Genomic DNA, 63,410 nt, shown 5'->3' with positions numbered 1-63,410 from the left:
TAGAATTTTGATTGTTCCTTAAAGTAATCATGATTAGGTCTTATTGATGACTTTATTTTTCAGAAAATGAAAGCCTGTTGAATTCCAATCCATGAAAAAATCAGCACTGCCAATATCCCAGACACCAGACTAATAACTTCCCTCCTCCATTACCTTCCAGGCTAAATGAGATGGATTAGGCATTTTAATTAAGTATAGGCAGACATCTTGGAAAGCATATAGAAAATGACCTAAGCCACAATTAGCTCACTAGGTCTGTGGGGGCTTTCTTACATTCTTGATTCCACTGCATACATTACTGTGCCTCTGCACAGCACTTCAGGCTGACAAGAATACAGAAGCACACACACTGTTGCACTGTCCTTGTCCCTCTGGTCTTATCTCTGATCTGTGTCCCTGCAGTATGCCTGGAACTATGCTAGTGTGCATCTCACAGTGGGGCCCTCTTGACTCTGCTGTGCATAAATACATTAACTTGCTGTCCTCATCTCATTTATGTGATCTCCAGGGAACATTATCGGTGCTTGCCCCAGGAGAGGACAGAGAAGAGGAAGTTCACCCTGCCAGCCTTCGCCCAAGGGTCAGTGCAGCTGCAAGCCCTGCTCTCAGGAGAACAGCACTCAGTGCCCCTGGAAGGAGGGAGGTAGGATCCGGCATGGCCGTGATGCTTGCAGATAGAAAGGAGCTGAGAAGAGGGGGTTGCAGCCACAGTGCTCAGAGAAGGCTACATGTATGCTAGAAGACGTTTCATTTGCTTCTGCTTTTTTGAAAAACAAAAAAAGAAATAAACTGAAAGTAAATCAAAATAAACATTCCAGCTTCTACGAGTTCACTGAAAAACAGCCCAGCTGTAATAACAACAAATCATACACAGTGCACAGCTCATTTTTCCTTCTGTAGGTTAACCAGAGAAGGTCACAGCAATCATGTTTAATAAAAGAAGTCTTGCCTTATTTTCTGGCATTGGCTCTGAGCAATTGGCCTGCAAGTATTGCTTTCAAAATCATTTCCCAGTTATTCTGTGTCTTTTCTGCTCATCGTTCCTTGAGGCATTTCCAGCCAAGTAGATTATTTCTCTCTTAAAAAAAAGAAAAAAGAAAAAAAGAAAAAAGATTTTATTAATTTAGCTCAGATTTCAACCAGCACACATTATAAGTCTCTGCAGATTGTGTATTATCATGGGAATTTAGAATATACAGTAATTGAAATATATTACATTCAGGTAAAATCTCAGGAGGGCAGTTTGAAATGATGGTTTAATTCTCCTGCATTTTTAAAAGTCTGTGAATGTTATGAAAATGTCACCCAGAGACTCTCCCTACACTGATGAACTGGTTTACTGTTTTCTCCTAACGGCACGTCATATTTTTTCTTTGACAGCCACCTCCAAGTACTTGGCTTAGTTATCAGGAGATACTTTGAGAAGTCTGCATTGTGAAGTTCATTGGTGTTTTGTGACTTGCCACATTCTGGTGACTGCTGAGCCATGTCACTTGTGGTGACATCCACCATCTGAGGGCAGCCACACTCACCACACACTGTGCACAGCCACAGACACTCCACAGATCAGCTGCAGGATGTCCCACCATCACCTTCTCAGGATAAGACCAGGCTCTGATTTGTCATCCAGACATCCCAGTTTTGAGGTCCTCTTTGCCAGGCCTGCCAGCATCCCTTGCAGTGAGCTAAGCAAGTGCCACCAAGCCTGCAGAGCCTTGTTAGTGCGCATGGAGGATGACTCACACAGACTCACAGCTGTCACTGCCACCCACCTTAGGAACAGAGAGCCGTGGTGTTGGAAATCTTGCAACTTGTCCTAAAATCAGGACTGCTCACAGGGAGTGAGCAGTCATCCTGTGACATGCCACCTCTATGAGACCCTCAGGAGACTAATTGCTCACCCATGAGCCCCAGCTGTTAGTGACACCCCCTTGGGGCAGCCTGCTCATTTGTTGGGGTGGGATGCTATCCGTGGAGATAGGGAACCACACAAATATTCCCCAAGCCAGTGCTTTTCTACAGCTGCACTGTTGGGAATCTCCTCAATGAGCTGAAGGACAGAAACCTGGGGTCCTACACCTTCCCTTTACTCCAGACTTACCAACCAGCTCAGGTTCTGCAGGGAGCCAGGGACCTTTCCCCTGTCAGTGCCTGTCAGTGCCTTGATCTCCCTAGCATTTCTCCAGCCTAAAAGACTGGGAAACTTCTGCTTCTCCTCTCCTGTCCCAATTAAAAGTAAAACAAAATATTATTATTTCAAGTCAGTTGTATGCAGCTGAGATCTGGGTGCCAGGTGCTTCCTTAGAGCCTCTGTGGGCATCATAATAATAAGAGAATCTGTGATGTGTCTGTGCCTGCATTTCTCCAACCTAAGGCTGTCTAGATCCCATGGACATTCCCCCTCACTTGGCAGGTTGCTGTGGGAACCACGCAAGCAAGTCAGTGGTGCCTTTGGTCTGATCTGAAGGATCAAATGCAAGGTCCTGCACCTGGGTAGAGGCAATCCCAAGCACAAATACAGATTGGGCAGAGAATGGCTCCAGAGCAGCCCTGAGGAAGAAGATTTGGAGATACTGGCTGATGAAAGACTCAACACGAGCCAGCAATGTGCATTTGGAGCCCAGAAGGCCAAATGTTGAGGGAGGAGATTCTGCCCCTCTGCTTGCTCTTGTGAGACCCCACCTGGAGCATTGCCTCCAGTTCTGGGGCCTCCAGTACAAGAAAGACATGGAGCTGTTGGAGCAGGTCCAGAGGAGGAACATAAAGATGATCAGAGGGCTGGAACACCTCTGCTATGGGGAGAGAGCTGGGACTCTACGGCCTGGAGAAGGCTCCAGGGAGACATTATAGTGGCCTTTCAGTATCTGAAGGAGGCCTACAGGAAAGCTGAGGAGGGACTTTTTATAAAGGCATGTAGCAACAGGATGAGGGAAAATGCTTTAAGGTGGACAAGGGTAGACTAGATATTAGGAAGAAATTCTTTACTGTGAAGGTGATGAGACATTGGAACAGGTTGCCCAATGAGGTTGTGAATACCCATTCCCCGTAAGCATTCAAAGCCAGGCTTGTGGGGCTTTGAGCAACCTGGTCTAGTGGGAGGTGTCCCTGCCTATAGCAGGGGAATTGGAGCTAGGTGATCTTAAAGGTCCCTTCCAACCCAAACCATTCTGTGATTTTATGATTCTATTATTGGCAATATTGATGTCAAAACTTTTATCTCTTTGAAATCCCAGCACCTTCTGCAAAATGTCAAGCAAAGTGATAGAACACGAACTGCTTCAAGTTTCTGAGAAAGAATTTGACTATTCACACAGGCAATTACACCAATATTAGAAGGTAATGGCATATTATAGCTAATTATTTTTTGACGATACAAAGCACAGTTATTCTGCTCTGAATCACAACGGAACAGCTGAAATCACCATCTCCTACACCTCTGACTTCTTCATGATAGTCTGGAGCCAAAATTCTAAAAATACTTAGATGTATATTTTCCCAGATCTGCAAGCCAACAGACTTTTTTACGAGACAGTGGTTTTTGAAAGTAGGGAGGATAGAGAGGAACAGAAAATAACTTTGAACTGATTAATCTGAATTTGGGGGGATTAATGAACATGAGGAATTTTATGAGTAATAGTTACACTAATTCCAAAAGGACAAGTTTGGACAAAGCAAAGAATGTTACTTAACAATTTAAATAATTAAAATGTTTGTCTGTGAAAAGGGCTAAGAATATCCATACTGTGAAGATACAGAAACTATTTACATTAGCTATGGTTTGTGCACTAATCAAAGGGGGAAGGTCTTCAAGATCAACTGGATGTCCATTTATCATTTAAAATAATGTGGGAAACAAGGACGGAGTACTTAGAGTGAAAGGATGATGTAATCAACAAACCAGGTCATCTCTTGTTGGCTGAATAGTATTGCCAAACATCAAACTGCATTAGAAAATGAACAGCAAAGTAACAAAAACATGGCTAACGTCTCTTAGAGCAAAGGAGACTCTGCAGTCAGTATAGGGAAAAGATCAGAGATTACCTGGCTGCAGCCCCTGAAACTAACACCCTTTTATAGACCCATGCTGAGACATTATCTGGAATACAGTGTACAATTCCCTAACATCATCTTCAGAGAACATCTTAAGTGGAACAAATACAAAGCATAAATGTCAAGGAGAGAACACAGTTATTCTAAACAGGAAGCTCGCTGCAGATGAGTGTTGGCTAGAAATGAAGGCTCAGAGGAGAGAGGCTCTGTAACAGGTTTTCAGGAAAGGTAGCAAGAACAAGCAGGTTGAGTCATTCTGAATATGGCCACAGCAAGAAATGAAATCCTTCTCAGTTCCCAAACCTGACGATCTCATTGGCCAGTGACACATTTGTGAGAGTCTGTTATGGATGAGATAGGGTGTATCCAAATTGGCCAGAAAATAAAGTGCTATGTTTTCAGCACCTCCCAAATGCTCAGTATCTACTTGCTCACTCCTTACCTGACTTTATTAAGCATAGAAAGCAGCATTGTAAGACTGATGGATGATGCATTGCTGTGTGAGTATTTCAGGAGAACAAGAATTGTGGAATCATAGAATCCTTGAGGTTGCAAAAGGCCTCCAAGGTCCAACCATCCACCCACCACCAATATTTCCCCACTAAACCATGTCCCTCTGTACAACATCTAAACGTTTCTTGAACGCCTCCAGGGACGCTGACTCCACCACCTCCCTGGGCAGCCTGTTCCAGCACCTGACCACTTTTTCAGAGAAGACTATTTTCCTAATATCCAAAGTGATCCTCCCCCTGAACTGCAACTTGAGGCCATTCTTTATTGTTCTGTCACTACTTATGCAGAAGAGGCTGACTCCCCACCTTATTGCATCCTCCTTTCAGGCAGTTGTGGAGAGCTATAAGTTCTCTCCTGAGCCTCCTCTTCTCTGGACTGAACAATCTCAGAAAAGAAATGATGGGGTAGGACTGAAATGGCAGTGCCAAGGTATGGGTGACAGGGAACAGGCCAATCTGTCTGAGGAGATCTAAACAATCCAATGAAAATGGTATTGCTTGTTTCAGTTCTTCCTGGACATATGGGTAGTCCTTTGCACTGCTATGGATTAAGCAGCTGAGATTCATGCTTCTAAACCTGGAGAAGTTTGAAAGAATTCTGTGGTCATTTTTTTTTATTAACAGAGTTATCTTCAGATAGGATTAATCACCAAATTATCAGAGACCACAGACACTGTGGCAGAGATGCAGTGAAGACTAGAGGACAACAGAGGACCAATGCCTACAAATACTTTCAAAATACTCATGAAGGAGACTTTGCTATAGGCAGCATATGTTTGCTGCCTGAAAACCTGGAGCATAGGCTGCAACAGCCCAAATGTTATCATCAACACAAATAAATGTATACAAACACACTGTAAGAAAGCTCAGCACTGATAAAAGAGACAGAGTATATTCTCTCTTAAATGCTTTCAACTCATGTCAGATTGAACTAGTGTTTCTAGTATCATAGCTCAGTGGGTAGAACACAAAAATCTTCAACTCATTAAAGAAATGCAAATGGAATCACTCACTATTCCCAGTACCACATCATTACCAACCATTATGAAGATGGCCTCTTGAAATGGCAGAAACCATTGCTTTCATCTGATGAATTTCATAGGACAACTCTTAGCTGCAGGACTTTCTGAATTAACAATTTTCCAACATCCATGTACCCTAAGTACCAATTTTTCTACATTCTCAGCTCAGGTCTTCTGAATCATCCTCAATAGAGTATTTGCAGTTCTGTGAAGGTGAAGCCATTGAGTTGCTATAACTAGATATTTTGTTCACTGACGAAGGAAATACCTTGTATGTTTCGTTTGCATTACTTATTACCCATGTAACTGTGGAAAAAAGGAAAAGTGAAAGCATAGCCTTGTCTCAGCACCTAGTCTGCATCCTGAATATTCATAGTGCAAAGGCACTGCAGAACTACCTGTCCCACTCAAAGGGTGCCTTGCATTTTCCTGTTATCAATGAGGCTGCCTAGCTCCCTGGACCATGGATCAGCTCCTTCAACCATGGACTAGCTCCTTGGACCATGGATTGGCTCCCTGGACCATGGGCTATCTCCTTGGACCTATCTCCTCTGGCACCAGAGCCAGGAATGCTGTTGCCTTCTCCCGGCCCCAGGACCATAGTTCTCACTGCCATCCTTGCTAAATGCATCTCTGTAGAGATTACTACCACATGGCCCAGCAGGACAAATCTGATCCTGATTAAGAGTAAATACTCAGTTTCCCTTCCCTTAGATTAGCCTAATCACATTGAGATATTTATTCTGACTTTATGCTTCATCCCATGTTCTTACGTGTTGTGGAAGGACAAGAGATGCCTTTTCTGCTCTGCAACTGTCTGACTACAGAACCCATCCAATGTGAAATGTGGAAGGATGGGTGAGCACCATTTCTACAACTTGGGCCGTATGGCTACAGGAGTTTCATTCATTGCTAGGCCTAAAACCAGACTACATCTCTTACAACTTCTATGCTACTATGAAGTATTGCTTCTCGTTAGGAAGAGCATTTCATTGTTCAAAACTACAACAAAATAGAGAAGTCCTTCAGCCATACGTATCATACGTTCCTTAAAAATAAGCCAGTTCTGAAAATAAAATCTTTAGTTGCTTTACATTAGAAAGAAAAAGCTCTTAAGGAAAAGACTGTAAGCATATTTTTGCTGCATGAACAGTCTGTGAAAGTTGGTTGCTGCTCAGAAACTTCTTTCTAAAATGTTTAATGTGAATTCTTGATGATATTGTTTTACTTCTATCACATATGCTCCATCCATAAGATCTGAGACATTTTCAAAGAAAACAAGAGGATCTCCATGGTGACAAGTTCCTGTGGTCTGAAAAAAATATGACATTTTCTCCATCTCCTAACATTTTTATTTGATGACTTATTTTTCCAAATCTGGGTTTACAATGATAAACACCTCTTCTTGCAAGTAACAACGATAAGATGAGAGGGAATGGCCTCAAGCTGCACCAGGAAAGGCTCAGGTTAGATACTGGGAAATCTTTTCTGAAAGAGTAGTCAGGCACTGGCACAGGCTGCTCAAGGAGGTGGTGGAGTCACCGCCCCTGGAGGTGTTCAAAAAACATTTAGATTTGGCACTGAGGGACATAGTGAGCAATATTGGTGGTAGGTGGATGGTTGGATTAGATGACCTTAGAGGTCTTTTCCAACCTTAAGGATTCCACGATTCTATGAAAAGCATGTTCTCTAATATTCAGTATCTGCAAAAAGTTATCATCATGTCCTCTTGTAGTGCCTTCTGGGATGGGATTGTTGGCAGACACTGCTGCAGACTTATCTCATCCACCATAGCTGAAGAACATGAATCTGTTACTTTTCTCTTATGAAAAATTAACTCAGAAACATCTCTCTCACCCACGCTACCAAGCTAGAGTTTGCAGCATGCTGTGTTTATATAGCCTAACTTTTATTGTAAAACCATCAGGTAAGAGCAAGTATGAAAGTATTCACTTCTGGTCTGCTGGTGGCCCCAAAAGGCTGTTGAACACAGCAACAATTTGCCAGTTTCCTGTTCAAACCCCTTCTCCTTGCTGCTATATCAGCCATAACCACGAGGGAGTATTTATGGCTGTCCCAAACCGCTGACCCCATGTTTAATGACATATCTGTAAGCTCAGGAATAAATTCACACAGCTGAATTACTTTACTGGCTGAAAATGCCCTTTCAGCAGCGAATGATGACAGTAAGGCTGCTCCCAAGTAGGGTGTTGGAAAGTCCCACAGCCTCCACAAAAATGCCAGTAATGTTCAGACTGAGAACCCACCATGCAGAAATCTGTATGACCATCAGAAGAAACGGAGCATTTCTCCCAAGGGCCAACCATTCATTCCTGGTGACAAAATATGTGCTACTCTCCCCCATGCAACTGGAGATTGTAAAAGACAGAATATCTATCCAAATTAGGAGGGAAAAATGCTCTCTCTCATACTTCACACAGACTTGGAAATGGTCTGTCTCAAAAATACCATGGACCGCAACAGTGCTTTTTGAACAGACTCAACTCGCATTACATAGGCAAAGAAATTCCAGCAGCCACCCTGCTGTCAGTGTGTCGCACAGTCTGTGTGCATAAAACAATTTGGGTTTTTGGTGCATGATGTGATGCACATGTTTGGCAGAGAGGCTCCAGTTGGGTTTTGCTCTTCCATTCACATCGGTCCTGTTCAAGCTCTCTGGACAGGAGCCAGCCAAACCTTCATAATTTCTTATTGCTCCCAAAAAGACCAACAGCAAACCCATTTATATTACCACTTCTTGTAACTATTCCAAATCATGCTTTTCTCAAAAAACTGCTTTTTTATTTTTTTCAGTCTCCGTAATTAAGATGAGGCTGTACAACATGTTCCCTTAAGAAAATGACCTCTTATCTTACATGGGTTCTAAAACAGACTATTTATATTTATTCAACAAGGTAGCTCCTGATTTATAGAGGATTTTTACTAAAAGAAAAAAGAAAAGAAGGACCAATGAATAATAGGATAGTTTTTTAAACTTCAACTTCTGGAAAAGAAAAGTCTGAAATGAATAAAACCTTTTAAGTGTGAAAATGAGTAACAGATAGAATCCATTTGTCAAAGACATTCTGTCAAATTAACCCACATCTCTTGTGAGTGATAGGCCTTGTGAGGAGGGGGAGAGAAACAGAAGTTATGTGTCTGGAATTCAGTGAGCTTTCAGCTGACTTGTGCAATGTTTTCATTGGCAAAGTAGGGAAACACACAGTAAATGAACTTATAACTACAAGGTGCAAAACTAATTAGGCCGTGTACCAGACCGTAATTGCCAAAGATTAACTCATCGAACGAGTGTGTATATTGGCAAGAGTACTTCAGCCACTCATCCTGCACAGGGCCATCAGCTGCCCCACAGCAGCAGAGGGAAAGCTGCCTGGCAAACCTGCCTGGGGCAAAATCCCAGGAGCAAGAGTGGGCAGGCAGAGGCAGATGGGCACCAGTTCTGGAGAGCTGATCTAAGTGGTGATCTAAAAGGAACTGGTGACATTTGCTGGATATCTGTGACAAGGTACAAAATTGAGGCCAGAAATACCCTGTTGGGCACATTGCCTGCTGATGCTTTAGACCAAGGTTTGCAGATGTTGCAGAAAATGTTTGACAGGTGCTTGCCATGTGTGGAAATACTGCTGATCCTGGCACCTCTGCAGACCTCCTCTAGGCAAGTTCAGCTCTTCTGTTTTTAGTGGTTCTTTTGCATATATAAACACTAGCTTGTATTTAACCTTTTCACCCATTATCTATAAGCACAGACAGGGATAAGTAATTCTGCCTTTCTTCTGTTGCAAAAACACAGATGTCAAAACTTACACCCAAATACATGGAATATCTGTGCAAAACTGAGAACAAGACCATAAGATTCTCAGTGCATCCACCCATCAAGTCTTGCAGTCTTGTGATACAATTTAACTACAAACTCAACTTTCTGCCGATCCACTTGGAATCTACATTAAAATTCTGTGCACTGAAATGCAGAAGCATTAAAGAAATAAAAAATGCAGAGAGAAGAAAGGTCTTAACCTGCTGCATATGTATTCAAAGTATCACTGCTGTCCTGTGCTTCTCTTCAGGGATTCCAACTCTAGAAACTATACTCACAAAATGTTTGGGGCCACATTACATGAAATGGGAAAGCCTTGGTTCTTCCTTTCCATCTTTATTACATCAGATCTGATCACACTGTGTGAATGTTTGACCCTCAAAAGAGGGGGAGTGAGGAAAGAGACCAGCCTTACTATCATGCTTAAGGCATTTATATTCATTATGGACCAAAGTAAAAAAAGGGAGGCATCCAGCCAACCAAAACGTGTAATAGAGTACTGAAAAATTGTTAAGTCATGGGATGTACGATCCAACATCACTCAATTTTCTCATTTCCAAATGGTAGAGATCTGAAAATTGCCCACTTTCATATCATTTACTGAGGGTTAACAAAAAGATCCATTCTCTCTCGCACTGTGTTCCATAGAGTTTCTAATTTATGTGGTTTTGCTGTTGTGGTCCTTTTCTGCTTTCAGAAATGTCCCTGGAAAAATGTTGATCTTCCCCAGAAGCTGGTTAATCGTGCTCAGTTTACTATGAAATGATTGTTTTTTCTTTTTAATGGCTTATCTTGCAAATCAGAGATTGGCTCATCTATCTGAGCTCATGCTTTCTTGCACATTAACAACAGTGCAGAAGGGAGTTAAATTTTGCCCACAGTTATTGCAGGCAGTCACGGTTTTCCAGCTAATCTGAGAGTAATGTCCCTGGAATCCTATTATCTTGAGTAGTAGAGATTAGGCTGAATTAAGCAGCTATTTTCCACCAGTGATATAGAATAGAAACAAGCTCCTCCTCTAACATTTACTGAATTTGCAGACCTAGTACATAGTATTAACAACTTTCCAACACAGCCAGGTGTCAGGGATTCAATGAAGCATGCGTTTTCTTGACTACATTTACAGAGTACACATACATTCAAAAAGTGGAGTGTTGAGAGCAACAGAAGCAGAGCAATTTGTCCAGAAGCATTCTGTTTCCTCTCATCCCATCACTTTCTTTAATGGTAAATTAATTTCAGTGTCTACTCACTGTAAGACCCAACAGTCTTTATGGCAGTACATCTGGTTGCACTCCTAGGCCCTGCCAGCCTGCCCAGGGCTTTCTGAAAATAGTTAGAACATACTTTGTGACCAGACATACTCAATAGCTCAATTAATCTAACAGTCATGTTAAACTGAAGTATGTGAGCATGAACGATTGGACTTTCCAAGAAAAGCACTTGCAAGTAAGTGTAACAGTCACTTATTTCTCCTAGAGATAAAATTCTCCATTTGTTTTTATCACATGTGGAAAACCTCAAATGCATTCCCAGTGTAAAATGCTACCCCTGGCAGCAGGACATGGGAAACCTCTGCTGTTGGGGATGTCATGTGGAAAGGAAGAAATGCCCTGAAAGACCCCAAGATAGTGGAAGACTGTAAGCTGGGAGACCCATGTCTCTATAAAATGGTGCCTGTGAAAGCTCAGAAAGCTCCTTCCCAAATTAATTTTGCTTACTTCTAAAGGCCTCTAATGGTTGTGAATACTGATGTTTTCTTTGGCAATGGGAAGCAGAGGATCACACATGAGGTCTTACTGGAGCTGGCTGTGGGCCGTGTGGTCCGACTGCAATTAAAATACCTAGATAGTGCATTCAGTGCCATGTGTACAATTACCTCATCTTCTTGCCAGCTCATAATCTTGAGACTTTCCTACAACAGAACCTCTGTTCTGTCTTCTGTACACAACCAAATAACAGCAGTTCTTTTAAAGAAGTGTTAGACTGCCTGACAATAGTGTTAGTGTTGTGGCATTGCTTTCATGTTGAGAAATCAATGACACCTTTCCAAATACACATAAATCACCTGGAAATATTTCTTAAGAATTTAGATTCATGCCCAGCTCTGCTGAAGTCAACTGCATTAAACAGAGCTGGCTATATGGCAGAGCTCAGCAAAGAGGGATAGAGCTGAGGGAGATCTGGAAGAAAACAAGAAACCTGAACATGCTCACAGGCACTGTTCAGCACACAATGCACAGGCATGCACAGCACACAGTGGTACACAGACACCTCCAGCAGAAAACCTCCAGCAAAAAAAAAACCAAAACCAACAGAATTGTAGAGATTTAAAAAAAAAATAATCTTGAGGTTTTACCAGTAGAGGGAAACAGAGCACCTTGGCTGTGACCTGCTCAGAGATGCAGGACTGTTGCTGATGTCTTGTTTCCCTTTTCTTTGATGATGATATTGGGTTTCCTTTCTCCTACCCCTTCTCCCAGTGGTCTCCCAGTGTGACCCCTTGATTCCCACAGAGCTACCAAAGCAGATGAGGTCCCAGCATGTCCTCATCACCCACTGCAGCTCAGGGCACTTTTAGCATCTTGTTGTCCTGCTTGTCTCTTCCCAAAACTGGGATAGTGTTTGCCTTTGGAATGCAAATGAAACCCACAGATTTGGTTTCATGAATTTAAGTTGCTAACTCTCCACTGAAGTTTTTAAATACAAGTAGTCTTCAAAGCTGTTGCATACCTGTGACAATGGAATTTATGGTTTCTTAGCACTTTGGAGAATCAAGCCTCTAAAGATGTCCATCAGCACTTGCATTCAGCATTGGGACCCTGGTTGGATAGATAGAGCTGTTTGGGGAGGGATTGATTTGTATTCCTCGATGCATTAAGAAATATCTAAGCACTCTTGTAGGCAAATTGTAAGTGGTGGTTTTGGTTGCTTTTCAGACTTCTCCTTTCTCAGAGTAGTTATTGAGGTATATACAAAAAACAACAACAAAAAACCTGTATCTGTATTTTGTTTGGTACAAATAGAATGACAACTTCTTGAAAGCAATAAGATCATTACGTTTCTAAGCAAAAATGAAATCCTTGATATCCCAGGGATGGATCATGCCTCTAGACAGAAAACTATGTGATTCGAGAGATTTTCTACTCATGCAAATGCCAGCTTTCTCTTGTCTGTCCCACGTCCTGCAGTGCCACTCTGACACATTAACAGTGGTAAAGAGGGAAGTTGTGAGGTGCTGCTGTTGGCCAAGACTTGTTAGGATGCAAGATACAGTACCAGTATGGAGCAAGATGTGACCGTGATGTACCCTCAGGCCTGAAGAACCCTCCTGGATCCCACAGCTGAGCAAACTCCTTGAACAGACTCCGAAGCCCATGCTCTGCACAGACAAATTCAACAGCTCACATTTTAAGTTTGGCTAATCACAGGCTTGCAGCATATAGTAACAAAGAAATGTAACATAAAGGCAGTGACGTTTTCACAGATTCATTTTTCCTGATGAGTAGCACTGTGACCATTAACATTATCTTCTGCTTGAAGGAATCAATACTCTATTACCGTCAAAAGCTATTAGAAAAAAAAAAAAAACAAAACTCATTTATAAGGTTATCACTGCTTAGATTAGATCAGTAGGCAAATCTAATTTTTCTGAGAATCGAGGTTATTTGGGAGTTTTCCCTTGCCATTGAATTCTTGCATTAAAAATAGATCTCACAGAACAGTGATGACAAATTAGTGAAAATGTGTATTTTTTCAGGTGCATTCTTATATGCTCAGCAGTAAAAGACATAGCTGTAGAACCACATCTTTATTTTATGGGCAACAATATTTTATTTCTTTCATGTAAACTGCACTGTTAGCCAAATCACTGCTTATCGTGAAAACTTAGTACATGGCTGGAAGAATGCTGAGCAAATGACACATGACATTGAATTATCAGCTTCATTTGTTTAGAAGTGAGAGCGTACAGATGATTATTTTAAAGTCTGTATTTCTATAAGTTTTCTCTGTGTTTTTGTTCCATTGGTTTTTAATACACAACTTTGCAGGTGTGATGGAAATTATCACAGGGTTTTTTCGGAGTGGACTGTGCAAGTAAAATGCCACAGGTTGGATTATATTGAATTCCCTCAGCTACCAAACATTTTCTTCTTGTTATTGTTACATTAAACGGTAACAGGATTGCTTACATGACTCATTTTTGTATCTTTTTTTAGGGGAGAGGAGGAAAAAAAGAAACTGTACTTATGTTTTAGCTATTTTCTTTCTTCCCTTCTTTTCTTCCTTCCTTCTTTCCTTCTTTTCTTCTTACTTTCCTTACTTTTTCCTTGCCCCTCTGCTCTTCACTGGTCAGGCCTCACCTGGAGTACTGCACCCAGATGTGGAGTCCTCAGTACAGGAGAGACATGGAGCTGTTGGAGTGCATCCAGAGGAGGGCCACAAAAATGAGCCAAGGGATGGAACACCTCCCTGTGAGGACAGGCTGAGAGAGCTGGGGCTGTTCAGCCTGGAGAAGAGAAGGCTCTGAGGTAATTGGATAATTTGTAAAGAATTGTATCCTTAAGTGATATCCTAAATGTCTCCATTTCTGTGTGATTTCTGTGTGATGGAAGACTTACAGAAGCAAAATATAATATTAGCTAACAGTAGTACTAATGATGCTTTGTTTAGTAGGGTTGCAATAACCACCAGCCACTGGTGAGACTGAAAACTGTGGACAAACCATGCTAAGTAGATCACTGGCATTCTCTACAAACATCAAAATGAAAAATGATGCATTAAATAGCTTGTATTTTCTGTTCTGTCTATTTTCTACTTGTATTTCAAACTCTTTTGAGTAAAAATAAAGAGCTCAGTTGGTGTGAACAGCTCCAAGTATATGCCATGTAGATCATTCGGGTACAGTGAATGTTCCCTTATAACATTATTTTTGTTAGCTGCTAAGCTGTCATAAATACTGTCTACTTTATCTGAAGTTACTTTACACACTTTCTGCCAGATATTTTCCCCATGTTCTTTAGATTCAGGCAACCAGTAACTCAGTTCCTTGGAAATCCAAATGAAATGCAAAAATACGCTTCATATTTCACTTACCTGATTTATATTCTGAGTGGCTATTTGTTGGAAGATGTACTTTCCTAGGGAAACAGGCTTCAACACAAAGGTACCTTGCAGTGGCCCAGTGAAGACTGTCTTTCTGTCTAATATCGTTGCAAATGTTTTCATACTTTGAATGCTTTTGCCTTGTAAATTATTCAGGTGGAAACGTTATGTTGCATAAGATCACACTGAAGAGCCGGAGAATGAAGACTGCTGCACAGGGATGAAAGAAAAGTGTACATAAGAGACTTTGTAACCAGTCTTCTCTTTTTCTCAAAACATCAAATCTGTAAGGATTTCTGATGTCTATAGAAATAGAAAAAGAAATTGCTTTGGGGTTCTTTGCTTGAAGCAGACCACTCTCCTCACCCTGCTATGCCATTGAAGCATTATAGCAACAGGCAAATGCAGCTCCTGGCAGGTGCTCCTGTGGTTTATGCTGTTTGGTTCACTTCATGACACTAAGAAGATTAATATTGGACCAGCTTTCTGCTTTCTTATTTTGATCTTAAAGTGACTCCACGAAGGTGCAAAGACAGATATTTAAATCTCCTAACTGGGGTGATACTTCAGTGCCGAGGTCAGGATGTTGGCATTTTTCAACCTGACAATAAATAACAAGACTTTTGCACCTCCTGCCCTTGAATTTAGTTCATCTATTTTGAAGTGGGGATTAACATCTCCCTTTTGGGTACTTAGGAAATATTTTCTATGATTTCTCAAGAACTAGGCTTAACGCCATGAGTTAAACACCAGAATGAGGGGTTTGGGGATTTTTTTTCTGCAGTATCATGCAACAGGAAGCCCTCTAGAGCACTTGCATTCCTTCTCCACATCAATTGGGCTTGTGGAGAAGTAGCTATGGGATATCCTTCTAACAGTGCAAATTTCTCCTTTACAGGTCTCCCAGTGACTCTAATGAACAACAAAAAATCCACTATCTCCCCCAAAATCCACTAATTCCAATGGTTGTAAGTTGTGCTTGTTTTCTTTTGCAGCTTGTTTTCCCTTGAATACATCTCTGGGTTAGAACTTGCTTATTTTTTTTTTTAGCTGAGAGGAGTCAGGGCTACAAGCAGAGCCATGTGTCCTCCATCAGCCATGCCCCCAGCCCAGGATCAGACATGCTGAGCCCCACACAGGATTTGTGCCATGTGCAGAGAGGTGGCCATGCTGTGGGGCCATGCTATCCCACCTGCCTGCATGGTGCTCAGGTATAAGGGAGGTGCTCAAGTTTGAGATGCACACAAGGTGAGATGATAATTCTTCCCTCCAAATGCCCACAGTCTCCTATCACTTCTTTGGTTCCCAAATTGAAAAATAAATGGGTGTGGATTCAGTCATGCAGATCCTTGTTTGTTGGTAGGAATCATCAAAGTTCAGTGGCTGATTGCGGGTCAATGATTCAAAGCCACCATTTTTTTTCCCTACATACTACAATTGCCCTCTCCCACAAAGATGCTCGTTCTTGCACGTTCACTTATCAACACCTGCATTTTTGTGCATAAATGCAGGTTTTGCAGCAAATGATGTTTTGGGACTGTGTTTGTTAGACCAGATGTTGCTTTGGTGCTTGTATTTTTGCCATTAGCTTTTCCCTGGAGCGCTGTTTGCAAAAGGAAAGCTTGTTCTGATTTATAAGAAAAAGTACTGAAAAGCTGCATGTGGCCCATGGGTGAGGGAAGGGATTGTAAAGGAAGGAATAAACACATGGCACAGACAAATGTTGGCAATGAGCTTATGGAGCTGACATGGACCCTGTGACCCTTCCATCTTCTGTGGTACCAATTCCCTGTTGTCCATTTTCACAAATTCAGAATAATTAGTAAAAGTTAAAACGAGTTAGTAAGATTCAAATGAAGAAATGGTGTTTTATGGGCAAGAATCATGAACTCTGGTCATCGGCAGCAATCAGAATCACTTACAGAACTGTGTTTTTCTCCAGTGCCTCATCCATGGGCAACGTGTGCATCTCCCTGCCTTTGTGGCCAAGAAACTAAGCTGCGACAGGCTTGTAGCAGGGTGCATGGGGCGCAGAGAATGCTGCACTGACCAGACCGTAGGAGCCATAAATGTGACCCATAAAGGCCTCCTTGAAGGACAGCTGTGTAGTTAAGAACTGGGGACTTCCTGGAGCTACCATCAATAGGGAAAAATTCAACACACTAACAGAAACTTATCACCTGAGCAGGTAAAATAGTATGGAAAACAGAAAATATCCTCAGATATGAGGATTATGAACTCCTATTGGATATTTACCTGTAAGAAAGGAAAACAGTGAGGGGAAAGTAAAATTTTCTCTAGGACAATAGGGAACATCACCTGTAGGTTACCTCGGGAGAAAAATAGAAATTATCAGCATTTCTTGGCTACTATAAAAATAACTCATTTTCCATCCAAAGTTGAGTCTTTTTTTCTCTGAGGATTTCCTGTGCTGCACAAAATTTTCCTTTTTCCTACAAGATTCTCTATACAAATAAAACTTTCACTGGGGACACCCGTCTGGCCCTGAGCTCCATCTTCGAGTTGAAACTTTGTTATCTTACTGGTCCCACTTCTGGGCTCACTTCTGTGCTCAGACCTCACTGACCTTTTTCTGGGGTCAGTTAGACATCGCTTCTGGGATCTTTTTACTGGCACCTGCAGCATTTTTAAATATATATGTATATTATATACATATATATACATACAAATATAAGTAATCATTCATAGTATATTTGCTACTTTACTACTGCTAAGTTTGTAGTAACCTGTAATGTTGAAAGAGAGAGATTTGCACTCCTGGCAATAATTCGTGTTAGCTTGATACTTACTTGCTTCATTAATCTTAGGTGTATTTGATAGTTGGAATTTGTAATAACCTGTGACAGAGAAATCTGAGAAATAGAGCCTACTTGCCCTTGTGTATTACAGCAGCTTACAAACTCCCTGTTGTACTCTCCATAGAGGCTGGATAATCGTTTAGGACCCAACACCCCAAGGTGACCACACCTGGAGGTTGACTGCCTCAGCAAGTGGCAGCAGCCAGACACAATAGCCAACATCTTTTCTCAGCTGCTGTCAACAGATGCTTCCCCTTTTCCCTTTGCTGTCCATAACTTCCCCCTCCATGGCAATAAAGAAGCAGAGCAGGGCACGCATCCCTGCTCTCCTGCCTTGTTTTATCTTGTGAGTTCTTTGTGCCACTTAGGACAACACAGTAAAGCACTCTATTGCAGATAAAATACGACCGCCTGACACCACTACATCTCAGTCACAGCAGTCCCTGGTAACTGCCTTTCTGTGGATGTGGCATAAATTCAAGTCCTGAAAAGAGCTTAGGACTGAAGAATTTTTGGCCTGCTTGCAGCTTTGTGCATGTATTTCATGCCACCAGCTCAATGCAGCAGTCATGTGCAGCATTCCCCGCTCCCTCCCCCGCTGCTGGGGTGTTAGGAGAAATAATTCTCACTCTGTGGCTGCGAAAGATAACACAGAAATCTCAGGAACACATGAACCAGGCAACCCCCACCATCTCCATCCCACATACACTGACACTGTGCTGCAGGTTACCTGCAGTACCACCTGCCATATGGATCACTGCCCCATCACTCCGTTTCCTAAGGATGCTTGCAGGCATGATTTTCAAGAGGCAGGGATTGTTCTTGTTCTGCCTGTTCTCATCTATGCTCAAGTGTGTATCTGTGACGTTTTCATTTTTTTTCTGCATGCTGGGCCGTGGAAGAAACAAGCTGTTTCCTGATTATAGGGATCTGAGCTACATGCATATTATTCTCTGTTACACAATGAGTTTGATTACTAACATTCTGGAAATTGCAGACTCCTCTTCTGGCAAAACCAATTCTTTTCTGTAATCTCACAGCATGAGCATGGCTGTCATCTGAAAATGACTTTCCCAGGATTGCATTTTATCATTTCGTGCTACGGTTTTCTTCCTCTCTTAAATCAGCTTTTATCTGTCTTTTTCACAAGATTTAGCCGGGTGCATGCTGGAAAGCCCCAACCAGGGCATCGGTCTGTTGCTCTCAGTATTAAGTATGTTCCTGTGAGCAACAACTGCTGTGACACTGGGAACCCTGACTCCGGACCAGGTTCCCACTGAGGTTGTGACTCCATACACCCAGAAAGTGATAAGCTACACTGTAGGAGTTTACAGCTGAAGCATATGTAATAGGTATATAGGAAACACATGAATATAAGAATTATATATAATATGGTAAAGGGGGAAACACAAATAAGACAATTCTAGTGAACATAGCAGAGTGTGCTCTTGGCATGTGAGCAGCCTAATGTTTTAGGTCAAGCTTTTTCAAATGGTCAAGGTTGTAGAGGGATAGATAATATTGCTTTGTAGAGGTGTGCAGCGTGATACCTTTAGATTTATTGACCTTTTTTTCTGCCTGTGCTGTGCTAAATAGTGAAAAGAAGAGCACAGGTGGTACAGGGAGTTTTAAACCCCATAGGAAGTTTGGGAAAGAGGAGGTACTTGGATGAAGACAGCTGGTATCAGTAAAAGCTGCAGGATAATATTTAATAAAGTCCAATCTGGGGCCACCAGGTTCAAAAGAACTGTGGAGCATTCACAGCAGAGGATTACCAAGGTGATCAGGGTCTATAGCAGCCTAGTAGGAGAGTTGGATTACTGAAAAAGAGGCTAAGGGCTAAGCTACCTGTGCCTGAGGCAGCCTACCACTGCCTGAAGGGCTGCTGCAGAGACCTTTGGGCCAATCTCTTCTTGGTAATGCCAGGGACAACAGCCAGGAGTTGTGGCCTGTGGCTTTTGGGTGGAACATAAAAACTTCACCAGGAGAGTAGTGCAACACTATCAGTGCAGTTCTTCAGAGAGAGGATTCTCCATCCTTGGAGATTTTCAGCACTTGGCTAGACAGCATGAAGGTCTAGCTTTGGTAACAGTCCTGCTCTGAGCTAGAGGCTGGTCCAGAGGTCCTACCAGCCAACACATCTAAAATTGCAGCCTTGTCCTAGTTTTCTATCTCTTCTCTCATACCTTTAATACTGAATAAATGAAGAGTAGGGACTGATCCCTGGTTCCATGGATGAGGGACACAGTCTCCTACCGCCCCTGTTTTGGACTTGTTTCTTCTGGAGCAGGCTGGCTGCTTATCTGCCACATAGCACTGGGCCCCATATGTCACCTGGGCCCCATACAGTGCCTCTATATCATATGTTTGTGAAAGATTTTTGCAGTTCTAAGTGTATGCAGAACATGAAGGCAGCATTGAAGCACATAGTGCTGTAGAGTGCAAAGGGGCACATGGGGCTATGTGAGAGCCTGCTAAAATGGTGTTGAAGGATTGTACAGGAAAATAGGAGACAAATAAAGTGCAGTCATGTCCGTGGGCCCTTAAGGAAGTGATCTTCCTTTGGACTATCCATTAAACCATCCCCAGGCATCACGTGGGAAAGAGCTGGTTGTAGTTGTCCAGACCAGAGCCAGGAGAAAGCTGGTGGTAGAGCAGAGGGGTCATCAGAGAGCTTTTGTGCTGGTACTCCCTCTTCTGGAAAGACCTAGTATTTTAAACTTGACCTAAGTGTCTTTCCTTACCCATGTGAAGGGTCTGGCACCACGAGTGACATCTCTCTGGGTCAGCAGGACACTTTCTTAGGGCATAGGAGGAGGCAAGATGGCTCTCCACTACCTGCTGGAGGACGTGTGGGAAGGGCAGTGGAGGAATATGAGCCAGACAAAAACATATCCCAGTGTCTGTGAAATTCAAACTTCAAACAGCCCTAACTCCTGGCTCTGTAACAGGCAGATCTGCCCTGGAAGAGAACCCTAATCTTCCACCTTCATTTTGTGATGAACCAAAGTCTGCTGCTCAGATGAATTGTTTCCAGACACCTGCCTGTGCCAGCCAGGCCACCAGCCAGCAGTAAACCCATGAAACTGAGAGAAACTCTTTCTTCTGACTGAAATTTGCCTCCAAGGGATGGAGGAGAAAATACAAGGATGTGTGGGTGGCAGGTAACACTTTTAGATGGAGAATTGGGATGCCAGAGTCTGAAGGATTGCCTGAAGTGAAGAAAAGCTTATAGGCTGAGCAAGCTCTGGCAGCAGCTACAGACAGACAGGTGTAGGATAAACACTGGATTGAATTAACGGGAGGAAATCTCTATCCATGAATGTGGGCTGATTTGTCTTCTGAGCAGAGCCGGGTCTCTGTGGGGACACAAGAAGAATACAGGAGAATGACAATACTTAGGGCTGTGCGACACCTGAGCTTGCATGGTGCAAGTAACAGATTTCTATGTCTGATTGCTGTGAATAAACACCTCTCTCATCAACCTGGTGTTATTTATTCCCTTTCAGGAAAGCAGGTTGAGAGAGAAGAGGAGACAGATAGCAGATATTGGTATTCAGGAGCAGAGTGAGAATTTTAATGTGTGCCTGCAAGTCGGGAGGCAAAACTCAATATAAATGCTAAGCATTGCATGCTCTTATGATGATGATTGCATAAATATGCATTGTGGCTCCTGGCGTGTGGAGTCTGTCTGATCATCCTAGTGCTTTGCCACAGACTGGATGTACAAGAAAGAGCTGTCAGGAGCCAGCCAGAGACTCCCCCAGCAAGAGAAGCAGCCAAGGCTTGGATGGCTGCAATATGGCGTTTCAACAGAGATGAAGTCACACCTGGCTGAGATCTCTCAGTGCAGGGGAGATTCCTCTCCCTTCTCACGCACTGGGAAATGAGAACCCAGGGCTTCCTCTCTATTCCCAATGGTGGTGAGGGAAAGAAGGGCTGGGCAGGGCTGGGGAAGTCAGCTTAAAGTCCTACCAACAGAAGCTGTGGTTGGAGCTGATGGAGATGGGCTCTCCAGAGATGTCTGTACAGCTCTACTTGGGCAGCTCCTCCAGGTGGAAAGGTTCAGAAGACTTGCATCTATTTCTTCTGCTCTCCTTGAGCTTTCTTTCGCTCAGCACAAGTGTGTAGCTGGTCCATTGGCTGCCCTCACACCTCTTGTAGGACCTGCCCAGAGGCCAGGTCACCCAGTCAGCCCCGGCTCTAGGCTGGTTCTATAGTGCCAACAGTATGACAGCACTGATCTGAATTCATCCTCGGATGATACTATCCGGAATAAGTACTGATAATGAAGTGCTGCTTGTTCCTTTGCTTACCAGCAGTCCGTTCTTGATTATTACTGCTCAAGGAGTTACTGCATTATCTATGCAGTAAATTATTGATGAACGCAGCTCTGTGGAAATACAAAACTGCTGTCTGTCATTCTGCTGAATAAATAGTGATACTTGGAGCACCTGCAGCAAATACCATGTCTCCCTGATCTGAACGAAGGGAGAGGAAAAATAATCAGATGCTTTTCTCCTGGATGGCTGCAGAGGCGCAGACGTACCTTGTTTCTCAAGTATCATATTCGATACCAAATACAATTTAAGAAGTGTAGAAAGTTCCCAGCAGATATTGGAATCCTTATCTTGCAATGAGAAGACAAGTGGATTAGAAAGAGGGTGCTCCCTTCAAGTTCAGTGCTGAATCCTCAATATGTTCAATAGGCACAGGAAAGATTTTCGTTCAGGAGGAAGGTATAGATGGGGCCACCTTTGTACAGAAACTGTACATTTGTTTAAGAGAACAATCTCATAGGAAAAGGCAAAAAGCATCTGCTAATTAATGCAGAGCTGCCCCTTCTAGAAGCATGCACTCCAGGCACCTAAATAATTCATTACACGGCATTACTGCCTGCGTGACTAATAGCGTTGTGGGTGATGCTTTTTTTTAACACCTGCTTGCTTTTGTTACTTTGCAAAGCTGAGCAACAAAAGACTCTGGAACATCTTCAGAGACTGAATTCTGTATTCCAGGTATGATTTTGTCAGGGAAATTGTTTTTTTTTTCTCACCATGGAGCTGATTGGAAAGATGTATGCTCGTATCACCCACAAAAAGGGACAGAATCACATGTTGATTGGAGAGAAATGCTGGAGCAGGAATAACTTTTTGTATGCACTGTGCATTGTGTTTCTATTTAATACTTCTATTTGGCACATTCTTCTCAGAGATCATCATATCTGGTCAGTTTGGAGTGGAACTTCAGGTGTATTTAAGGTTTATATAATATCAGTCCTTCACTGACTCTGAAACGTGCATGTTTCACTGATGCCTTGGACTGAAGGGCTCTAACAGCATCCTCAGAGCATGTTCTGAGCACAGGCAGCTCAGGCAAATCAGGAAGGTTGCTCAGGTGTCCTCAGACTCAACAATGAGTACAAACACCCAGAAAAAGCCAAACTCAGCATTCCCAGTAACTGAGTGCACTAGTCAGGACTGGCTCAAGCAGTGCAACAGGCATCTGTGCTGCTCCAGCCCTCCTGGGCCAGAGGGATGCCCATAGTTGCTCCAGGCTGAGGTGGAGGGACAGAAGCTTTCTCAGAGCGCCTGTCCAGCCTATGGATGTTGGTGAAGTGTGCTTTTTTGCTGATTATAATTGACTCTTTGTCAGTATGACTCCTGCTGTCTGGAGGAAGAAACAGCTTAGGATGAGGGAAGGAAATAGGAGCTATGCTCAGGGATTGGAATCTCCACCTTCTTCAATAATAAAGAGGCAGTAGCTCTCAAAATGGAAAGATGTTTTCTGCTAGGGGAGGAAAGCTGACACCCACAGAGAAGGAGAGGTGGCTGTAGGCAGGGCAGCCTCTGCAGAGGGGGATGTGACACAGCAGAACAAGCAGTGCTATTTCTTTCCTCGGCACCCAAAGGGTTTGTAGTTAGGCAACAAATTCTTTTCTTGCTGCTATGGGACTGGGGGTTGGAGTCTTGGTACTGAGGGGTGCTTGCTGGGGCTCTGGGTGAGGGAGAGGGGATGATGTATCTGCCTCTATTCCTGGCTGTGCTCCAGCTTGGGATGGTCCAGCCCAGCCCAACAGGGGTGCTCCTGCTTCTTGTCTGCCTTCAGTGCTGCTGGGATGAACCCCAAGTGCACCCTCAGCACAAGGTGCCTGTTACAGGAGGCCGAGACCTGTGACCGCATAGGACCCACAGCAAGAGCTCTCTGGATGGGTTTGCCTAGGCGTCACTATGATACATGGGAATTGCTCTTTCCTTTCTGCACAATCCATTGCCCAGACGTACAGCAAGCACTGCTAGCCACCTCCACCCTTTGCCATCCTCCCCTGCTCAGACGTGCTCCCAAACACATCACCCCTCCCGTCTAGACCAGTAACTGGATGACCAGCTTGTCTATATTGACAGCCAAAATCTTGATCTTCCTGCTCTGAGTGCCTTTCAGATAGACTGTCTCTATCAGAGAGGTGTGATGGAGGTTCCATGCTGGATGTGACCAGAGGGTTGCTTTTGGGTAGCCAAAAACATTGTCCCACATCTATACTTTGTACACACCAGATCCAAAATTTAACCAGACCCATAGCCTTTTTAAAGCAGTTTGCCTTCCTTGTGCAGGCTTCTCAGCAGCTGCAAACTATGTTTGTCTCCACAATAGCTATATTTCTAAGGAGCCTGAAATTACCATAATTTGTTTCCCAGTACAGAGAAAGCCCTGGGTTTATTTCCTGGCTTTTATTTTCCTTCATTATTTAACAGCAAAGATGCCATTGTATCCAGATGACTGAACAGTAGCCAAGCAGATTTGCATTTTATTAAATAGTATAGTTAGGCTGCAAACAGCACAAGAGAAGAAACTCATCTGTCACAGTTTCTCCAAGTCAGGTGACAGGATCCATCCCAAGGTGCCAATGCAGAGCTGGATTTCTGGACTGCTGGAATTGTAAACTCGGTGTGGATTTAAGAAAATCATTATATTTCTAGATAAAATTGTCCAGAACTGTAGGCTCACATTAACATACTTATTATTCAGGGGGTTGAAACTAGATGATCATTGTGGTCCTTTTCAACTCAGGCCATTCTATGATGCTATAATTAATAGATGATCTTTAAGCAAATCAAATGGAATCTTTTTCAGCAATGTTACATTTCTTATACTGTCAGGAGCTGGAAAATAAGGGCTATAATTCAATGGGTGTAGAGAAATTTAAGCAGGTAATGAAGAAGTACTTGAGTCTACATAACACAGTAAGTGAGCAACAACGTTAAAATGCCTGAAAAACAAGAGCCCAGCTTGTTAAAGCCTGGTTCTGCTCTATGGATCTAATCCTGTGGGCAGGAGAGATATTTAACAGCCTCTGTGCTGTAGAAGCTGGTGAATTTATCCAGAAATCCTGCATAGTAATATTTGAAGCATATTGTTTGTGTCCATAGTGGTCATTTGTTTGTGGTTGTAGAAAGATGGAAGGAAGGCTGTTTGCTTTGAGTGAAACAAAAACATGTTGAAAGACAGTTCATGAAAATAGACCGAGTTGAGAAAGAGGAATTCAGGGGGATGACTTTGGGGATCTTTTACTTTCTGTTTCTTTAATCTGGAGAACTTAGACAATCAGGAAGAGGAGTAGGACCCACAACTTTGGAAATTCATCAGTAGGATTTAAGCTATGTATCAGTGGGGTTTATGTTGTCTTATACCGAGGCAGTATTAAATGCGATTCAAACACGTACTATATAGGTCCATACACTTGATTCCAACAATCAGACTTTGTGAAGGCCAGAGACAAAGGTCAACCCCACTGGCAAGAAAAGATGTTGTGGAATAATTGATCTGTCTGAGTTACATGGGGTAAGCAAAGAGGTCATCCCAAGTGACGCACAATGACTCTTAATTCTCCATATCTTTAATAGAATGCAGTCTGCAGTCTACACTGTGCTCAGCCTAAAGGAAGTCTCATAAAGCTTGCCTTCAATCTCAGCAAGGTGTTTGAGTTCTTTAGAGGTGTCAGAGGTTAAACACTTACTGATTTCAGGCTTGGCAGCAGCACCTTGTCATTCCAAGGAGCATGGGGATTGCATTGACCTCTCTTGCTGTTTAGAAGACCATCAAGAAGTCCAGCCTCTTACTTTGAGCCTGCAATGGTAAGCACTGGTGAGCATGGCTGCTCTTTTCACCAGTCCCACTTCTGCACCAGCACACTGCCCTCCCTCTTTTCTGTGTCACTTTTCACACCATTGCACCTCTCTGGCCTTGACAGCAGTAATAGACCTAAATCATACTTCTTCCACAATCACCCAGTAGAAGACTGTATTATTAAATAAGTTACTCTTTCTCTTTTTATTATCATGTTAATTTTAATTGCCACATCTTTAGTTTATAGAAGAAGAGGCTGAGTGTAGTCAAGCACTGGAAGAAGCTGCCTAGGGAAATGGTAGATCCCCTATCCCTGAAAGTATTTAAGAGACATGCAGATGTGGCACTAAGGGACACGATTTAGATGGGAGTCTCTAAGCCAGTTTGATAGTTGGATTTGATGATCTTGAAAGCCTTTTCTAATGTAAATGATTCTATGATTCCATTTTATTATATGCTTAGGTGCTTATTTAGCTTGAAGATGGACATAAATGTTATTACGGGGTTGCATTACGGTGAGTGAACGTGAAAGGCAGCTAATGCTTGTTGAGAATCTGTCTCCAAAATATTTGGTACTCAGAAATGCTTATTGCAACTGACTGACTACACATCTTAGCCAGGTGACTCCCAAAATTCCTCATGCCTGGCCACTCATTAGTTTATCCTGTGGGTGATTATGGGGGGAAATGTGTTACATCTCCTGTAGAAACAAATTGTTTTGATTTCAGAATATTACAGAAGCATCTTTCAACTAAGGCATAATACATATGTATACATCACATGCAGTGTGGAGGTCAAACTCTTGAGATAAATTACTAGCCACACAGCCTGGTGAAGTGGTTTGATCCCAATCCCAGGGGCCAGTCACACTGTCTCAGGGAAGCCAACTAGGGACAGATTTAATCCTGCTCCTTTTCACTTTGTCAGGTGAAAAAGTAGGGTGGGACCAATGTGATAAAATATCCCTGTTAATCACTGAGTAAGGTACAGAACAGTTTGCTGTTGCAATAAAATATTTATAACTACTCATGTCGTTAAAGGAAACACACTTTCGTGCACCTTTTGTCATTAACAAGTCACTGTGCATGTTTCACACTTTATTGCCAGGTACTAAGAAGATATATAGTGAGTACCTACAAAGGACTGTGCATTTTAAGTGGTCGTATTGCAAACAAAAGCAATTAAGCTTTTGGGAAGCTTAACATTATTCATTTGTAAACAGGAGTAAAGGCAGGTTCTTTGCCAAACAGAAGGTTAGCTAAGTGGGATGATAAATCAATCAACCTTGCAATAGGTGTCATTGTGGAGCTACACCGAAGGGGACATTTCAGCAGACACTTTAATGCAGCTGGGTTTTGGTGATAGATAAGGTTAAAAGAAACTAGGGTCTACCTGTACTTAGTGATGCTCTTGATGACCTGAATGCTGCCATGAACACTGAAACATTGATTTATGATCTGAGTAGGGTCACCCCAAAGGCTCGGGCAGCTCAAGCCATTCTCTTTCCAAGGTTCAGATGGGGCCATGCTTGAATGGCAGGTGTGTAACTTCCAGCAACCCACGGGATTTGGCCTTCCTGTGAATTAACCGTGCATGGGAAGTTTGTGTCTTGCTTTGATGGCTGAGACTGGCCCTGCTGGTTGTTTAAAAACCGATGGTTCTCACATATTTGTTGATCTTATTGCTACTCTGGGTTCTCCCTTTGCAAATTGCTGAGCAGCTTTGTGGAGCTGATGTGTGCCTTCAGCTCTCACTGCTGTAATCGCTGGTCCTTTGATAACGAGTATCTGCAACATGAATTGGCCATCTGCTAAACACTGCCCCATTATATTTGTGCCAAATCCCTGCATCCTTATTTGTCCAAACCCGCCTTTGAGGGGGAAAATGAGTTTTCCTGCAAAACACTTCTTGGCTGTTTCTTTTGTTTTTAGGGCTGTGTCAATATTTGGCTTATGTCCTCTGCAGGAGAATTCCCAAGGTAAGCATTTATGTTTCAAACACAGTGCAAAAACAGGTGAAAAGGTCTTTCGTGTTGCTCAGATTGAATGCTAATAACATTCTTGTGAATTAGCTTTCTTCCCTTTTTTCCTGTACTATTGGCAGGCTAAGTGATGCTCACTGAACAGCCCAGCTCTGGCGAGGATCATCCATTCTATTGTTGAGCTGGTTTCTTTGTGTTCATCCTAAAACTGGAGGCATAACGTGCAACCAGATGAAAAATTTCCCTTTTCACAAGGAAGCCAACTTATGGTGCTTACTGTCTGTGCATGCTTCTTTGAGAAACCCTATGCCAGTATCTGGCCAGCTCAACTTGTTCCTCCACTACCCACTCCTTATTTATGCTAGTCACCAGCAGTGAGCTATAAAGCTCTCAGTTGCTTGTCACTTTTCTGAGAGCTGAAGGATTGGACTCAGAAGCAAAACACATCCCACAGTGTTGAGAGCTTTAGGATTTCAAATCCCTCTGCTTTTGACTGTTTTCATGGAGTGTTTTCTCAAAATGCTGCTTTGCTGCCATCATAATCATTTGGGTTATTTTCTTTAAAATTGGAAGGTGGGAGGAGGAGGGGGAGTTTTATCATCTCCTTGGACAAGTTTCAAAGTGTAACTAGCAGGAGCAGACTGTACGAGACAACTTATGCTTCTTGTAAGAGGTTGTTGAGGCCTAGGGGAGTCTGTGCAAGCTGGGATGATTCTCAGTGTGCTTATAGGAGGGATGCTTGAGACCTCTTCAGTCTGAAAGAAAAGGGTGATAAGCGTAACAGAAAAGTACCTTGCTGAGCTTTTCCCAGCACCAGCGAAGAAGTGCTACCCATCATAGAATCACAGAATCATCTAGGTTGGACACTTAGCTGGCTGTGTTGTCAATCAGTGTGAAATATTTTGGAGGCAGATTCTCAACAAGCTTTAGCTGTCTTTCATGCTCACTCACCATCAATGGCTGGGATGCATTCCAGTACTATCATTTATACCTAACTTCAAATTGAATAAACACCCAAGTCTATCATAGAATTGTGGAATCATAGAATATTTTAGGTTGGAAAAGGTCTTCAAGATCATTAAGTCCAATCATCAACCTGATTTACTGAGTCCCACCTCAAAGCCATGCTTCTTAGTGCCATGTCCACACAACTCTTAAATACCTCCAGAGATGGGAACTTCACCATTGTCCTGCACAGCCTGTTCCAATGCTTGACCACAGTCTCCATGAAGAAACTCTTCTTATTTTTCAATCTAAACTTCCCATGAAGCAATTTGACACCATTTCTTCAAGTCCTATTACTCATAACCTGATAAATGAAACCAACACTCCTCCTCATACCCTTCTTGTGGAAGGTTGGTGGAGAACCTGTAGAGAAGCATATTAAGGCCTGCTCAGGTTGGTCACTGTTTCTCCAGGTCCCCAGGTCTCACTTAAAGAGCCAAACAACAAAGTTTCTTGCACTACTGGGTAGATCAGTGCTCAGGCATCTCCTCCTCCTCTTGGGAGCTCCGAGGGTGCAGGTCACCTTGAGGGACAGCCTGGAAAGCAAAGTCCTGATTTGTTGCAGAACCTCATTTGCTGCTCTTTTTTTCCCAAAATGTGGTAACAGCTGCCTAAGGCTGAAAGTCTGCCAAGGGGTCATCTTGAGTGCTCTGTTCTCTCTGCTGTTGTGACTTGAGTGGAGATTGAGTTATACGGGTAAAAAATGAAAATAAAATATATTCCTAAGCTGCACTGTCATTTAAGAAGCAGGGATGTGGGCAGGAGCACTGAGGATGGAAGGCTCTGTCACACATTTACAGCATCTGTGCCCATTGAAAGAGCTTAACTTGTTCTTATTTATTCAACTCCATGTTTCCTTTAAACAGACAAAAAACAGAACAGAAAATAGCTCTGGAGACTGCACCTTCCTGTGAGCACATCTTTTATTAAATTTCCTTCTCTTTCTCTCATTCTTTGTAGTGGAATTATTATGGCTCCATTAGAGCAGTGATTTCCACCTCCAGCCATGACTCGACAGCTTTAGTAATAGGTAACAATTTTGCTGATCTTTAAAACCAGCAGGAACTTTGTTCAAGATAACGTGCATCCAATCTACCCTCCCTGTTTCCAGGCCTGCAGCCATTCCATGTTGCTGCGGCTCCACCAGCAGTAGTGGCAGTAGCCTGAAGTTTGAACGTGTCCTTTGATGGTGGAAGCAGGAGCAGTATTCAATTTTTCATGTTCTTTTTCTTTTTTTCTTTTTTTTTTTTTTTGCTGTTTGAATGATTCCATATAGTACAAGCACAGCTAGAGCACAGCTAGGTTTTCTACAAGGGAGAGGGGGAGTTTAGAAACACATCAAGGCTGGGTTGAAAGGGCATTAGCACTGTTGTACTGGACTGGTTTCCTGACTGCTCTGGCCAACACTGGCAGCTAACCCAGCTAAAAGGATTGCAAGGAACCTATGCTGCTCAGTGCCCTGCTCCTGTCAGCCAGACCTGCATCCTCGGCCATTCTCCAGCCACTTTATTTCTTCCTGACTGCATGCTGGCACTGGAAACTTGGAGAAATCACAGAAGTATAGGAGTTTTTTCTCAAACTGCCAACTGGTTCTTTTTATCTCACTGGAAATTACGCAAGACGAATCTCAGACTGATTAATAACTGTATGATTTGTTCACATGTGAGTGACGTTGATGACAGCATGAATCAAATGGTTTTCTAAATGATTTAGATGTGTACGTCTACAATTGGGCCGAGGAACCAGAGAATTCCTCTTGTAACCAATCTGCAAGAAAAAAACTTGCATATTCAGTTTTCTTTCTTTCCTGTGTCTGGGGCCATGGTGCAGGCACAGCTCTTGAAAGCCTGAAGTGCTCAGCAGATCCATGCCCCCATTTCAGCAAAGCACAAACAGCTGCTGAACACTGAGCTCAGTGGGAGACATGCAGATGTGATCGCTTACTGTGATGGATTGAAGACACAGGAAGGTTTTTAAAATCTTTGGTCTTGGGAAGTCAATAGCAGAGCTCCTATTGATTTCAATGAGAAGAAAACCCTTCAGAGGGTAAGTAAATGACTACAGTTCACCTCTACAGAGATCAGCACTCTCACAAGTTTGAAATGTGAGATGCTGAGCGTCTCTAGCACTGCAGTGAGCTCTGTGGCACTTTGTCATGGTGTGCTTTATCACCAGCCCAGACCTTCCTCCTGCCTGTCTTCATCTGCCCCCGGGAGCAGAGCGCGAGGAGTCACATCTCCTCCAGGTCACCTTGGGTTTCCATGGTGACTCTTTGAATACAACTGTCTTATCAATCGGAGCCTCTGTAACTTTCAGAAGCAACTATAAAATCTCTTCCAGTTTCTATAGCAACCATCTTTAAACCCGTGTATTTGCTTTCTCTTGTCTTAGCTAAATTGTTGGAAATAGAGAGAATTAACTGCTGGTGCAGTATTTCTTATATTCTTTTCCCTTAAGCTTTTGTATACCGTCAGCCAGAACAACACTTACCATGAGGCTGCGGTCCTTTTGTTTTACTTACTAAGGGATCCTCTTTGCTGCCTAGGCAGAAGAATACCATGTCTTTTCAACCACCATTTTCATAAGCAGTGTGCAAACTTGAAACCTGCAGAGTGTTTCCCTTCCAGTTCCAGCCCCCACGCCACTCTGTTCCCATGCGCTCAGAAGAACAAGTCATGCTGCTTTCTTATCCCAGATCGCTTCTCGTGAGGATACGCCAGAGCAGTAAGCTCAGTGCACAGTACAGTCATCACTGCAGTGCTGTGACTTGGTCAAATATTATTATCTATATGATATGAGGAGTGTGCACAAGGTTAATGGCCCATCTACACTGCAGGCCCAATAAATGCCAAAAAGCTTTTTTTTTTTTTTTCCCAACCTAAATGTGGTAACTGCAGACAGAGCTGCTATCACACTGCCTATGGTTTCACCCAGCAGACAGCAGGCAGATATGAAGCTATTTGAAATAGCTAACACTGACACAAAGACATCTACCACCTTCCTTCATCGTCTGACTATTAAACGCACTGCTTTTCAGTCTTGGAAACTTTATTTTCCCTGGGAAGATCATAAGTGGAGAACATGCTTAATTCAAGATTCTACAATTAGTAGTAGATAATCACTTTGCTCGGAATCTCCGGTGCAGGATTTCTCGAATGCTCCCCATGCAGCAGACTGCAGACACACCTGTAACTCATACACCTTCCAGGCTACTTAAAAAAGTTGATAGGCTCTAAAAGGGAAGAAAGGACCTGAACTGCTGTAATGCTGGTTTCAGAAGCTGCCTGGACGTGGTCCTGGACTGCCTGCTGTGGTTGTCCCTGTCTGAACAGGGGTTGGACCAGGGCGTGCTGTGCAGTTTCCCACCACACATGCAGGCTGACCTCTCACACAGCACCCATCCTGTGCCACAGGTGGGAGCAGCTTGCAAGCACCTGTAAGCAGAAATGGGGCTGCGCTAGGGTGGCACTTCCAGCATCCCAGTGGAACATCATTTATTCTCTCCTGTTGGTTTTTAGTGCCCTCTTCTCTGCCAGATACTCAGCTGCACGTCCCAGCCACCTTCCAAGCAGCTGCTGCCAAGAACACAATTTTCTTGTTTGTGCTGCTCTCTTTCCCACTGAACTGTGCCTGTCCAGGGCCCGCCAAAGGCTCTCCCTGGGATGAATGGCTCCAACAGCAATGAAACTGGAGCTCCAGCACAGTCCTGCAAGGCAGGGGCAGGTCCTGCAGATGAGGCGTTGGTTGTCCCCTCCTGTGACTCCCCCTGGTGTCCGACCCAAGCAGCCATGCACCCACCCAGATGCTAGACATCCGGAACCACATTCATTTAATATGACTTCAGGTACAAGAGCCCGTTCAAACTCATCCTCTGGCCCTCATTGTAACACTGCTGAGACATCTGACGTCTCAGTGATGGTGACTTTTCCATGCTATTTCACAGGAGAAAAGAGGAGAAAGATGGGCACAGAAAGTTTGAACACCTTTCCAGATTCCACATTTTCTGTGTCTTATTTTTCTTTTTAACAGCAATTAAACAGTGGGATTTTGAAATAGGAAAGCAACTACTGAAGCTCACCAATGCTCCTGGAGAGGTAGCAATCAACTGTTTTACTTTTGATAGCAGTGGAACCAGGTAGCAATGAGTGTATCTGTTACACTTCTGCAGGTGCGCTGCTGAAGCATGCAGCAAAGAGCTCAGTCTTTCAGGTTGGTAGCAGGAGGCTGAGATGGACACCTGAAGACAGTTACAACAACAGGCTTGCTCTAGAGGCAGCTAAACAGTTTGCTAACTTCTGGAAGAAAGAGTGTAAAGCATCTAAATTATACAATATTGGGTCTTCCCCAGCACTGCGTGAGCCTCATCCCAGAGCCAGATGCACCTGGTGGGAGTTCACACTGCAGGGAGCCATGCTTTTCTGTGGGATGGTCCTCCCCTGAGACATCCCTGAAGGATTAGTCAGACTTGCGTGCCTCAGGAATAAATGGGTACTGCAACTTCTGGAAGAAGAACTGAAATAAAGCTGAACAGAGCTGCAGCATGGGCCCAGGGAGCTGCCTGCATGGCTGAGCAGCCCAGGCTGTCCATGAGGAGCATTGGTCCTGCCTGGTGGAAGGGGGCAGCTGGGAAGGACCTGCCAGCTGAGTCCCTCACGTTCACCTCCTGCTCACCTGCAGAGCCCGAGGCTGCAGGAAGGTGCCTGCCCTATGCTGTAACACCAGGGACAACCTGGTGCCCCTGCCTCTCACAAGTACAAGAGAAAACACCAGCAGCTGTCTTGATCATGGTAGGGTCCTGCAACAATCCTGAGTGCTTGATCAGATCTGGGCCAATGAGCTGGACGAAAACAGTACGCCCTGGATCATGGATTTCACTTATCTTAGCCAATTTATCTGTCTCCTTGCTTTCACACATGCACACATATGCGTGCAAGATGTGTCTCTGAAAATCAGAATATCTGTGTCAGTGTGTGCTACATCACAGACAACACACCCATGCTGTTTGTACAACAGCATCCCACCGAGCTCAGAGCCCATTGCACTGAGTACAGAAACAAGTGACACATTGGAACAGGCTGTCCAGGGAGGTGGTAGGATCAGCACTCCTGGAGGTGCTCAGTACCACTCCTGCCCTTTTCCTGAGTGACATGGTCTGGGATGACCACAGGCACTGGTTAACAGCTAGACCAAATGACCTTGTAGGGCTGAAATGATCAATCAATAAGTACATGAACAAAAAGTGTTGCAGGTGCCAACAGGAAGAATTAGTCCAGAAGAGAAAATTCTTTCCACATCATCTGTCTGAGGAGAAGGGGCCACATCTGAATGTTTGAACTAACTGTGTGTAAACACTACATCTACGGTTGGAGAAGTATGTTGGTAAATCAAATATATCCTGAGCAGGCCTGAGTATTCCTTTAGGCATAGTGGGGCTGGTTGGTGGGACAGAAGAATAAATATGTGCTTTCTAAGTAGAAAGACTGCACATAAGTGAGATGATTTATTTGCACAAAACGATATTGTTTTAAATGAAGCTCTGAACTCAGTATTTTGACATTTGTAAAGAATGAAACAGAAGTAATTTTACCACGCCAGGAACACACTGTTTGGACTCAAAACCAACAATGGTTCCCAGGCTTCCCTTCTGAGCCCCAGGAGGTACCAGCAGGCCTCTTCCCCACATAACAATTGTCATCATAAAGCATTAATTTGCTGAAGACAAATATATCATCTTCAACAAACTGAAAAATGTTGGGAATGGGACTGAATCTGAAAGAAAAAGCTTATGATGAGCGTTTGGCCATTCTGGGATGCTTCCCCAGCCTGCTTTTTTTCTAAAAGAAAATGAAAGTACAGTTCATTTTATCTAAACTTGGAAATAAAAATCAGAAGCCTATTTACTGTTTAAAAAATGACATTCCTGAGCAAGGAACATGTGCATGAGGACAATGAGGACAAACCTGCAGCCATGCCCCAACCAGCCCAGCCTTTTCTTCCTCTTTGGTCCAGGGCAGACAGAAGAGCTGAATCACATTTTGAAAGCACTGCCCTCTCAGCAGAATGATCCATTCAAGATACATTATTTAACAAGACCTGTAGGTTACAGCACAACAGATAAATACTTGATAAATGAGAGTTTTGTTTTGGGGTGTTAGTTGAGAAATACTTCAGCCTTCCAAAGCCTTTGTGAAAAGAACATCCGAAAAATGCTGAGGAATATTTTGGCACTGCGATTTGTTTTTCAGCAGGTTCTTTCTGCCTCTGGAGCCTATGCAGCAGGGGCTGACCCATGAGCTTGCCTGCTGGTGCTGGCACACAGTGGTACACAAGGAGAGAAGCATTTTCTCTGCTGCAGACATGCATTCCTTTTTCAGGTTTCTCAGACATCTGTATGATGCAATTTACATCCATTTAAAGTGCCTGTAGATATGCTATGGGTGGCTTCCCACACAAACTGTTTGAGGCACTCTGTTCATGCGTGCCTGAGCAAACATGATAAGAGAAAATAAGGATTTTAGGAGAAAATGAGGATTTAAACAAGCACAGTTCTGCTCCTGATTTGTGGATGTGTATAAAAAAAGCCAATCAAATCAAAATCCCCTCCTTTTCTCCACGTTAATCTTTTTTCTTCTCTTGTACATTCTCATCAATTTGTCCTTGGTTACGCAGTGGCTTCTAGTTGCACAGCCAAGTTAGTCCCTGTGCAGCATTTCAAGTAAAACAATTTAATGGCCCATTGGCTAAATGCTGACAAACCTACCTGGGATGCAGTAGGAGGTAAGGACCAAGCAAAATCTCAGTATTATCTCAAGTCAAAGGGAAAAACCTGCATCTTAGTGCAATCTATTTACTGACATGGTAAATATCTCAAACTGTGTGAAACTTACTTTAATGCTTTGTGGCACTAAAATGTTTCTGATGCAGGGATGTTACTTAGGTTTCAGTTGCTGGGTTTTGTGCCTGACCCCACAGAGAGCATTGCCTCTTTGCATCGTCACTAAGGGAAATAATTTTTAGTGACATGCTTTTGTGCACCAAACTGAGTAATACATATCTATCCTCTCTATTGCTGCAGATAAGGGTCACTGGCAAGCATGTAAGGAAGTCATATCATAAACAGTCTTACATAGTGCAATTTGAACGGTGTGAATATCCACAATGCACACAGGCCCACAGACAGCTGCTTTTCAATGGAAACATGTTTAGGTTATCAAATAATCAGGTCTACTCACTGCTATGGCCCAGAGGTCACTGGAAGTAGTTCTCAAATCTCAACAACTGACATTGCTGATACCATTTTTACTCTAGACTCATCCAGCTACATCTGGTCCTACCTGGAGGTTCAGCTCGTGGCAACAAGCAGAGGGTTTCAGCATCAGCCATAGATGCAACACGTTCCCAGCCCCTCCACAGAGTAGGTTTACTTCCCAAACATCCTTTTGGAGAATTCCTCTCTATCCCATTTCTCTGCAGGTCAATCCCAAGATGAGAGTCTGTATTCTGAGGTCTGTCTTTAAAGCCACCCACCAGAGCTGGCAGTCTGGTACAGCAAGTGTGAGAGATACGCAGCATGAGATAGTGGTGCTGTGCCAAGGTTCCTGGCAGAAGTCTGGGCACCCACCTGCTGCTCTGCTGTGGTAGATTCAAGGTGAAACACAAACACAGAGGTTGCTGTCTTGCAGGATGGATTTTGTCAAACCCTAAATGAATTCTTTTGAACTTTCTTACTTTCTCATAAGCATCCTACTATCTGAGAAGGAAGAATATGGTCAATCAACACTTAAAATTGACTTCCTTCAGCTAGAAGGACTAGAGACCAGATTTTAGGACTTCTCAAAATCTGAAAATGAGATGTTTTTCTCCAGGAAGCTTCAGCCAACCAGGTTGAACACCCCAGCATCCCCTATGAAATGCTGATGCAGTCCCAAAGACAGCCCATTCACCTGGTGCTAGGAGGAGTATCTTGGGGCTACAAGTCATCCACTCAGACCAGAGTCCCGGTGTTTAGAGGAAACCAGTGCTTAATTTTCACACACAGGCAGCAGTTCTACTTTGTGCAGAATAAAAACAACAATGATATTCAACCTGAGATGTACTCTGCAGATTAACACAGAATCATAGAATGAATCATAGAATGGCTTGGGTTGGAAGGGACCTCAAGGATCATCAAGCTCCAAGCCCTCTGCCATGGGAGTGGGGAGACTTACATCTGGTAAGCCAGGATCCAGTATCTATGCAATACATACACCTGCTATTCCAGAGAGATCACCTCACTTCAACTTCATCATTTTTGTGATGTACATCCACATAGAAAGCAAGATCTGTTATTTACTGCTTCTTTCATTTTTGCAACAGAACATCTCACTGAAGGGAAGACCCCCAGTCAAGTGTTAAAATGCATCACTGGAACTTGTAGCAAGTCTATGCACTGTTAGTTCATTAAAATGTGCTAGATGGAGCCTTTATCAGCAGATATACAATAGATAAACAAAAAAGTTGGAGGCTTAATGTTATTTTACCTGATTCTTATCCTGTTGATCAAAGCTCTTAGTGGGTTTGAATACTTAATCTGATTGTTAAAAAGAATTTCTAAGACTGCACATAATTTCTAAGACTGCACATCATTTTAAAATTTCTAGCTTTACCAAATTCTTTTGAAAAAGAGTAACAGGAAAGTAAAATAGAACAATTCTGCCAGTTTCATGTATTTTGCATAACTTGAAATCATATGAAACGATTACAGGGAGATTGAATTTGAGGCAATTTGTGCCACATGAGCTTATAAACTTAACTCTGTCTTTAAGATAAAGACAGGGTTAATTCACACATCTTACATAGGCAAGAAAGGCATACTTACACACTTAACTAAGGTTAATAATTACCCAATAAGGCAGTCTGAGTAAGTGCTTTGAGTGTTTTCTGTTTGCATTCTTAAACATTTTTAGAGCAGATTTGACTTTCTATACATCACACAGATTTCTAGGTAAGAAATGTTTAAACAATACAAACTTACATTTATAGGATCTTGAAAAGTAGTAAATTCCTAGAAAAAGTCTAGAATATGGCTTGATAAAACCATCATCTCAAAAAGAATACATTGACTACTATTAGAAATGCCAGAAGAGTAAAAATAGTTCAAACATTTGTGAAGATTTTGTATAATAAGAAATTTTAGAGAATGGTATTGCAAGTAAATATGAGAAGGCATACACTAAAATATTCTATCAAAAGGTTTTCAAAACCCTTCTGTACAGCAATCGAGTTGTCTTCCTTCAGATGGAAAAAAAATAAAGATTCAGACCTCTGTGTGACCACTAGCAGGGTAAGGCCAATAAGTCAAAGTGCCAATAAGATTAACCTGATCAGCTATCTACTCCTTGCACTGCTGAGTGTTGTTTCAGTACCCTGCAGCATGAAGGAAACCAAATACCCTCACCTCCCTGTTGCCGATGCTGAGATGAAAGAGAAAACAAGTGGTTTTCACATGTGTCTGGTGAAAGATAAATTAGAAAGCAAGATATTCACTAAATTAGAGGAAGGGAGAAGCAGAATATTTAAATCACTGATTTCTGCCTTCTTTTTTTTTTTTTTTTTTCCTACTTCAGACTAAAGCAGAAACAGCAAGTATTTAAATAAGCCATTTTAATCATTAGGGATCAGCTGCTATTAGCTGCTATGAAACATGTTCCAGAAATCTGTGAAAAAACACATTTGTCTGTTCTCAGTACAGACTCCTTTTATGAAGGTTCATTAGAAGAAAAATAGAGCAGTACCTTCTCTAGAGGTAACAGAACGCATGATAATTCACTCCAGGGCCAGCAAAGCTGCTTTTTGTAGATCCAGGACTCAGTGTTCTGACAGAATTCTATTTAAAATGCCTTCACAAAGCATTTCTCTGATCAGGCTGTTTCCTGCTGTGGCATCCTACTGGTTTTGCAATGAAAGTTCTGGTATCTTAATGCTGCCAGAGCAACACTTTCCATTTCAGCAAGTAATGAACTAGCAGGCAGGAGCCTGTTAACCCTTGATGCTACCATTACTAGCATCAGCAACACACTTCATCTTCCACACTTAAAGCTGGATTTTGAAATCTGACTACATTTTTCTTTAGCTGTAGCAAAAGGATGGGGAAGAATCTAAGCATTCTACTACCTAAGCTGCCTACTGTACACAATCATCCAGCAGATCCTTATAGGTAAAGCACATGCAGATAAGAGAAGGCTGTAACAGGGACCAGCGTTTTGATAATGCAGTTGCTTATTTTGCTGAAAATTGGTCACTACCAGGTGAAACTGCAGTATTGCTCCTGTTCCTGGCTGTGATTAGTCCTAGGGTCCAGCTAACAATCCTCACTACAAGAAAAACACTAGACATGAGCAAGATTGGCTGGCTCTAGAAAGTACCAGTCATGTCCTGTGCTTGTATTCCCCCCTTCAGTAGCTCCAGTGGAAGAACAGACATCCCTTCCTCCTTTAGTTCTGTTGCTGCAGATAAAATGCTCCTGCTACACAAACTTTTCAGAAACTACATGATTAGTGACACTGACCTTTCAGCATCCAGTCTCATGTACTTACACATGGTGTCTGCTCCAATACACCAATACAGGTAGCATCTTTTGGAATACGATTCCAAAAATAAAAACCCTTACCTCCCAACTTCAGGTGCCTCATTCCCTAATACAGTTTTTGTCTAAAGCAGGATCCTCTGCGAATCTGTGATTACAGGTTTTAACCTATGCTTATTGGGTAATGCTTTCAACTCCCTGCATAACTGTTCCCAAGAACACAGAGCCATTTAGGCTGGAAAAGACTTTCAATATCAGGAAGTCCAATGCCAAAACAACCCCACAAGTGCCATCACTAAGCCATGCCATTTCTACACTAAGTGTTACCTTCTTTTTTTATAACATGTGCAGGAACAAAGTCACAGCCTTCATTACCTGTCAACAATAGTGGAAAGGACAACATGTCACAAGTACCAAAAAACAGCTAACTCCCACAAGTCAGGAAATACCAGTAAAATGAACTTTATTTTAAAGCCCATTAAAAGGCTTCACAATAACACTAACAGAAATAGCATTTCCTTCATTTTAAGCACCCCACATGAAAAATGTATTGTTTAGCAAGAGACGAAACGTAAGCGTTTCTGCATGCTACTAACACATTCCATCATCTTATTATCTGATAAATGCTTTGGACTGCAATAATCAAAAGCCTTCGAACAGAAAAATTTATTCTGCAAAGTCCTTACAAACGGGACAGACACTGGCTTTTACTGACATACCCAATCAGATGTCCAGATGAAAGAAAACTACCTTGGCATCTACAAATGCCTACGAAGGTCTCAAATACAACCTTTTGAAGGAGCAGTATATTTCAGAGCAAGTGCTTCTCTTCATCTTTAGTGATGCAAATGGTTAAATACTGCACAGAAGCTTAGTATGAACTCACAATTCCACAGGAATCTGAAAGTTACCAAGGCAATTTTCCTTTTAGGATAGTCATGACCAACACTATTACTATTCTTTCCTCCCATAACACAACATATTCCAGACAAGTTTTAAGAAAAAATATAAATAGTTCCCAAAACAATGCATTCCCAATCCCGTGATCATGTATGACAGCAAAAATATCTTCTGTCATGGGATGAAATAACTTGCTGCAAGTGTAGTGGTTTTAGTCCAAGTCCATGTTAACAGTGTTTTGATCACCTGGATGACATTCACCATTTTGCTGAGGCATGTCTGAGTTTTTGTCATCTTCTCCCATGTCTTCAGTTTTATAATCGCCCTGTTCATTTAATGGGTTTTCTTCCTTAGGAGAGTCAACTTTTGGTTTTGGTTGTGTCACAATGGGCTCACAGATATTGTTCAACTCCTGAAAGAGAGAGGAGAAAAAGATATGGTCAGAACATGTGTTAAGTACAAATCAAATCAACTTCACTAATGTGAAGAGTCCCATGCCTAAAATGTTGTTTTGAATTTACTTCTTCATTTCCTGAGTCCAAAGTGACAAGAACACACTGTATTCTGAAATAAACTGATCTACTTCCTGAAGTTCTATAAGCAAAGATTTTTCTTTTTTTAGTTTAATATATGTCTGTGGTATTTTCCCTTAAGACCACCTTGTACTTTCCAATAAAAACTCCAATTGCCCTTCAGTATTAAGGTGAAAGACATGTAAAACACCAATAGCTCCACAGAATTGTAAACAGCAAAGCACAGCTCCTCTGCTTTCTGCTGAACCTCATTTAGTTTACAGTTTCTAACCACACTTTAACAATACTGGAAAAGATGAAATATGAAAAGGAGTTTAGAGGAGAAACAAAACAAGTCAGTCTGGCTCTCAATTATTTTTTTTTCCACTTTTTTTTTTTTTTTAAAGTAATATCCTCTAAAATTAATTTCTTTTGGTACTTACTTGAAGCTTTGCCTTAATTTCAAAGGAACGCACAGCAGGATCCTGATCTAAGCTCTTCTTAGCCTGTGCACTCACAGCATTGTTCATCCACTCTATCACTTCGCTCACACACTTCTCTACCTTCATCATTTCCATTTCATCAATATGGATGTATTTTTCATCCTGCACAAATAAGTTTTTTGTATTAATTGATAAAGTCACAAAGTTACTGACAGCATGAAGTTACTGACAAGAATATCCCAATTATTTACAATTTATCATCATCTTTACTAACTTTCAAAATAAATGGTTAGGCAAAGACTGCATCTGTTACAGCAAGAGATAAGAGAATGCAAAAATTGGAATAAGTTTTCTGTCCAGTATTTAAATAGGAAAGCCAGTTCACAAAGGGAATACTTCACAAAAAAGTCACAAAATAATACAATGTTCTTAGCAAGGTTGCTTAAAACACCTTTCAACTTCAAGAGCATTCCTTTAGATGCCACAGAAGCAGTTAAATAATTGTTAACAGAAGAAAGATCTGCACTACACCATGACCTGTGACTTAAGCTGAGAATTCAGAAGATGGATTCAGTGTACTTGAAATAACTAATACCACTGAATGCAGTTTAAGACTGTAATAGTACTGAATAGTTTCAAATCATAATGATATTCTCATAACGCATAGCTTCAAATACATACGATTTTCTCTTGTGAGCCTCAATCTCAAACTAAGTAATTTTGAGTGTTGTGAACTGTCCTATTAAAACTCTAAAGCTGATACTCAAGGACTAAGTTTACCACAGGCAGGCATGTTTATCTAGAAAGTCATCTTTAAATAACAGTGCCAAAAAAAAGAAACGTAAATAGAAGCGTATCTTGAGTCGCTTTTACAGTAAGGCTTCTCATCACTGCACAATATCCAGTTCTTCTGGGACTAAGAATGGAAGAGCACACCTCTGAAGAAACTAGATCACCTTTTAAAAGGTCAAAGAATAAGACCACAGTCTGACCTTCTCCCTTTTTGTCAAAGTTGTTTTTTTTTTTTTTTTTTTTTTTTTTTTTTGCTTGAAAACATCCAGAAGTATCAAACAACTGAAGATACAATGCACCCTGTGAGGTTTTGTTGACTACTGGGAAACATTTGTGGTGTTAAATTCGTGACCTACATAACAGTAGATATAACTCAAACATGGAACCTTGACCAGCTGGTGGGCCTCAATGAAACACCTACATGGTATTAAACAAAAAAAAGGTTCTTTGAGGCCACTTACTTTATTCCTGAATTCCCCAGCTATTGCAGCATAATACTGAAGCCTGTGTCCCAGTTCTTCTAATAGCTTTGGTCGCTCCTCTGCTTCTTGATAGCGCATTTCAATCGGAGTACCTAATTTCTAGAAAAAGCAATTTCTGCGTGTTATACATTTCATTAACATTCATCAACATTGTTTCTCGTGGTATTTTGGAAAGTTTGCATTTTGGGTTGTTTTGCAGCCTAACGGACCTACCTTTAAATCCTCCAGTTTGTCTACATACACCTGCTTAGCTTCGTCCTCGCCCTCTTCATACAGCCAGCCTTCTGTCTCTGTTAGGAGTGCAGAGAAGCCTTGCAGATCCTATGTGACAATACAATTCAACATGTCAAACATCAAAACATGCAACAATTGATTGTGCTTCTCTTGTAGTAATAGGATACCGGTAAACACAAGAGTTCATGCAGAAGGCTAAGAATTAAATTTCTGTTGCAGCTTTCACCTAATTAGGTCAACTAAACACATCAGATTCTAACTGGGAAACAATGCATCTACAACACTGCAGCATCAATAGCTACTTGCCTGGATCTAGACCAATGCTTGGGCTATGGTTTTAATTCATGTTTTTAGTTATGAATACAACACAGCTTTCCTTGCTATTCACCATCTTTATTTAGAAGCAAAACAGGATTTTGTTGCAAAAGGAGTCAAGGGAGTCAAGTCCTCAGGCATATGCACTACTTGCTAAACCTGAGAATTTCAGTTCTGCATCAGTATCAGTCATAAGCTGAATACAGGCTAAAGGAACTGGGGTTGTTCAGCCTGTAGAAGAGAAGGATGTGGGAGACCCCTCACTGCAGCCTTCCAGTATTTAAAGGGAGTTTTTAACATGGGGAAAATCAGCTTTTTTGCACAGGTACATACAACAAAACAAAGAGGAATGGTTTTAAATTAAAGGGAGGAAAATTTATATCAGACATCAGGAAGTTGTTTTTGTTAGTTTTTTTTAACTGATTGGTGAGGTGCTGGAACAGGCTGCCCAGAGAGACTGCGGATGCCCCATCCATGGAGGTGTTTAAGGCCAGGTTGGATGCCTTGGCCAATCTGATCTAGTACTTGATCTAGTGGCTGGCATCCTTTCCTATGGCACAGGGGTTAAAACTTGATAATCCTTGAGGCCCCTTCCAACCCAAACCATTCTATGATTCTATGACTGTACAAATTAATCTTAATTTATCTATATCGTTTCCACAAGTATATGATGAGAAAAGTCTAAGGAATTCAGAATAGTTATTATCAGTGCTTTCAGGGAAGCTCCTGGAACTATAACCTACCTTTTCACAAACAAATTTCTCATATGGTCCCGACAATTTGTCCCTGAACTCATACACATATTCTTCCACTGCATTCTTTGCATCATTTCTTTCTTTTTCCAGTTTGTCTTGCATAATCATCTTACCCTGTGTGATCACGTAAAACATTTAATTAACACCTATGTTCAAACAAGTATTCTGTAAAGCACAGCTGCTATAAAACACAGAAGCAATGTGAGCTATAGCTTCTGGCATTCTCAAAGCTATAGTGGGCTCACCTGAGAAAATGGTGCATCATTTTCTAGATTGCAATGGCTTGAACAGACCTGTGATCTTATTCTACAGATCAATGCTCTGATACTATTGTTATAAACAGCACTGCACTTAGTAGCATTTGTCAGTTACATGTTAAAGTTGGAGTATTATAAGCCCACTCAATTAGTTGAGCCTACACTCTAGGTTTATATAAAAGATCAGAGATTGCTCTGAAAAGCAGAGCAATTGTTAATTACTGCAATTAACAAAGCAGTCCAAACCACACTAACTCACCTCTGTTTCAATATACATATTGAGGAGATCTTTTCCTAACTGCCAAACCAAGTTAGCTTCAATAGGCAGTTCCACATTCTTCACTTTTATCTTGGGTTTTTTAGCTTCTGGAGGCTGATCGCCTTTCTTTTCACTTGTCTAAGTTGGAGAGAAGAAAAATAAGATAACATTCCTGACTGATGAATTAACGCTATGATAGAAACATCCAAAGGGAAGAATGGAGATGGTGCTTTTGGAGAATTTTCAACATGTACTTGCAAGGCACTTGTCCTTTCAAGGAAGTCTGCCTGCTATCCAGTCTGCCTACAGCATTTCATAGACAGTACTGAGCAACAGGAAGGACATTTCCCAGATTTATCATCTATTTGCAGGTTTTCCAGAAGCACCCATCTATAGCTTAGCACTTCACTGGTGATGCTGACAGCAGCAAGATTTTAATCTAACACATTTCTCATCTTATACAGATCAAAGAGCAAGCTACTAGCAATATCACACAGGCACATACTCTACACACTGATTATCTCCCCTTCAGTTTATAAATTCCCGACTCAAGCTTCTCTCAGCAGACCCAATAACTTTGGCCTCTAACAGTTGTTGAATAGATTGGAAATATCTCCTTCCCAAACAAATTAGCTGTACAACTCCATGTAAAGAGGCAAGGGTAGACAGACTTGCATCTAGCAGGAATTCTGCAAAATTTTTATGAAAATCACCACAAGATACACAGATAATTTTTGACAATTAAAAATAAAAAAGGTATAAAAGTAGAAAAAGAGTTTTGAGTACGAGTTCTTCACTTTTCTCCTGGAATGTTAACAATTTTAAATGCCAGAGTATAACATTTTCAACAGAGTTAAAGGGTCACTCACTTTCTTGACATCTGGGATTTTGTTTTCTTCAGAGGGAGGTTCTGATGAAGGGGGAGACTGTGACGTTTGCTGACCATCAGTTTGTACCTGGGACTGTGTTCCAGCCTCACTGTTCTCTTGCTGGTTATTTTTCTGAAATGAAAGCCCAGGCACAAAGGATGTAGAAGGCATGTGCACTGGAATTTATTCGAAGTTATAGGGCACCACTTCTGACACACATACTGTACCAAGTGCCCTACAAAGCATTCTGTGCACACGCAAATACACACGCTTTAACTAACAGACTATGTGCAAGTTCAGAAGAACTTTGTAAGAATGCTACCAGTGCCAGGCTGGCAGCATAATACTCGCGTGTGTGCATTCTACCACCTTCTTTTACAAAAAGTGGCTATGAATTTATCAAGTCATAGCTTTTTAAGGTTTTTTCCTTCAAAAAAAAATATTAACACAAAATCCACTGTAACAGTGCTGCATTATTTCCCATTGCTCCCCTTTCCTTCCATGCTGTAGAAAAGGATCCAATTTTCCCTTTCACAAGGTTTCAAAACGTCTCTAACACAGAGCATTAGGCACAATTCTTTATGAGACTGAGAGCATGGAGGACTACCAGTCTAAATCAAGTTCTCCTACCTGGAACACTGATAACTATGACTGTAAGCAATCCCACCCTCAAGGAACCCACCTACTGCCATATCAACATGTTGCCTGATAATTGATTTTGAAATCCACACAATTTTTCAAGTTAATACTAATTTTCTCCTTTTCTTACAAAGATATCTTACTAATAACTGTGCACATCTCAAAATTAACTTCATTTTGCTTCCTTAGAAGGTACTTCTCTTCCCAAGTACTGTACCAGCAGAACAGTTTCATCAGTAAGGATATTCACACACAAGAAAGGCCAACTCACATCACTTGAATTTTCAGCAGGCATCTGGTCCTGAGTTTCCAATTCAGTCTCAACACCGACATCCTCACTATCTTCACTTTTAACTGGTTCTACCATGGATGCAGTGGACACGCTGAAAATGCCATGAGTATTGACACGGACTTTCACTTTAACTTTAGACTTCTCTCCATCTTTCTGAGCTGCCACATTCTGGATAACATACCTACCTGAAGTCAAAAGAATCACTGAGTGTAATAGACTAGGTAACATTACAGGACAGTAACATTTCAGGACAGGAAAAATACCTTCTTTGACACAAGGCACTTTCTAAATATTTGACCCTGCCAGTAATATATGTGCTAACTGCATGGTTCCCAATTTAAATGAATAGGCATGTTACTGTTCTACCAATCTTACCTTCTAAATAGTGATGGAAAATGTTGATTTTCAGAGGGCAGATTCTCCTGTCACTAGCAATAAAGAATCAGTACAAAAAGTAAAAGCTCACTCTCCCTTTGCTTGTGATATCTGTGATACTATAATGGGATCAACAAAAACTAGAAAGATTTTACCTAATGGAAATACTGTGGTGCATGCCTTTAGTTGTCCAACACAGGAACAGGATTTCTAGAAGTGTAATAAAATAATGCATTTTTGCCATTCAGCTTCTAACATCCATATAAAGCCTGCCAATTACCTTTCCTCTAGGGAGAGCATACAAAGAGTGAGATTTCTGATACTCATTTAAGAGCAGGTATGTTTTTCTGCCCACTGCATGGTTCTATGTATATCACCAAAACAGTGACCTGGAAACCACTCTGCTTCACTGATATTCTCACAAGCTGGATACGCACATGCTCACATGCACCACTTCATCAGTAGATCTGATCTTCCTGCATATCAGCTTTTATCAGCTTACTCTACAGGCCAGAGAATATAATCCCCTGCTGGGTAAATCCAATAATACTGAAGTTGTGACCTGCCTTCATTCAGTAGTCTCTTCAGAACTCCTGACTCACTTATATGAGCTACTAACAACACTGTTCTGAGCAAAGACTTAATTCGTGAGTAAGCTGAAGCCAATCAGATTTTCAAAAATCCACGCTTAATTCGCTGTATAGAAGTTAGCCATCTCATTTGTTAAAGCCACAGAAATTTAACTGGCACAAATTGCATTACTGGCCTTTAAAGGCAAAGCCAACATGAAAGCAAGTCTGCTGTTTCTGTGACTACAAAATATTGTGCTGGTTCCTAAGAAATGGAATTTGAACTTTGCGACTTCTTGTGAACCAACCACAGAATTCACTTCAACACAGGGAAAGTTAACTCATTTTTCCTGTTAACAGGTACAGGTGACTTTGTAGTATATGATATAGAAGCTGAAGCACTGGTAAATCAGATAGCAATGTTTTAGACCTATGTTTTCTCCCAGTCATTTCAAGAATATTTATTAAGTTCATCTTTAACATGGCAATTCCAGTGTAACTATCATCCAGGTATACTGTGAACCAACAGAACAGCTGTACCATGAAATATCTAACCGGTCGATAACTCAAGAGTAAGACAAAAAAAACAGAAAATAAATCATTTTTTTAGTAAGAGAGATTTTTAGTAAGAGATTTTATTTTTGCTTCTACCATCCTAAAAATTGTTGAGCTTTTAAACAAAACCAAGCAGTTATTTGACAGTTTTGTAAGAACTCCCAGCTTGATTTTACCATGCAAACATCTTTTTATAACTGCATTATAGACATTAGATGTTTTAATTTGTCAAAAAGGAGAAAAGACTTGCTCTTGCTACCAATACAGTTCAAATCAACACCTTAGTCTTGAAGCTGCTACTATTTAATGCTGAGGAAATTCTAATCAAGGCAGCCTTACATGACATCCAGAAAGAACAGGAAAACATAACACTCAGTAACTCAAGCTTTATTCTATGGTTTCAGTGTTCCTGTTTAATCCACACGTGAGTTTTCTACATACAGGAGATATTTTTCAAGTACTCATAAGGATGCTTTAGTAGAAAAGAAAACATGTTAAGAAGTTCTCTCACAAAAACAATCTCATTCTACTCCTGGGTGTTACAATTCCCTCCATTTCATCATAGGACTAAAACAACTTTTGAAGATGATCAAATTTGGATTTTGTCCATCTATGGAATGAGATGTTTATTAATAACTGAGTCCTCCAGAGACTGAACACTACAGTAGTATAAATACTATTATTACAGAGTTGATTTAAGACCAACACGGATATTAAACAATGTAAGAAAGCAACATTTCCAGCACAATTACTTACCAATTTTTGACTCTGGATATGGGACACCATTAGGATCAGAATAAAAAGCTTCTAACTCAAATGGACCTTTCCTATAGAAGGTAAGAACTTTGGAGAAAGGTGCTGCATGATTTCTGCTGAATACCTCATGAACCCTACAATTAGAAGAAAACATCACGTAGCAGAATATAGAATCACTCAGGTTGGAAAAGACCTTAAAGATCATCAAGTCCAATATCTTAGGTGATAGACTGATTTAGCATCAGAAAAACATCACTACGCTTTGGCATATTTGCCCTCCTGAAAAATTCAAAGAGGCTTTGCAACCATACCACAAAGAAAAGAATTATTGCTCTGTAATCAGAAAAAATCCTATTCTGACAGCTTTGAGCCTCAGAAGAAAAGTTCAGGTCTAGGTAGCAATTTGGTGACGGACCATCAGTAGATTTCCAGCATTTGTTTTTCTTCCAAAGTTCAGGGCTAGTCAGTTTCATACTGATATTAGAATCATACTTGATACCAGAAAATGCAAATCTGTAGTGTTTTTGGCTCTTCATAAATATTCTTGCACAGGGCTACTGTTGAGGAATAACATAACTGAAATTATGATTTGCGCCCTTCTTCACTTAGCCTCAAAAAGCAAATTACAGCCCCATCACTACCTTACTCATTTACCTTCTGTGGCTCATTTGAAAACCCTGACACCTGATTATTATTCATTCCTTGATATGACAAAGACAGCCAGCTTTAATTATGTTCTTTGTCTAAGTTCTGTCTACTGTTACATGCCTGTCTGATTCTAATTGATTCTAATTCCCAACTCTTTTTTTTTTTTTTCTAAAGATCTCCTAACTATAGAAAGATCCCATCTACAAATTCAGTGTGAGAAAACAAGAGCTTCACCTAGAACATGAAACTACAGTTTGCTCTTGGAAGCCTGCAAGGGAATGAAGAATAGGTTTCCATGTGATTAAAGACAAAAAAATTTGAGCTGCAAAGAGCTTGTAGGGGGGAAAAAAAAAAAAACAAAGAAAAAGGATGAAAAGTCCCCCTTGCACTCCAGACTCTCCAAAAGAGAATTTCAGACCTTTCAACATCCTCAAAAGGAAGAACAACTTCTTTCATGCATATCACCACTAATAACTTAGGTCAGAGTCTAAGGATGCTGTGATTGCAAGGAATTGCTCTTAAGAAGCCCTAAGAGTTAAATCCTTGCTTCTGTTTTCAGCCAGATAAACAGTATCCATGCAAGTACACAATGTTTATATAGTGTACAACCTTCCTACTGAAATAAGAATCTGGGTAGATGTTAGCAGAAGCTAGCAACAGAAAAGCTAAAGAGAAGTGGTATTGGTACTATGTTTTTCTTGTTCACTTTACATTTCAAAACCTAACAAACAGATAAGAGCAATGCAAGACAGCATTTGTTGGCAACTCAAAGTTATCTTTAGATTTTTTTTTTTTTAAACGTATAAGGGTAATTATGACTAAAATTTAACTCATGCCTTTACAACAGAATCTCCACCACCAACCCTCTCTGGTACATGATCTACAGACTTTCTGCATCAGAATGCCAAGATCCTACTTTAAATGCAACCCAGAACATTGCCCTTGAACTGAAAGGTCAAACGCTTCACAGAACAGCAGTTTGAGCTACCTACCCTTCAGTGTCCTCTGCTTCAGTGTTCCACAACAGAGAGATTGGGAATGGTGTAGCATCTGTCACAGAGAATTCTCTCACTTTAAAAGCTGGAGAAAGAATTGCACACTAGAAGAAAAAACACACACTTTGCAGTTGCTTAACTACTCTCATACTTGCCCCCATGAGATTTAAACATCCGTAAACAAGAAAATGAGAACTGCAGTGACTATACTAGGTGAACTGCTTGATTTCAGTGCAGTGTAGTGAGAAAAGAACTATACAGATACGTTCATATTGTTTGGGTTAGCACCACTTTCAGCATTATTCTTACTGCAGCTTGTGAAGAAGGCAGCAGTCTAAAGGAACAGTGGAAACGTAAAAGAACAGAAGCTCTGCATTACTTAGCCTTGAAAGAAGCCTTTGCTTTACACGTCCTGCTTCTTCCCCTGCAGACAACTGACTGCCAGTAATGGAAAGCAATTGGTGAAATATGATAAAGAAAAGTGAAATAGAAGAATGCACAAAGCAAAAATGATGACTGAATGAGTGGTTTGCCTGTAAAATGCAGTTCATTATAATCCGTAAAAATAACTTACGGATGGCAAGGGGGAAGGGAATAAAGTCAGTTTCATACTGATATTAGAATCATACTTGATACCAGAAAATGCAAATAAGAGTTTTTGGCTCTTCATAGATATTCTTGCACACTTTGTTGATAAAAACACTCTCAGCTTGTCAGTGACTATTAAACTGTTCTCATTAAATAGTTTGCTCTTCTGAAGAGAAGAGCTGGCTATTTACAGAACACACCTAACAGTGGCATTTTAAACTACTGCACCACATAAGAGTCTTATTAGAAGACACAGTGAACACATGTTCTTTTGAATGCCTTTAAGGGACCACTTCAGCCATTTCTAAGGAAATGTAATTTTTCACTTTTTCAAGTGCTGCCAGTACTGTACCTGCAGAGCACAGCCTCTAGCTATGGCTTCATCTGCATTCAGTGTTGTACTGACATCTTTGCCAAAGAATTTAGCAATCTTCTCTTTGACAGCAGGAATGCGGGTTGCTCCTCCAACAATCTCTACAGCAGTCACATCTTCCACTTTCAGTTGTGTTTGTTCCATTAATGAAAGCAGAGGCATCTCTATCCTTTGCAGCAGGTCAGCACACAATTCTTCAAACTGGGATCTAAGGAAAGAAGTGTGTTAAACCAAACCATGCCCATTCCACAACTAAGATTTCATGGTTTGTTTTTTTTTTTTTTTTTCCCCTTAACTGATTCTGATTGGGTTTGTTAACACACTGTAAGGCAACAAGCCTTAAATCTAAGTCCCTGTGAGTAGGCTGAATTAACAGCAAGAGACAAGGCAGTACATGAACTGCTGCATACAGATTTTCCTATGCTGCTATCAGGGTAACACAGTAAGATAAAGGTCCTTCTTGGGCAGGTGTTGTGTGTATGACTCTCAGTACAGGTTACAGATTAGAGAAAGCACTCATACTCCCTTTACAAAGAAATTACTTTACCTGTTTTCTAAATAATGGGAAAAAAAAACAAACCACACAACCCTCTCAGTAGTTAAAGGACTGAACAGAAATGAAGTTGTGCCTGTGAGTACATTCCAGGCATAAACAAGTCACCCGCATGGTACCACTTCTGTCCTTTATTTCTTTACTAGTACCCACGGTTCAGTAAGAGCAAGAGGGGAAAAAATAAAAGAAAACTTGAATTGTTGCTGTCTTAAGAACAATAGGAGATCTAGGTCACTGAAAATATGCTGCAGACCTAAATATACGCAAGCCAACCTCCCTGCCCTGGTTTGCAGGCATCAACCTGTGATTTTAAAACTGTGTCATTCTACAGAAAGAATCCAAGGTTCCTATACACACATTATTACACTGAAACACTGCTCTGGTACCTGAGCATTATATCTCAGCCTTAGTTATTCCAACTTAGAACTCAGAAATACCACAACTACTCAACACTTGCACTTAATTTTAGCACAGTTAAGTTTCTACTGAAATGGAAATAAATACTTGGTTATGCAGTTGCTTGGGGGCCATATATCTTAAATATCTCCCATAAGGCTCACCTGTTCATTTTTCCAGATACATCAGTGTCGTTCATGAAACACTCAATGTTTAGGGGAATGTCTGTGCTATTTGAACTCATTAGTTTCTTCAGCTTCTCACACTCCTGATACAGACGAAGAAGAGCTCGAACTTTTGATTTTGGATCCAGTTTGTATTTTGCTTTTATTTCTGCACAAAAGTAGTCTACTAACTTTCCATCAAAGTTCCTTCCACCTAGGAAAGGGTCAAATGCTGTGCCCAGTACCTAGTTTGAAAGAACAGAATTATTCAGACTAACACTCAACAGAAACCAAATAGAATAGAAGTCATCCAATATTAGCAAGCCCTTGTTTCTAAAAAAAGCGAGGGACAAGCCAGCCTACAATTCTATACACAGTCTTAGTATTTAAATCAGCCACATCTGTAAAAATTGCTTTCCACTTTTACAATTGAAGTAACCCTAAGCAAGTACGTGACAAACCTGAGCATTCACAATTTTCATCCATACATTTAATTTGGATGATACTAGTTGTACTGTATACATACTGTATGACGTATTGCAAAGCAATCTCCAGCCTTTATCTAAAACCATACTAATGATGGATACTGAAAAATCTATACCTTCTATCTCTTTGCCACTTTCTATGTATTAGATTAAATAAGACAGGATTAAAGGCTAGTTTAGCATCTCAAAGCCTTTTCATTTCAATTAATCTTACTACCTTTAGTTTACTCTTGTTGAACGCGCAGGCAGATACTTGAAATGCAGAATGTCCCATATCAACAAATATGACTATTCGTGGCTTCTCTTCAGGAGCTGGAAGGTCTTGTTTATAAATTCCATAATTCAGAGCCACTGCATAAGCAAATAACAGGTATCAGTGTAATCTCTATTGAGTCTCCACCTGCATGTCATGATATCCTGTAAACATTAAGCTATAGGATCAAGAGCAACCAGACCAAACAATCTATGCAATCTCTTACCCCCATGGAAGGTTTGTTCCATTAACACATTGTAGGATCTGAGAAGCAAAAAGCCTTCCTCAGTCACGTATATGCTCTATCCCTAAATGTCTAAGCATGTAAAACTAAGAATCAATTAACCTGTTTTAAATACTGACCTATTTCAATCCATCTGTTTCTTAACAGTTCACCTTTTTAGCTTCTCATAGTAATCAAGGATGCAGCATTTTAATTTACAAAGTAATATCCCCCAGGCACAAAGACTATGTCTGAGAATGCTATGAATGGTCAGAAGAGGCTATAAAATGGAAGAATTTCAGTTTATGCATAGTACCAGGCAGGGACAGATTGCAAAGAGTAGAACAGAAGCTAATGTGGCGCACAAGCATATGGTGATCATGTCAGAGGACAAAACACCAGCAGTTTTGCTGCAGAATTCTGACCTACAGCAGTGGCACAGGTAGGCAGGAGGTTGATGCAATAATTGAAGAAAAACTGAATAGTTTCATCTACACTGTTACGTAGTAAAGCCTCCAATTTTGACATGAGATAGAATACACAAGAACATGCATTTGCACACGATGAAGAAATCCCAAGCTGGAGATCAGGCTACTGGCCAGATTATCAGGCAAGAGAATTACAGCATTAGCAAAGGTGCTAAGAAAGGCAGGAAACACATGCTCTCAAGAGCAATGTATTATAGTCACAGTGACAGCCTTATATTAGGAAGGAGGGACTGGCTTCCCCTGTCACAACAAAACTAAACTATCTAGAACAAGGACAGCCTGGATTCCTACTGAGCAGAGACTTGAGATTTATGGATTCTAGTATCTAGTGAAGTTCCCCTACAGCTGGTACTCTCATTCTCATCACTGTAGACTCGGGAGGGTCTTAAAAAAAAAAAAATTTAAAAGAATGCTGGTACCAGCGTTCATTAATCACTCCTATAGTGATCAGTCATTAAGAAGTGCTTAATTAAAAAGAAGAAACTCTTATTTCATGGAATATATTGAAGTGCTATAGCCCTGAGACATAAATTTGATTGCAGCGTGTCTAAACAAACTAACACACAACGTATTTTTGAGTATGTTGAACAAGTTACCTTTGTTTCCAAGCCAGGTTTCAGTATCTTTATTGATGACCTGGATGAGGGCATTGAGTGCACCCTCAGTAAGTTTGCAGATGACACCAAGTTGGCTGGAAGTGCCAATCTGCCTGGGTGTAGTGAGGCCCTACAGAGGGATCTGCACAGGCTGGAGAGCTGGGCTGAAGCCAATGGGATGAGTTTCAACAAGGCCAAATGCCGGGTTCCGCACTTTGGCCACAAGAACCCCAAACAAAGCTACAGGCTTAGGGCAGAGTGGCTGGAAGACTATGTAGAGGAAATGGACCTGGGGATATTGATTGATGCTCAGCTGAACACGAGCCAGCAGTGTGCCCAGGTGGCCAAGAAGGCCAATGACATCTTGGCTTGCATCAGAAATACTGCAGCCAGCAGGAACAGGGAAGTGATTGTCCCCCTGTACTCAGCTCTGGTGAGGTCGCACCTCCAGTACTGTGTCCAGTTTTGGGCCCCTCATTGCAAGAAAGACATTGAGGCCCTGGAGTGGGTTCAAAGAAGGGCAACAAAGCTGGTAAGGGGCAGGGAGCACAGGCCTTATGAAGAGTGGCTGAAGGAGCTGAGATTGTTCAGTTGGAGAGGAGGAGGCTCAGGGGAGACCTTATTGCTCTCTATAACTACCTGAAGGGAGGTTGTAGTGAGCTGCGGGTCGGCCTCTTCTCTCACACAACCAGTGATAGGACTAGAGGGAATGGCTTCAAGCTGTGCCAAGGGAGATTTAGGCTGAACATTAGGAAATACTACTTTTCTGAAAGAGTAGTCAGGAATGGGCTGCCCAGGGAGGTGGTGGAGTCATTGACCCTGAAAGATTCAAGGAATATTTGCACATTGTGTTGAGTGACATAATTTAGTGAGAACTACTGGTGATAGGTGGATGATTGGACTGGGTGATCTTGTAGGTCTTTTCCAACCTTGGTGTTTCTGTGATTCTGTGAGTAGGACTTCAATAAATCACAGCAGACTTTGTCCTTCATTAGAAAAAAAATACGCAAAACTTTCTTCTCTATTCTACCGTACCTCAGAATCCCTTCTCCACAGATATAATCAAAGATCATAATATTTAAAACTAGAAAAAGCTGAATAGTACTTGTTAGCCTTATAAGGTAAGGACAAGAAAATGAGAAATACTGTGTTATACTATATAGGAAAGCTGCTGGTGCTGCTAAGGAAATGAAAGGTTCGCATTTCTGTGAACAGTTCATCCCATTGGCAAAGTTTCTAAAGATCTGTACTTGACCATACAGAATATTCATCTGAAAATTATTCTAGAAAAAAATATTTAAGATGCACCCTACCAATACGTGTTAAAGCTACTTAAATCCACAATAAGCAATTCATTTAAAGGCATGAATCCTGGTGGATTTCACAGAAAATACTTGCATGGAATGTAGATCAAACCCTTCTCAATTTATCTGACTAATGTGGGAAGAAGGAAGTTAACTGTTCTCTGGTACAATTCTTCCCAGCTTTTCTCTCAGAAACAAATGCTAACCATTAAGCCATTTAAAAACATGGAACAATGCCTTCTCCCCAGATGCCAACAAGATGCACATGAAGACTTGGGACATGAACACTTGAATCAAGAACAGACCAAAAGCTCTTGGTTGTACTAATGTGTTTTTAGAGTCTTGAAAACATTAGCAAAGGAGATCAATTGCCCAATTTTTCATTTTAAAACCACAAATATACTGACAAAACCTCTGAAATTAAGTGCTAACAATTAATCAGCAAATTTCCTTTAAGAGTGTCAGGAATTGTCTTTTCTTCCATGGCATCTGGATACTAAGAGAACAAGTAGTCCAGGCACATGCTATAATGCCTAAGTACTCAGGGAGATAACTACCACTAAGGCTTCATCTCTTGTACACTTTCAGATAGAAGACATTAAGATAAAAGACTAAAATAAAGAAGTGTTTAGAACATGTTTCATGTCCTATTTTTAAAGCCAGCCCAGTTTCCCAGAGTAACTAGATGCATCTGCTACCAGTACATAAAATTTGAAGAAACTGCTGTTTTACAAAACCTACCAGCTGTCATGTCATTCATTAATCTAAGACAGTTTAATCCAACAATCTGAGCTGCGTCCAGAACTGACCTCCTTTCAGCATCAGTGAAAAATGATGGAACCTGAAGAAAGCAGGTGAGAATAGGAAGTTAGCTTCAGAACATGAGACTACACACCATCTATTTGGAAATGCTCACACAAATTCTATCTATTCTTCATGTTTAAGGACAACATTCACTGCAAGTACTTCATTGAACCAAAACTAAATATTGTACTTAGTCAAGCTGAGATGGAATTAAATGAGCATCAGTTAGTTTATACAATCATACACTAAGAAGAAGCAAATATTATTTGTATACAAATGTTAGGAACATTAATTACTGCTGCAAAATATGAGACTGGTTTTTAAGGAGAAAGAGACACAGAATAACCTCAGGCACAACAACTGGTAGATATTTACCATCCAAGAAAACAAAATAAAAATGCAGTACTGCAATAGAGATGTGAGAGACACAAAAACAACAAAAAAGTTATAATTAATAAAGTATCTGCTTTTGCCAAAATTACTTTGGAGAAGAATTAGCAAGAGGTTCTGGAGGATTATGCTGTTGAAAATCTGCTGCAGATCTCTATCATCTGCTTTGGACAGTGACCTGTGATATCCCTGGAGAAGAAACTACATCATTAGAGGACATTACCTTTTCAGATTACTGAGTGGATAAACTCCTTTAAGGATAACAAACTAAAATATTTCTAGATACAACACAAGGTAGACTTGTTCAAAGAATAAGTGAATGCACAGAGGTAGATGCCATTTTATATTTAGGCTTCGCAATGCAATGACTTTTCTTGTTCTGTGGTCATTTTCTTGTGCAGTCATAAATTGAAAAATTGAACTGAAGTTCAATTAATTTCAGCTGCCAGATGGCAAATTCTGATAAATAAAGGTATCTTTAACAAGTAATTTGAGTGTTTAGTCATGGGATAAAATTATAGAATGGTACACATCTGGATCCCAAAGGTGTTCTTTGTGCCAGAGTTCATACATTTCCCAAGAAAATGAGTTCATGAAGTGGCTCAGGGACTGAAATATGGAAGCGGCCCTGGGATTTCTTTAAGTCAGGAGCTTTGAAGTTAGTTAGGATTAATCCCTTTATAAGTGCTTATCTGGTGTTTCTATTCATGTACAGTGAAAAAGAACAAAATGTCCTCAATAGCTGAAGTTTAAGGACAATGCTCCTGTGCACTACAATTACTTACAGAAATAACACAGTCTGTTACTGGCTTTTTCAGGTTACTCTCTGCAGTCTCCTTTAATTTTGTTAACAACATCGCTGAAATCTGCTCCACACTGAAGATGTGCTCCTCATCCATGTACATGACCTGGATAGAAAAAAGCAGGAAAAGTAATTCCATTATATCAATGAAAAGAATTACTTTCAGTTAGTAGGTTTTTTGGTACACTGTTGACTAATACTCTTTCAACCCTGACATGCTTAATTTGTTCTATAATGAACTAGAATTTATAATTTAATTTGCCACAGAAGCAATAATCCCATTTTTGAAATTACACTGAGAACCAGATGAACACTATGGATGAAAGTAACAGCTGAGAGTTTGCAACTTTGAAAGTGACTGAGTCTAAAACATAAATAAGACATAAGCATATAGTATTATAGTCAAAAACAGTTGAAATAGCCGATTTTCTAATTGCTATCAACTACAGAAAAGTCCAGAATTACCTGCTATCTTCCCCTAACATTTTTATAACCCTGCTCAAACATTAGCAGTCTCTCTAGAGGGAAGAGCTAAAACAACTACAATACAGATTATGCACAAAAGCCAACTAAAAAGATACAGCTCTGGAAAAAGTTTATTCTCATACTGTTTCCTTACCAAAAAGCAATTTTTGAATCACCAGTTTTCTGTGTAGGAGCATAAATGCCAGTGAAGTAAAGGAACACATTAAAATCGACTCTTGAAAGAGTAACTGATTTTCATCCACAACATTATAATCAGGGAAGAAAAAAAAATCAGAGCATTTTAGTTTTAGAAGAAAAGCTGTTCTGCAACCATCCATCTTACCAATTATATGACATATTGAATCAGTTACATTTTATTTTTACAGCAGTTAAATTGGAAAAAACATGACCAAAAAAATCTACTCATTTGTTCTGCAAACAGACTAAGAACAAATAAAAGATAAGTAACACTCTTCACTCACTGCTAGACTTTCACTTACAGTAAAGCACTCCTACATGGACTTGAATTTCTGTCTGGAACGCATCTGTTAACATCACCAGTCACAGTCAGTACAAGAAAAGGCACCTCCTCTTTTATAAAACTTGACTTCTCTGTAAATCCATTCATTACCAAAGCCTGATCTATGCCTAGATTTTGATGCATCAGTTCAAAGTATAGAGAAAAGCATCAAGTCTAACACACACTCTAACTAAGCTAGGGTTGTCCCTAGTGAAGCAGCATCAAGTGAATTTCACAAGGCTTTGATATCAGTATTTTTGGTACAGGTCTGTAAATGAATTAACACTTAGGACACCTATCGTAGGAAATGCTGACACTGCATCAGCAAAACTACTGGTAGTGTCAACAGGACTGGATCTGGAGTAGTTGTCCAAGACGGGCAGTTACTGTTGCAAACATCTTAGAGGACACCAGACAGTGCTCTAAAAACATGTCACTTGTTTACAATCAAGGTTCTAAATTAGAGTTCATGCTACTTACTAGTGAGTAGGTAACCAGGTGATTAGACTGTTAGAGAGCATTCAACACAGGAGTGACAAAAAGGTTAATACTTAAAAGCAAATCCACACAACCTCCAAATCATCTTAGTATCCTTGGCTGTAATGTTTGACCCAGAAGCACAATTAGGCAACAGAAAAGCTCAGATTTCAGCAATTATTGCAAACAAATCTTAATTTGATATTTAGCATGCACCACTTAAAAGTGGAAGCTGGCTATTCAACACAAGGGCTCCTCTTCAACAGAATGGTTAAAGAAAACCTTCAGGCTACTTAAATGAAGCCTGAATTTTCTTGAGTAAGTGCTGAAACAAACTTTTCTGTGTAACTACAAAATTAAAAATGTCATGTTCCAAGCATACCTTTACTCCAACTCCACCATTCTTCATAGGAACCAAATCATAACTCAACTTTTCCTTTTCCTTCTGAACAAACGGATCATTAAATGCACGGCCATGGAACCTCTTGAAGTTAGATACTGTGTTGTGGGCATGAGTGATTTGCTGTAAAGAAATACAAGACATTTACAAATCTATCCTTCATCAAACTGCAGTGTTCAGTGTTGCCCTGTATGCCCCAAGCATCAGTCACACTTCAATAAAACTGTTCACTTACTTGTCACATATGTTACTATAATACCTGTAATTACTACCTGGTATTTTATAACAGCTCATCACTACAAAAAAACAATTGGTCACAGAAGAGTATATATAAAGTACTGGAAGCACTATATGAGCAACTCTAAAACCTCCAAGCAATCAGGTGAGTAATATCACAGAATGGCCAGGATTGAAAGGGACCTCAAGGATCATGAATCTCCAACCCCCCTGCCACATGCAGGGCCACAAACCTCCACATTTAATACTAGACCAGGCTGCCCAGGGCCCCATCCAACCTGGCCTTGTACACCTCGAGGGACGGGGCATCCACAACCTCTCTGGGCAGCCTGTTCCAGCACCTCACCACTCTAAAGAACTTCCCCCTGGTATCCAACCTAAATCTCCCCTCCCTCAGCTTAAAACCATTTCCCCTTGTCCTGCTATAATATGCTTTACAGTGCCTACTACTTTACTCATCTAATCTAGATGTGATTCAAGTAATGAAAAGCCTGTTTTCCAGGTGTTGGCCAGGCTCGTAACTGGCACTCATGTCACCAGTAACCTCATCACCCCCAAGGGTTCACTTGAAACACCACTAAAATGAGCACGCACACACCCCTGTATCTTCAGTTATTGGCATCAAGCTTCCCATTCATTTCAATACTTACTTTTTCCCTGAGCTATTGTTAAAGAGGGTGAGCTCCCTCCTTATGCTCACCTAGCAGTCACTCCAATTCTTTACACCAGACCAAAGGGCACAAAGAGCAGAGAGAAGCATGACATTACTTTGGTACCAAAGTTAGCTTAAAGTACATACTGAACTGCAGCACAAGAACCCCAAAGAAGTAATTGATATAGAGAAACATTCTTTATCAGGACTGCAATGCAGAACAGAAAGCAGACAGCTAGGCTATCCTAAAAGAGATACAAGTATCTCAAAGTAGAATGAAACCTACTCTGTTGGAGAGAAGCTGTGGAAGCACGTTGCTCGAGTAACCTTAGGCGGGCACCAACAGATTAAACGGTATTAAGTCAAATGATGAACATACTGAGGAACAACATGGAAGCAAAAATAATTTCTACGTAGCTGGCAGAGAAGCACAAACACTCTGGCGGCTTTTACGGCCTAATTTAGAATAACACTCACAGCCTCTTCCAAGGAACAATCTTCAGATATTTTTAGAGTAATTGTATGCCATTAGATCTGCAGCACATTTCAATATCTTCCTGCTTAGTCACAATTAAGAAAGCAGAGAGTTATGGTCTGTTAACTAATAAACTGCTCTCATCTCCAGGCTACCAGGGTTACCTAAGAGGAAACAAACTCTCTGAAGATTCACTCCAGCAGCAGCTCTCCAAGTCTCAAAGGACATCGACCCTGAGTACGATCACAAGCTCCTGCATTCAGTCACACTGTTGACTGGTGAGTTTTTTACTTTAGAAAAAAGTTCTTAATTAGTAACTTCAAATGAAAAGGATGGTTGTACTTCTTGATTTAAGCATCTGCTACACTCTAAGGCACAGAAAACATCACTCAAGTTTTTCACGTGAAGGGACTTCCACATCTAAGAAAGAAACAATGTGCCTGATGGGCAGTCAGCCAAAATGAACTGCCTCAGCAAGAGGAACTAATGCTCTGCATCTTTTATCATTTAATGTACCACATGCTTTTCTTTTCTAGCAAAAGCCATTTAGTTTCAACCAGTAGACAACCAAGCACAGAAGATGCGATATATCAACATAACCTAATGGTTGCCTTAAGTCATCTGAATTCTCTGGCATTCATCCCAAACACAGTCCTTTAAACGCAATTTCATAAGTCAGAATCTTCTTCCTTTTCAGTGTGCTTCAAGTTTTCGCATTTCATCGGAAAACAATACTGAAATACTCTCAAGAATTTCCACATAGGATTTAGATCACTTCTGTTTTGATTAATGACTCATTTTTGCACACAAGCAAATCTTACTAGTTTCTGAGTAAAAGCACATAGTAAGAAAACAAAAGCAATGCCAAAATGAAGCTTCTCTAAAGAAGGAACACAACCGTATGTAATGATTGTACCACTTCAAATATTAACCTTGAACCAAAGGACTACATGCGTTAGTGAATGTGTAAGCTATTCATATTCCCTCAGCTTCCAAAACTAAGGGAGCTGTTACAGAGAATAAAGTCTCTTCCAATGCTCTCTCCATGGAAACACACTGCAGTCCTTTCACCACAGAGATCCGCACAGCCCAGCAGAGCTGCAGGCTCCTCAGTCCCTTACCAGCTGTGGTTATGCAACAGATACAGGGCTTGACAATACCTGAGGATTTATTTAACAGCTATATTTAGCTATTCTGAAACGCTAACAGGAGAGCTTAATTCTTGCACATGAAACTACTACTTCAGTAAAGAAAACAATGTTTCTTTAACTACCTATCAGAACTGCTCAAGCAATAAAACCAAGTTATTTATACGATAAATGTTATGCTTTTGAAAAACACACAGGCATCTACCTTCCAGCAAAAGCAAAGGCAGTGAGGTAGCTACACTGCTTTGGGAAACCTCAACTAACATTTCACCTTCCCATCTAATTTTAAGCACCTCTACACAGCACTCAAACCTTTTCCTTCAGATGCAGGAGAAAGCTATAGAGAAGCACCAAGAAAACAAATCCGATGCTTAGGCTGTAAGGAAATGAAAATGTTTGACTGGAAAAAATTACTATTATACAAACAGCGAGCAGGGAAGTTCCAGCAGAACCACCTGTGTTCCTCTGAGAGCAGCACAGCACATCATTTCTCTACCGTACAGCACCCCGAGCTCAAAAGGACCCGTAAGGATTCTCCGACAGGTGTACCAACGACAATTAGTCGATTCCAACTCCAGCCCAGCAGCTCTCCACGCACCCCCGGCATCTGAACCGCCGGGCCGTCAGCCTACCAGTCACAGCCACCTGTAAGGAACCCACCTGGTTTTTGGCCGAGACGCCGATAGCTCTGTTTTTGGAGCCGAACGAGACCACCGACCTGAAAGGCACAAGGGACTGCTGAGCTCGGCGCTGACGGCAGACGGCCCGCGTTCCAGCAGCACCGGAGCTCCACCGCTTCCCCTACCCCCACCCCCGTTACCCTCCGCACAGCGCGGCTCTCCACCAGCACCGCCGCTCCCGGCCCCGAACTCCGAGCGGCAGACACCCGCTTTCCATCCAAACCGCCCCGCTTCCGAGCTGCCTTTGTTAAAGCAAACTAACTAATTCGAACGGCCGCGCGCCCCGAGCCACGGAAAGGCGGCGGCCCCCCGGGAGCTCCCGCCCCGCTCCCCTCACTCACGGCGTGCAGCGGTCGCTGAACTCGTTGGCCACCGTCTCGATGCCGCCGGCCCGCGCCACTGCAATGTAGCAGCTCTGGAAGCCCAGATCAAAGCCCACCACGGCCATGGCCGCCCTACCGCCGCGAACAGGCCCCCCCGCCCAACCTGCTGCCGGCACCGCCGCCCCGGTCCCGCTGCCGGCGGATGGGCGCGCAGGGGCGGGCAGCCGGCGCCGCCGCTTTAAATATGACAATGAGGCGAAGTTTCCAGAAACTGCGGCAACCACTCACCGGCTCCACGTGCGGCTTCCGCTTCCGCCTTCGGCGGCGTTCTCGAACAATTCCGACCAATCAGCGGCGCGGGGACCCCGTGACGTCGATTGTTCTCATGGAGACTGCCGACGCCGCCGACTCACAGAGAAGAGCGAGGGGAGGAGGCGGGAAAGGGGCGTGGCCACGCGGGAAGGGGCGTGGCCAGGTGTGAGAGGCGGGTTGAAAGGGAGCGCGGGTTGGGCGCGTTTCGCGGCTGTTGGGCGCGGTAGTTAACGGCTGTCGGGTCGGAAACTTGCTGAGCTTCTATGTGTAGGAGCAGGGAAGAAAAGAGGCTGGCTGAAATGAAGTCCTTGTTGTAGCTCACTGGGAAGCTTGTGTTTGAGCAGCTGGCGATGTCTTATGATAGGCGTTTTCCTTCCTTGCTGCTAGAAAACTCTTAGGAATAGTAAAAAGTGGCAGAGCAGGTTAGGTGTGTGTGCGCTGTATTGCTTGCCCTTTTTATAATTGCCCTTTTTAAAGAGGGTTTATCTGTCCAGTGCCACATCCTACTGTGGATGAAGGTCTGCTATGTGCTGAGCTTGGGCTGTGTGTGCAGGGCAGATCCCAGCCTCCTGCATTGCCCATGGAAACGCAGTGGGTGTGCAGGTGAGATGTGTGCTGTCAGCGTGCCTCCCTGTGC

General features: G+C 41.6%; 1 protein-coding gene and 1 long non-coding RNA gene across 3 annotated transcripts; one reads left to right on the top strand and one right to left on the bottom strand.

Annotated features, from left to right (window-relative positions):
• Window positions 1-15,421: 15,421 nt before the first annotated feature.
• On the top strand, window positions 15,422-16,633 carry LOC149920252 (uncharacterized). The gene is made up of 3 exons (XR_016470830.1): window positions 15,422-15,493; window positions 15,576-15,773; window positions 16,468-16,633. It is a non-coding gene; the product is annotated as an uncharacterized LOC149920252 (long non-coding RNA).
• A 22,831-nt stretch (window positions 16,634-39,464) lies between these two features.
• On the bottom strand, window positions 39,465-62,747 carry HSPH1 (heat shock protein family H (Hsp110) member 1). 2 transcript variants are annotated; one of them, XM_031615612.2, is made up of 18 exons: window positions 62,480-62,747; window positions 62,119-62,176; window positions 58,929-59,069; window positions 57,068-57,190; window positions 55,830-55,929; window positions 52,442-52,575; window positions 51,740-51,984; window positions 50,606-50,834; window positions 49,663-49,769; window positions 48,023-48,156; window positions 45,747-45,952; window positions 44,837-44,968; window positions 43,968-44,105; window positions 43,440-43,565; window positions 42,361-42,468; window positions 42,127-42,246; window positions 40,874-41,035; window positions 39,465-40,330 (listed from the first exon to the last, which is right to left on the bottom strand). In XM_031615612.2, exons 1-18 carry the CDS (start codon window positions 62,584-62,586, stop codon window positions 40,130-40,132), a joined length of 2,571 nt encoding a protein of 856 aa, XP_031471472.1. In that variant the 5' UTR covers window positions 62,587-62,747; the 3' UTR covers window positions 39,465-40,129. The 2 variants fall into 2 exon arrangements, with proteins under 2 accessions (XP_031471472.1, XP_031471473.1); XM_031615613.2 differs by lacking the exon at window positions 44,837-44,968.
• Window positions 62,748-63,410: the final 663 nt, after the last annotated feature.

The sequence above is a fragment of the Phasianus colchicus genome, chromosome 1 (assembly GCF_987193195.1).
Source record: "Phasianus colchicus chromosome 1, bPhaCol1.hap1.1, whole genome shotgun sequence".
NCBI classification, from domain to species: Eukaryota; Metazoa; Chordata; class Aves; order Galliformes; family Phasianidae; genus Phasianus; species Phasianus colchicus.
This window is presented reverse-complemented; position numbering and strand designations above follow the sequence as displayed.

Coding starts and splice junctions, on each gene's coding strand:
- HSPH1 (XM_031615612.2), bottom strand. CDS start 62,586: ATGGCCGTGGTGGGCTTTGATCTGGGCTTCCAGAGCTGCTACATTGCA. Junction 55,930..57,067: donor TAACAGACTGTGTTATTTCT/GTAAGTAATTGT, acceptor TGCTTTCTTCAG/GTTCCATCATTTTTCACTGA. Junction 44,106..44,836: donor AAATCCCAGATGTCAAGAAA/GTGAGTGACCCT, acceptor TCTCCAACTTAG/ACAAGTGAAAAGAAAGGCGA.